The 72,089-nt window shown below is 43.8% G+C and overlaps 2 pseudogenes; both read left to right on the top strand.

The window, feature by feature from the left end:
* The window catches only part of LOC144374750 (E3 ubiquitin-protein ligase TRIM35-like), a 15,829-nt pseudogene extending 7,769 nt beyond the window's left edge, over positions 1–8,060 (top strand).
* Positions 8,061–30,546: 22,486 nt separating this feature from the next.
* Positions 30,547–51,414, top strand: LOC144374751 (stathmin-4-like; annotated as a pseudogene).
* Positions 51,415–72,089: the final 20,675 nt, after the last annotated feature.

Below are 72,089 nucleotides of genomic sequence, written 5' to 3'. Positions count from 1 at the left end.
ACACTGTAGGGACTTCAGCTGTGGCTGAGATGAGTGCAGCTGAGTGGTAATTACTAGAAGCAGTCATCTCTCAGAAGGTGACAGACCAGAGCCAGGGTAAGTGAGACAGTCAGAAACCAGCCTGTCCCAAGCTGGAGGAGTAGAGCAGGAGTCGAGGCTGTGAAATACAGAGTCCAGGGTAGTAAGCTGCAGGCTGACCTTGGAAATCCAACCCTGTATTTACAGGCAGATCCCTTGGCCCCCACCAAACTCATGCACTCACCTGTAGAAAGAAATTCCATCTTCCTAGGATTTTTGTGAAACTTTGCTATAAGGTAATGCATCTGAGTGCCCACAGAGAGAGGCCATTCAATGTTTGTGATGTTTTGGAGACAAAGAAGTTGAGTTGACAGAGTGGCACCATTTGATCATCTTAGGTCAGAGCCATGAGTACAGACCAAGATTCCAGTCCACAAATGAGATTGCAGCCTGCCCTTGCTAGAGGACACCGTTTGTGGTGTTCTTCTGGTGCTTTCATGGAGTCATCAGGCTTCGTTTCTGCCCTGTAACCAATGTCGTCATGGCCAAAGCTGTTTGGCTGGCTTTGTGTGTAAAAAAATAATAAAGGGAAGGTGTCCAAGTGGCCACGTTTATTTATACCAATAGGTTATGTTTGGTTATTAGTACCATAACTACATTATGGTTTAGAGTATCAGTAAGGTTGCTTATTCTGCAAGTAAATTTTACAGTTATAGTATACAATGTAGGAGCTTTGTGCAGTTCTCAAGAAAGTCCATTGTCTAAAGTTACTGTTAGGCAGGCAGCTCCAGGAGCAGCAGAGCTTGGTGAAACATTGTAGTTATCTGGCAAATAATTTCCTTTATTCCTAGGAACTATGTGCCTGCAATCAAGGTCGAGGTTTGATGAGCCTCTGATGAGCCTCTAACACAGGCTTCTCAGGGCGTTACCATACTAGCTAGACATTGCACATATATTAGCTATATTACTAGATCCTAAGAGACATTGCAGGGCATTCTAAAGGTTGGAAACAAGGTGCCTTTTACCCTCTGAGACTTTGCACACCAGGGGAATGCTTCCCTGTACATTTCCATGATCAGAATACCTATATTTGTGGGTGTGGGGCTGGACTAGGGGAAAGGGGGGTGTATCCACCTCTCCCTGCCAGGCAGCAGAGAGTTCTTAGGCTTCTTTTGGAGGCCAGGGTTCTTAAGGTGGTCAGGTTGAGGCCTCCAGAGTTCTAGCTGGATGGATGCTTTTCCCATTAAATTGTCTGAATCCAAGTCGCTGAGTATACATTCTGTTGTTTACCCCTTTACCATGAGGCTGTCCCTGCTGGTGTGACAGTGGCTGGAGCTGCCTCGGCTCTTGCCGAATTTTCCTCTTTGCTCCATCCTTTCTTGTCCTGTGTGAGAAGAATTAGTAGATTCCACTCTTCCTACGTGGTCCCTTCTCATTTGCCTATCTTTTCACAGTATAGATTTCTTTTGTGAATGATGTGAATACCAATTCATATCCTTTTTTTGTTCTTGGAATATTTGTCTCTTCTCCCATTGGATTTTTGGAGCGCTTTTGTATATTAAGACTAATACTAGTTTGTTGAATATATTGCAAACATTTTTCCCAGTTTGTCATTTCTTTTTCAATGAATTATTTTTAGGGTTTTTTTTTTGGGGGGGGGTCATTTATACAGTAGTCATTTTGGAATTACATGCATGTATTTAATTAACCCTGCTTATAAGGTCTTGACATTTAAAGCTTATCTTTAATATATATTCATTTATCTCATTGATTGAGTCTTTTTTGTTTCATATTATGCTAAACAATTTCTTTATTTTTCTCAGGCAAGAAGTATTTCTTTGCTTTTTCTCTGAGTATTTTTATGGTTTGGGTCTCATTGTTTTAATATTTTTGTGGTTGTGATTTGTAATGTGCACATTTTTATGATTGAGTGTTAAATACTTCCCACTGTTTTAGAAAACCTTTTGATCAGACATATTTAAAGGCAAAAGATTTGAAGGCAAGCAAGTTTTAAAAATTGTTGCTATTTGAAATAATTCACTTCTGTCACACAGGGTTTTCCATGCTATTGAGAACCCAAATGAGATACAGACTGTTGTGTGTGAGGAGGTTACAGGACTAGGGTTATCATCAATAAGCAATGATTTCTTTTTCTTTTTTTTAAAGAGGGTCTCACTAAGCTGAATAGGGCCTTACTGAGTTGCTGAGGCTAATCTTGAACTTGAAACCCTCCTGCCTCAGTGTTCCCAATCACTGGGATTGCAGGCGTGCACCACTGTGCTTGACCAGTGATTTCTAAAAAATTATCAAAACAGCTGCTATGCTCTCCCATTTGAAATTTAAACTTATAAATTTGTGCTAGTCAAGTCTTGCATCGATGCTTCATCTCTAGGGTTCTACATAGGATTCTTTCTGAAAGTATGAAGGTCACCAGCTCGGGGATAGCAGAGGCTCCCCAGGTCTGAGTCACTGACTCCAGCTCTCTGCTGCAGGTGGAGGTGGCGGGGCTGGAAGTCTGTATAGGGCAGGAGTTCCACAAGCTCCTTGGGTGAAGGAGCAGGCTGTTCTGGATGCTGTGGCCCAGGAGACCAGGCAGAAGCAGCTCCTGGCTGATGAGAAGATGAAGCAACTCATAGAAGAGACAGAGGTGCTGGCCCACAAGATCAAGCGGCTGCAGATGGAACTGAAGGAAGATGATGTCTCTTTTCTTATGGTGAGGAGCATGGCTGCTATGTTTTGTGATGGGGCCAGATGTTCAGGGACTAGAGAACCATGGTCACCAGCCCCGCCATGCCAGTCTTCCTGTGACCTCTTGGCTTTGGTCCTGAGGTATGGCATTGGTGTGCTGCTTGTCAGAGGCCAGGGGCGTGACAGGGGTGGCGTCTCCAGCCTCTTCTCTCCCCTGCTCTCCCCATGTCTCTCTCTCTCACTCCCCCTGTTCTCTTTGCTTTTGTGACATCTTTGGTTTCTTATCTCTCTACACCTAGTAAACGTAGTCTTTCAAAACCATATTTTTTTCATATTAAAATATGGCTTGTTCTCTCTTAAGAATGATTCCATTCTCACTTAAAAAAAACAGATGCCATTGAGTTTATTTTTTCTCGCTTTGGTTGATTGCATTATTGGGCCCTGCAGAGAAGTTTCTGTAACTTGAAGGCTGGTTTGTAAATCAAGGTGATCAGGATGACACACTATCCTCTTCACCACCCACAGCTCACCTTCTGGAACGGGGGGGGGGGGGGCAAATACTGTGTTCCAGCAGTGTGTCCCATTCTGGGGAGGACCTTTGTGGGTTGACCACCTCATGTCAAGCCATGATATGCCTTGTCTCCAGAGGGCACTGATTACAGAATCACTCAAATGATTTAAATTGTTTCTTTCTTTGACGATTCTGCTAAGGAAATTGTGATCCTGCCAATGATTTTGGTTTGTGATTTTGTTTTTCTAAATAACAGCTTTATTGAGATATAATTTATATATTGCACAGTGTAAATCACCCATTTTTTTGTTGTTGTTATTTAGTTTTTTAAAAGATAGGATCTCAGTTTTGCTTTTGCTGGCTTCAAATTGCTGGGCTCCAGTGACCTTCTTGGTTCCCGAGTAATTGGAACTACAGCCCCACACCACTACACCCAGCTTGTCGCTTATTTAAAACATACAGTTCAGTGATTTCAGCACTGTACAGTTATGAAACCATCATGACAATCTGTATTTCAGATCATTTCATCCATCCAAAAAGAAGCTCCAAATCCTTCAGCTGTCACTCCCCTATTCCTCCTGTCCTGGTGCCTTTCAGCCACCAATCTCTCTTGTCTACCTAATTTGTCTATTTTACACATTTCACATAAATGGAGTCATATAATATGTACCCTTTGTGACTGGTTTCTTTCACTCAGCATATTTTGCAACTTCATCCATGTCTTAGCAACTAATAGTTCTTTCCTTGTTATGGTGGAATGATATTATTATATTGTATATTACATTTTATCTGTTCATCAATTTGTGATTATTTGGGTTGTTTTTACTTTTTGCTCTTGTAGTAATAGGGCTATAAACATTCATATACCAGTGTTTTGGTTTGTTTTGTACTGGGAGTGGAACCCAGGGTGCTTTTACCACTGAGCTACATCCCTAGTGCTAGTTTTTTTTTTCCAATCTTGAGACAGTCTGGCTGACTTGCTTGAGGTCTAAGTTGCTGAGGCTGGCCTTGAACTTGTGATCCTGTCTCAGCCTCCCAAGTCCCTGGGATGACAGGCACACACCACCACACCCAACTAATGTACCAGTTATATGTACATGTTTTCATTTCTCTTGGATGTTGCTAGCTTCTTTGGTAACTCTGACCCTTTGAAGAGCTGCCAGATTCTTTTGCAAGGCAAATGCACTGTTTTATATTGCCATCAGCGGTGAATAATGATTCTACTTTCTCTACATCCTCTACATCCTTCTCTCTCTCTTTCTCTCTCTCTCTCTCTCTCTCTCTCTCTATATATATATATATATATATATATATATATATATATATATATTTAAGTAGCCATCCCATTGAGTTTGAAGTGGTATCTCATTATTTTGATTTGCATTTCATGATGGCTAATAATATTTAGCATCATTTCATATGCTTATTGGTCATTTGTAGATCTTCTTTGGAAAAGTATCAATTCTACTGTTTTATCCATTTTTAATTAGGTTGTTTCTTTGTCAGTTGTAAAAATTCTTTGTGTTCTAGGCACAAGTTCTTTCTCAGTTTTAGCTCTATATTTAGGCCTTTGATGTATTTTATGTCATTTTTTAAAATATGGCATCAAGTTAGGGTCCACCTTTAACAATTTAGTGTGTACTTTAATAATTTTTACAATTTGTTGGAAAGACCATTCCTCTCTTAAATGATTTTGCTGTCCTCATAGATAATTGGATGACAGTGAATGTGAGGGTTTACTTCTGGACTTTCATTTCTGTTCCTTCCATTGATCTCCCCATCTGCCCACATGCTAGTCCTGCACTCTCTTGACTATTGTTGCTCTATAATAAGCTGTGAAATTGGGGAGTGTGAGTCCTTAAACTTTACTCTTCTTTTTAAAGATTATTTGGCTCTTTGGGGTTCCTTGAATTTCCATATGAAATTTAGAATCAGTTTCTACAAAGAAAGTACCTGGGATTTTGAAAGGAATTCTGCTGAATACCTAGATCAGCTTGGGGAGAATGGACATCTTAACAATATTAAGTCTTCTGATCCATGAACATGGGGTGCATGGCTCCTCTTAAGGTCAGAAACTTACCATGCTTTCTCTGTGTCTGTGTCTGTGTCTTTTCTTTCAGAAACACAAGCACTGAAAGCGCCAGTAAGTTGACAAGTCTGGTGGAGGGGAGGGGAAGAGCAGGCAGAAACACCAAAGGTACAAAATCCAGTGGCTCCAGGGCCAGGCAGGTAATGCAGCCAGCTGGTGGGATCCACAGGGAGTGGTGGGGACTGCCAGATGGAGAGACCTTTCTTTGAGGCTCTCCAATTCTGACTGGCATGGAGCGTCTCCAGCCACTGTGAGGGGAGAGAGAGCAGCATGCATCTGCTCATGCTTCTCAGTGGCCATCTAACATTTAGACATCTTTCTTGACCAGCCTCCTCCCTCTGAGAGCTTCAGGACAGGCCCTTGTCCTGCACAGTCCTGTGCCTTGATGGCTTTAGGTTCTCTGAGATGAATAATTAAGAATTATGTCCCTGTCTGAGCCATCCAAAGATAAAAGAATGGGCTTTGGGAATTAGGGGAAGTAGTGAGTTCCTTGTCACCAGAGGTGCTCAAGCAAAGGACTGTGACCTCTTGGTTTTGTTGGAGTAGAGCACTGTTAAGGTCCCTTCCAATTTGTTACACATGCCACAAGCAGATGTGTAAGTGTGATTTCTGTCCATAAGGATGGCATCCGTGTTGGAGAACCTCCTATTTCTATTTTTCCCAGCTGGGGTGGGATGAGCCGTCTACTGAATCCTGAAGGGTGTGGCAGCTCAGCCGGTTCCTGTACCAATCAGGTTTGTCTTGGGGAAGGCAGTGAGGAAACCTAGGCCTGAGGCAAGGGAGCAAGGCCTGTTGCCCATTTCCAGTGAACCCAGATCAGCCCAGGTGCTTTGCCCCAACTGCACCCACCATGCCCAGTCCTCCTTCCACAGGCTTTTCTTCATGGTGGAGCTAGAGCCCATCTAGCCCAGCATGCTCATCAACCCCTGCCGGTACCTGGATTCCCTGCAGTACCATGTGTGGAAGAAGATGATCAGTTCCATCAAATCTGGTAAGGGGTTCTGGGAAGTGTTCGCGCCCAGGGAAGGTACTTCATGCTAGCATAGAGCTGCCAAGCTCCACTCTGTCAGGCGCTACCCATTCTCTCCACTGACCTCCCAGCAGGCCCTTGACCCTGGTCATCTCCCTCCTGCCTGATGGCTGCAGCCCCTCCTGGCAGACCACCTTCCTATAGAGGCCCTGACCCTCTGTCCTCTTCAGAAAGAGAAATACTTCCTCTATTCAGAACTGTAACGTGTTTAATGAAAGGCTTTCTCCATCCAAGGTCACCAAAGGACCACACATGAGGTGCTTTAAATGACAGAAACCCATTCTCTCTTGGTTGTGAAGGCTAGAAGCTCATGCTCAGGTGACAGCAGGGCTGTGGTCCTCTGAAACCTGTGGCAGGGGCCCTCCGTGTCTCTTCTAGCTTCTGGTGTTGGCTGGCAGGCCTGGCTGCCCTTGGCCTGCAGCTGTAGCACCTCACCCTCTACCCTCTGCCACATGGCTTTTCCCCTCATGTGTTGTGTCCATTCCCCTTTTTATAAGGGCACAGTCAAGGTGAGTTCAAGTTCCACCCTGCTCCAGTCTGACTTTGTCTTAACTGTATTTATAGTAATAAATACAGTTAAGTATTTATTACTATAACTGTATTTATAGTAATTCCCATTTCCAAATAAAGGCACATTCTGGGCCACTGGGTGGGGGTTAGGATTTTCACATATATTTTGGCCTTTACATTTGAACCCATGATTTCCATCAACCCAGGGAAACTAGAACTGAGATGGTCATTTTGGGGCCCTGGGGACACCACCTGGTGTGGCTGGTGGGAGAGTATCAGGTTTGCTAACTGTCCCCCTTCTGCCCTCAGTGCCCTTCAGCTTCTATCCCAACACTGCAGCAGGCTGGCTCTCGGTGTCTGATGACCTCACCAGCGTCACCAACCATGGCTACTGCCTACAGGTGGAAAACCAGAGTTTCTCCTCAGCACCCTGCCTGCTGGGATCCTGCACCTTCTCTCAAGGATCCCATGCTTGGGAGGTGGCCCTGGGTGACCTGCAGAGCTGGCGGATGGGTGTGGTGCGGGTGCAGCCAGATACAGGTGCAGAAGGCCACTCACACAGCTGCTACCATGACACACGCTCTGGCTTCTGGTACGTGTGCCGCACGCAGGGTGTGGAGGGGGACCACTGTGTGACCTCGGACCCAGCCACCTCGCCCCTGGTCCTGACCATCCTGCGCCGCCTATGTGTGGAGCTGGAGTGCGAAGAGGGTGAGCTGTCCTTCTATGATGCTGAACATAACTGCCACCTATACACCTTCCATGTATGCTTCTGGGAGGTGCGGCCCTACTTTTACCTTGGGGGTGTGTGGGGTGATGGGCCTCCTGAGCCCTTGAGCATCTGCACCTTGCACATCACTATAAAGGAAGAGCTGGACGTCTGAACTGGCCCAGGCCTGCTGGATGCTGTGCCCATGGGCCTGCTTTATTCCTACCTCTTCCTGAAGCCCATCCTCAGCCTTGGCACCTCTGCCCACTACCTTGTGAGGTGCCAGCATCCTCTGCCATTCTGTCTTGCCTTTTTTTGTGACTCTAGGGCTATGCCTTTTCTTTATTTTTGGTCTCTTCTCTGTTCAGTTAAAAGCCATCCAGGAAGTATCTCATTGGGTCCAGGCTCTACCCAGGGTGTGAATTTTTAAGTCCTCATTTGAGAATTTCTGGAGAAAATGTTTACTTCTAGAACAGGCCTGTTTTAAAATGTAGGTTTTATTATTTTCCAGGTATGATTAAAACCAATTAATCAGGAGATGACTGCTATTGGAAAGAGTCTGTCACTCATTTCCCAGCCATGCCACATGGAGCCACACAGGAAAGCACTAGGGTCAGTCAAGATACAAAGGGAAAGAGGGGAAGGTGCTGGCAAAGCCTTTGTTGTGGTTTTCCTGGGAAGGAATGGGTGGGGCAGCATAGACCAGGTGGATGCTCGCCAGTCTTGAGTAGTTGTAGTAGGTTCTGGCATGGGAGGACTGCTCCTCGTTTCTTGCACCTGCCTTAGGATGATTAGGACAGGAGATGTTGACTTGGCAGAGAGCCTGCTACAGGAATTGGTGTGATTCCATGGTCTAGGTTGGCTGGACTCATGAGACAGGCAGCCTTCAGGCCTATTGGCTGCCTAGGGTTTGGCTAGCTTAAGAGCTGCAGTCACTCCAGTGCCAGAACATCAGGAATTCAGCAAAGAAGCAAACAGTTAGTGCAGGGCTCAGCTTAGCTACTGCTTTATGTTATTAATTTAAAACATTCACAGATCTTCCTGGGAGTCCTGTAAGGTAGGATGAAAAGCTGCCCGTCCGTATCCATCAACTCCAGTTTATCTGGTTGTACATCAAGAGCTAATCTCCTGAACCAAGAGCTCCAGAGCACTTAACAAACTTAAAATCATGCTGTGCACCTGTTCCCTCGCTGGGACTCACTTTCCTCATCTGTACAATAGACAGTGGGACTAGAAGACCATGTCCTTCTATAATTCTGTGGGGTGAGTTCCTCTGGTGAAAGTATGAGAAGGGAAGGGAAGAGGTGCCCCATCCAGTTAGAAGGAAAGGAAGGGTGTGATCTGAGGGAGGCCATTTGGAAGACAGGTGCTATGCAGTGGGAAGGAAGGCAGTGTCCCTCATCCTCACTGCTATGTGTCACTGACCTCAGCCAGCTTGCTACCTGTTGGGTTCCATCCTGTTTCTCCTCTCCACTGTAAACCTCCACCTTTCCTTTCTCATGCCTGCAAATGCTTTCTAATTTCCAGCTCACTGTGTGTGTCCTGGGAACTGGCAACATGAAAGGAGATACTGTCCCGTGGGTACTGTGTTATAGTTAGGGGCACGTTCCAGCCGGGATTCCCCACTTTATAACAGCTGATGTTCTAAACAGCAATTAGGAGTCCTGGTTATAAGTGTGTTGTGCACATTGGTTATGTAACTAGTGGGGAGGGACCAAATGTGACATGCCACTGGGGCCAGCTTGGCAGTTGGCAAATGAGCTCACATGTGTCAGATTCTCAGCCCCCACCGCCCCCCCCCCTAAAAAAGAGCTCTAGGCACTTTGGGAACCAAGCAGTTGTGAGTGTGTGTGCTCTGCTGGGGTTTAACCTGTCAAGTACACATTTTGTATGATCAGCCTGACTTGTTGGTTAGAATAAATGTTTAAAACTGTTTTCACTCAAGCTGTTAAAAGTTTTTTTTTTGTTTTGTTTTGTTTGTTTTAAGATGTAGGATAATTTGGATAGCCTAGACCTCATTTTCAAAGAAATAAAAATGATGTGCTTTTTCTTTTGACATTATTTCTTTCGGTGTTCTTGTAAGCCAGAGTTTTTCCATTTTGTAGTGTGTATTCTTATTGTAATATTCCGTTGTATGAAATGATGTACTGTGTTTTATTGTTCTCCAGTTGATGGGTATTTGGCCTGTTTCCACATTTTGTTGGTTTTGAGTAGTGCTGCTGGGAACATCTGTGTACAGATTTTTGTGTGGACCTGTCTCTCTTTCTCTTTGGGTCCACCCAGGCACAGACATGCTCTGTCTTATGGTGACTCTTCTTAACCTTTTGAGGAACCACCAAGTTGCTTTTCAATGCAGCCGTACCCCTTTGACTCCCACCAGCAGTGTGTGTGGATTCCGGGTACACAGCAACCTTGTCAGCACTGTGATCTGTGTTCTGACTTAGCCCTCCTGTGATGGTGAAGTGGTATGGCTTTGGCTTTGATGTGCATTTCCTTGATGCTGATACCAAGTAGCTTTTTCATGTGTTTATTGGCCATTTATATATCTGTTTGGGGGGACTGTCTTGAGCCTTTCCCCATTTTAGCTGGGTTTTCTTTATTGTTAAGTTTAAGGGTTCTGTATGTATTCTAGAGACTAGTCCCTTTGTCAGATATAGAACTTATAAACTTTCCTCCTTATTCTAGGTGTGTCCATTCACTTTCTTGGTGACATCCTTTGAAACCCCCAGTTTTTTAATTTGGATAATATCTGGTCTGTTTTTTTTTTTTTCTTTTTCAGTTGCTTACAGATCTTAGGAATCCTCCTTTTGACATTGCCCTTAAGACCATCTAGCCTGGATTCTGGATATGCTCAGGGTAAGGTGGTTATCCTGTTGGCAGCGAGCCCCTCTCCAAGGGTCTTCCTTGAATACTCTCCCACCTGTGCCTCTTTCTTCCCATTCCAGCGTCCACCCTGGAGGCAGCAGCCCACTGTACACTGCCTGTCTTATTCTCCTTTTGAATCCATCTATGTGCTGCCACCAGATGCACCATCTTTGGTCTCCAGTGGCCACCCAGAGTGGCCCCCACTCCTGACCTGCTCATGTGCATTTCTGCAATGCAGCTTTCAGAGCTCACTGTGGCTGGACTCTGTTCTACTGGGTGTCCTGGCTCCATCTCACATGGCTCCAGGCACACCTGGCTGTCACACACTGCCTGGTACTCACAGGGCCATTTGTATCACAGTGACCTGCTGTTGGTTACTCGGACTGTTCTGGTTATATTTGCTGCACCACCTGTGTGCACACTCCTTACCTGCCTGGGCTTATGTCCTCATCTGCAGATCTTCCCTAACCCCTAACTGTGTGCCCTTTAGATGGGAGCCTGGAGAAAAGACTTGTGAGTGCCAAGGCAAATAGCAGGAGAGTCCCCCCTGGCTCCTTGAACTTGCACGTTGGCACCAGTGATCACTTGGTCATAACTCAAGTAATAGCCATTTTCTTCCGTTCTTCTTGCTTCTGAAGGGTGAAGTTTTGGCAGAATGAGATTATTGTTGGTTAACTATCAAAATGGCAGTCTGGTGAGCTCCGTGGATATTGATGGTGCCAGGCAGGAGTGTTCCCAACACCTCAGAGAGATATTAACAGAACTCTGCCCAGTAGGCTTCTGCCTGCTTTGCCTCCATTGTTGTAGATCCTGCTCAGGGTTCCTGGGGCTGCTATTGTGTGTTGTCCCTCCTGCTGGAAGGCACCTGACTGTCTTCTCTGCTTGAATGTAGGGACTACATCATTCTCACCTTTGCTGTCCTAGGTCCAGGGATGTCCTGGGCCACTGTAGGTGGTTCTTGTGTGGATGCATCATGTCAATAACGGGTCATAATTACAAAGTAGGGGCAAGATAATAATGGGGCTGAAAAATTCTGATTAGCATCTTTCTGTGCTGTCTCTGTGTTTAGATATATACTGTGTCACGGTGGCCGACAGTGCCACTGCAGTAGCGTGCACACTGTTTTGCAGCCTTGGAGCAGGGGGCTGTACCACACAGCCCAGGTGTGCAGTAGGCTATGCCGTCGAGGTTTGGTAAGCATACTCAGTGTTCACAGTGACAAAGTTGCTGAAGAGTGCACGTCACAGAACATTTCTCTGACACTAATCAACATGCAACCTTTTGGAGGTATGACCTGCAGGTCAGGCAAGCTGTCCTCAACTACTCCACAAAACTACCAGCAGCATTTGGTAAGGCATAAGGGTCAGGATCCTGGACCCAGATTTCAACCCTGTGATGGAGGAGCTATCTGAGGCTTTTGGATATCTGTTGCAAATAGAAAGAGGGTGTTAGTACCTGCCTCAGGCTTCTCAGGGATCCAGTGAGGCAGACTTTGGAAAAATGCTGAGTATTCCAACCTAAACCTAGTATAGGCTTATTACTGTTGGCTAATTGTTCAGCAAATGGGATTTTCTGCATGTTGAAATCCTGATTCACAGTCACGATGAATCCCAAAGAAAAGTGAGAAGCTGAGATGTGGAAGTTATGTTGGGAACTCTTACTTTCCTTCAGATTTTTGACAAGAGTATGTCTATACAACTTAACATTTGTGAAAAAGTTTCAATAACATGGAAAAGTGGTTGTAAGTAACCAAGAAAAATAGGTTTCAGAGTTAAACATACAGACCTGGAATGCTCTTAGAAAAAAAGGCAAGCAGTAATTTGCCTTTAATTTGTGTGTGTGTGTGTGTGTGTGTGTGTGTGTGTGTGTGTGTGTGTGTGGTGCGTGCTCACGTACATGTGTGCTTGTGTATGTTTGATAATCTGTTTACATGGCAATAAACCCAAAGGTACAAAATGTACTAGAACAATCTCACACCTCTGCACATTCAGCTCTCCTAGTAGGCAGTCCCTCCTATCAGTGTTTTTTTCTCTTTACAGAGCGATTTTGTTTATGGCACATAACCTATAAGAGTATTCTGCCCCTCCCTGCCCAGCACAATATAATTAAAATGCAGATTGTCCCATACTGTATCTGTAAGCAACCTAGCCACGAGGAGAAAACTCCAAGCATGTTATTAAAATAGTTTTCCCTTCTCAAGGGGGACGTTTGTCTGGGATGTTTTCATGCACTCAGTTCAATTGGTGGATTTTACTTTAGGTTTTTGTTTAAATATTGCATTATAATTGGTGTTTAAAACCAAGAGGAGAAAAGCTAAATGGAAACCTTAAACCTAATACTTCAACATTGATTTTTTAAAATCTCTATCCTCCCAAAGGTGTCCATTGGTTAAGAGGCTGGATATGAGATTGGACGCCCAGAGTTTAAACTGACCACCACTGTGACCCTGGGGAGAGACAACCCCTTGGTGTCATGATGTAGAAAAGACCTAATAGTTCCTGTCTCTTAAGATGGTTATAGACTTTAAGGGAGCAAGTGTGTAAAACTCTGGAAGTTGGGCAAACACTAGTAGCCAAGTTCTCTATCGTTACTCCTGGCCCTGCTCCTTACATAGCTGCGAAGCTTTGGTAGAGCATCAAACTTTTGTAAACAGGGCAACTTGGACACTTGCATGGTTTTCCCCAGGTCAACCCATGTCATTGGCAAGAGCTGTGTGTCCCACAGAAGAGAAGACAGCTGCCTACCAGTATTCAAAAATCTGGGTGTGGTACCGGAGGCTTTGCCTCATGTTTTCAGCCTGGAGAAAAAGAGTCATAATGTTTTAGGCATAGCAGAAAATTCTAGAGAGGAACAGATCTTTATTACTCATCATATCATACACAATGAAATTGTGTTGTCAAGTTCCAAAATGGTTCATGTAGCTGTATGCATGAGATTAAAGATGATGTCAAATACTGACTCATGCCCAGGGAAGGTGATCTTAATGATAGTGATTTGGATTGGACAAGACAATCGTTAGTGATGGGAGAAGCTGAGCTTATTAATATCTCCCTTCAGGTTTTAAGAAAGAAGATAACTTTGTGCCCTGGCCTGTCCCACCTGCTCCTTTCAACAGTAATCAGAGTGTGGGAAGACAGGTGAGTAAGGACTGAGTCTGATGGCAAGGGAAGCCTTCCTGCTCTGGGGTGTTTGTACTTGTTTGTGGTTGTTGCTCCGGTGGGTTTCCTTTGCTAGGGAGCAGGCTGGGGAAGATAGGAGATTTGGTTTCTATGCATACTGGCTGGCTGGGATTTGCATAATGTAGTGTAGAGAACAGACAGTCTGGGAACACTGTAGACCAGGAAGGAACACAGAGGCACATGGAAATGAGTTAGAGGGCCAGGGTAGCCAGGCTCCATTCAGTCCTCTTCTAGGGAAGGGAATCTGTCCCTCGCTTCTCCCTGAACAGCAGCAGCGTGGAGCCTGAGGATGGAGGGAGGCATGACACACACTGGGCTCAACCAATCCAGGGATTTCCTGCTTCCTCCCCTGAACTCCACTACTGGCAAAGGCTGCTCTTCCATGACCACCTGCTGTGTGGACCTACAATTTACTCAGAAGGCATTTCAAGTATGTTCTATTTTAATCTTTGCTTCCAGCCAACCACCATGTGAGACAGGTGCAGGAAGCTTATCAAAGCCCCATGAGTGATCTCTCATAAAGCCAGACGTTAAATACATCTCCTGGAGTTAATATCCCCAGATCCCAGCACACCTTCTAGGCTGTACGCCAGTAAATGTGACCTAACTGGGACAATTCAGTTTGAGGGTCTGACCCTAGGTAGGGAGTGTGGGATAAAGAGGAGAGATGCTATTGGAAATACTGAAGGAGCGTGGGATTGCCAGGCTGTGTCACGGACAGAGTGCTCTAGGTGATGAAAGTTGGGAGTCTGGTGGCTGTCAGGCTTCTGGCTTGAGTGACTAGTGGTGGCTACTGAGATAGGGACTAGAGGAAAGCATGTAAGTTTGTGCTGTGCTTGTGGAACTTTCTGGTGGAAGCCTGGAGAAGGCCATTGGTCACAAGAGCACTGTAACTCGGGGTCTGAATGTGAGGGAACAGGATCAGGAGCCATTGGTACGAGGTCTTTTTGAGGTCACAGGAGTCTGGGCTCTCACATGGGAAGTTAAATAAGGAGATGGACAAAAACCTGGGGAGCGATGACCCTTTAAGAAGTATGCCAAGGGTTTGGTTAGAGAAATAAATTGAAGGTAGTACTGGAACCCAAAGAAAGTGATGTGATAAGGAAAACAAAATGACAGTAATGACAAAAACCATGTTGAAGGTAGAAGGGAGTGAGCTGCTGGAGAGCCACATGAGACAGAGCTGGGAGATACTTCACTGACTCCACTGTAAGGTGGTGTGTGTGGTGGACGGCCCTGGAGCAGCTGTTCCCAATTACAATGAAGACAGCTGAAAACCCTTGTCCCCCACAAATGTGGCAGATGTCCAACATATTGGCAGAAATTGGGAGGAATCCCCTAACTATAAAGCCATGGGAGATGGAGTTTTAGCGCCCACCTGGAAACAGACCCATGCCCACTTCTGCATCCTGAGGAGTGGGTGCTTACTGAGGTTCTGACATTAGATTTTGGGATTCCAGCAAGGTGGTGGTTTTTGTGCTGCAGAATTGAATCTATAGGTTAGTCCTTGGAATCTTCCCTATGGTTATCAGAGGGCTTGGTCTCAGCAGTGGGAATGAACAGGAAAGGACATTGACACTAGGTGACAGAGAAGCTTGCTGAGATTTATGTCTGTTTAGTGTAAACAAATGAAGCAACTCCTCAGGTTGAAAGTGAATTTGGGAAACAAAAATTTAGGTTGTGGAAGCCGGCCATTCTGCTCACTAGAAAGTGACCTCCTGGTGGTTGAGGTTAGGGTCATGGCATCATTTTAATTGGGGGAGTTTCTGTATGTGTCCTAACTCTACTGATCCCATGCTATCTTTTTTAAAATCATTTTTTCACTTTATCTGATACACAAAAGTTGTAGCTATTTCTGGGATGCCAGGTGATGTTCAATAGATGCATACATTGTATTATTTCAAATCAAGATAAGAATCTCTGTCTCTTCAAACATTTATCATTTCTTTTTGGGGAAAACATTCAAACTCCTTTCTTCTAGCTTTTTGAAATGGACATTATACATCATTGTTATCTATGGCCACCCTACTATGCATGGCACAGCAGAGCTTCTTGCTCCTGTCTATCTGTGACTTAGTCCCCCTTGGCCAACCTCTCCCCATCCCCTGTCCCCACTCTCCAAAGCCTCTGGTAACCACCTTTATACTCTCCACTTATATGAGATCAACTTTTTGTCTGAACTGCTTTCTTAAGTGGTCAGGGATACTGTTTCCTTCTGTTTGTCTTGCTGTACCCATTCAGTTACTGCAAGCCCAAAAAAACGGTGATCAGAGGAGAGAGAACCAAGGATCACATCTTTCATCCTGGGAGGTATAATCCCTTCAAAGCAGTAGAACAAAGATAGGAAGAACCCTTACCAGTGTGCATGCAGGTCTGTAGCTTACAGCTGGCTATTTAAGTTCTATTTATTTATTTATTTTTTAGTTTTAGGTGGGTACAACATCTTTATTTTATTTTCATATAATGCTGAGAATCGAACCCAGTGCCTCACATGTGATAGGCGAGCACTCCACCACTGAGCCACAACCCAGATCCTTATGTTTTATTCTAATCAGTCCTCTTTTTCATAGTTGTGAGAGCTGTAGACACAGAAGATCCCACCTCCAGACAGATCACCCTACTTGATGCTGAGTGAAGCTGGGAAGGTACTGGGGCATCCACCTGCCCTCAGCCCTATGCATATCCTCATCCAATGGGTCCTACTGATGGCCAGTGAGTTTATCTTTTGGTAAACCAAACTCATTTTTATTCTTTTGCAAATAACTAAATTTTTGTTGTGTTGTTTGTACCATCCTGGTTAGCAGAGTTTACTCTGTAAATTTTTTTTGAAGATAGAAGGGAGTGAGCTGCTGAACATTCCATACCCAAACCATAGAAGGCAAGTAAGAAATTCACTTGCTTTACTTTTACAAAGTAAAAAAGAACTTTGTGCTATCCCTGAAGGCCGGTGGAGGGAGCATCTAAAGAACTGTAACAAGCCAGAAACTGGGAAAGAAACATGGAGGCAAATTCAGATAGCATTGCTAGAAGTTGGGAGAGGGGCTTTTCTTTTCTTTTTAAGAAAGAAAAAAGATGGAAGGCAGAAAATAAAAATCAGTTTCAAAAATCAGAACAGTGTGGAACTAAAATAATGGGTACAATTAGATTCAAATTCATGGGAGACATTCCGAATTACAGGAAACAAAGTAAATTCTAACATCCAGGATGGCACAGACAAAAAACAAAAATTTAGTTATTTGCAAAAGAATAAAAATGAGTTTGGTTTACCAAAAGATAAATAAATGGGGAAGAAGGCATAGAATCTTGAGCAAAGATTGTTCTGTTACTTTTGCTCCTGTTTCCTCTTTGCTGTGGCACAGTTTATGTGGCATGTTCTTGGGGCATTTAAAGAACCTGAGCTGTCACTAGTGGTAATTCTTTGATCACTTTTAAAACATGCATAATTTCTAGTCAATCCAATTCAATTAGTCAATTCTTTATTAAAATGTTTAATTTTAATTATTTCAGTTAAAATAATTAAAGTTTTAATTAAAAGTTTATTAAAAATTTCTTCATTAAATTTTTAAAAAGTTAGTAATAGTCACTTGGGTACAAATGCAAAATTCAAAAGGACGATAGTGAAAAGCATTTCTCCTCTGTTTCCAACCACTTATTTCCTCTTCCCATGAGCAACCCCCAATGCTGGTTTATTGTAGACCTTTCCAGAGATACCCTAAAAATAAGCACATTCCTTTTAAAAAAATCCACAAAATAATCACAGGTTACAAATACTTTTATTTTGCTTTTTAAAAAACATGATACATACTGGAGAGCATGTCTTAATTAGCACATGTAGAGTTAATTCATTCTTTTGAAGAGCTGTGTGATGTCCCATTGTATGGAACTTATTACTTGGTCACTTAATTTTTCAAAGGAAATTAGGATTACTTCTAATATTTACTATTACAAATAATGCTATGATAACTAAATTTACATGTATCAATCAAATATGTTAGTGGTTTCTTTTTTTTAAGCAAGTTTAGCCTATTTATAAGAAATAGCATGACAGATAAGCTTGGTGACTTAATTTTGTGCCAACTTCATATTATGAGTTCTGTTTTTATTACTTCTAAATTTCTTAGACTTTATTGTATGTCTGTTTGCTTTGTTCCTGAGCATGTAGTTGTCTCTTCTGAGGATTCAGAATATTTTACTTTTTGGTCTAGTGGTATCTTTAGTTAACTCTAGTCAAATAATTTTTTTTTATTGAAGTCAAAGAATACAGTCTATAATGTCTCATATTTGTAATTGTTGATGCTTTGTGGTTTTGTATATAACCAATTTTCAAAAAGTGTCCTATACCCCATGTACTGGGTTTTTGAGTTTTTGTTTGTTTGTTTTGGTGGGGGGATTCATAAATTCTTTGATGCTCCTCCTTGTAAGGAAGGGATCCATTGAATGTGATTAAGGAGGTTCAAGGTTTGATCAGGAACAGGTTTCTTTTTTCTGTTCTCCTGGCTCCCAGCCCAGTGAAGTCATTCTTTGTACGAGATAGGCTGTGGTAATCACCTTACTTCTGCAGCCATGAACTCATTACCTAAAGACCTGTAGCTGCCTTGAGTCCCTGGAGTATGTGTCCAACAGCATCCCTCCGAATCTGAGAGAATCATTAGAGACCTTACAGGCTCAGTAAGCCAGGGTGATGTCATGCCCAATGTGACCTGCATCCTTCTGCCTCAAGGACAGCACTCTTTGTGCCTGTTTCTGGTGAACTCTCTCTAGGCAGGGAGGGTGTGCCCTCAGGCTGGGAAGGCCAGGTGGTTGGTGGCTTTGGTGCATTTCATTTTCCAGACCAGCTCTGGTCTGAGGTGGTGAGTTATCACTATGATATCAGGCCCTTCTGGATCAAGAGGGTGAACTGGGCCCAGTTCAGTGAAGACACTATAAAAAATGACAACCAAGTAATAAACTAACTAACTCTCACACTCTCTCTCTCTCTCTCTCTCTCTCTCTCTCTCTCTCTCTCTCTCTCTCTCACACACACACACACACACACACACACACACACACACACACACACATACACACACACACACACACACACACACAGCTGGCCTTCTGTATCCGTGGATTCCACATCTCTGGACTTAACCAACTGTGAATCAAAAATATTTGAAAAAGTAATTCTAGAAAGTTCCAAAAAACAAAGCTTGAATTTTTCCATGGGCTGGATACTACAATGAATCCATACAAATGAAATTATATGTAGGCATTGATTAGATATTACAAGTAATATGAAAATGATTTAAAATAAATGGAAAATGAGCATAGGTTATAGCAAATTATACACCATCTGTATCAGGAGCTTGAGCATTGTGGATTTTGGTATCTGTACAGGTCCTGGAGCCAATCCTCTATGGATGCTGAGGGATAGCTGGAAATAGCACCACGATGGGAAAGATGATTGACAATCTCTTTTCCTAGTTCTGGTGCACTCTGAAGTCAGTTTTCAAAATATAAACCATAAGCAGAGGCTCATCTTCCACAGATTTCCTTATACCCTCCCTCAGAGTCTATGGACCTTAAATTATAATGGATTGGGACCAACAGCTCATTTGGGGAGTGGTTGTGCAAAATTAGAAACCCATCACCATGAAGCAGTAAATGTGCTTCTGTTGCCTTGGAGTGAATTCTTCCTTGGCTCTGTCCTCCAGAGTCCTCATCTTCTTTGTTTCCCTTTTCTTGGGATGCTTCCTTTATGCTGGGCTCAGAGCCTGCTGGGCCGATTCCCAATGGCTGCCCTTGGGTTTCTACTGAAATGTACCAGAGTCCAAGGAGAGAAGGATCAGAGATGAGTACCCTCTAAGGAGAGAAGGGTCAGAGGTGAGTACCCTCTTCCTTCTGCCTTCTACTTCCTGGGCTCCTTGAGAGCTGCTATAACAACTTGGAAAGGGGCCTTAGAGATGACCCAGCTCAATGCCCTGTCAACCCACTTTCTCCATTCCAGAGAACACCCAAGACATCCTGCATATCTGTTGGGGTTTTTAGCCCCCTGTTCCCTCCTGATCTGCAGGAGAGATTGGGAGAGCATGCCCCAACCAGGAGAAACAAGAAAGGTAAAGGTCGACTGGCTGCTCACACCCAGCCCTCCCTTGCAGGAGGACAATCAGACATGCCAGGGAGAACAGTCAAAGCAGGATCTCATTTAATGAGAAAACACACACAGCTAATATAATGTACAGGAGCCAATCAGGGTAAAGGTCAGCAGGGTGGGGAGAATTTACATCTATACCTATCCTATAGGCAGTAATGGAAGACATGAACTGTCCATGAGGGCAGAAGGGTTCTGAGCCTATCCTAGAGGTAGTCCGATTCTTCATCACAACCCATGGCAATGCCTTCTGGCTAATCGCTAGGTGCTCTCTTAGCCACATGTGGCCCCAGGACTGGGAAGTGGGTAGCAGCCAGCAAGTTAAGTTTCCTCTCTTCTGATGCAACATGCCCCATGTTACATCATGCCCTACACATATCAAGTTCTATAACCATCTTCTTTATTTAAAATCTTTTTCATTTGTTATTTTTAGTTAGTTATGCATGGCAGTGGAATGTATTTTGACATATCATATATATATGGGGTATAACTTCCCATTCTTGTGGTTGTACATGATGAGGAGTCACACTGATTGTGTATTCATGTATGCACATAGGAAAGTGATGTCAAATTCATTCTACTATCTTTCCTATTTCCATCCCCCCTCCCTTTCCTTCATTCCTGTTTTTCTAATCCAAAGTACTTCTATTGTTCCCTCTCCACACCTCACCCACTGTGTGTTAGCATCCTCATATCAGAGAGAACATTTGGCCTTTGGTGTTTTGGGATTGGTTTATTTCACCTAGTATGATAGTCTCCAGTTCCATCCATTTACCGACAAATGCCATAATTTCATTCTTCTTTATGGTGGTGTAATATTCCATTGTGTATATATGCCAAATTTCTTTATCTATTCATCTGTTGAAGGGCACTTCGGTTTGTTCTATAGCTTAACTGTTGTGAATTGAGCTGCTATAAATATTGATGTAACCATGTCACTATATGCTGATTTTAAGTCTTTAGGGTATATATCGAGGAGTAGGATAACTGGGTCAAATGGTAGTTCCATTCCAAGTTTTCTGAGGAATTTCCATACTGGTTTCCCAAGTCGTTGTATCAATTTATATGTGTACATTTCCCCCCATATTCTCACCAACATTTATTGTTGCTTGTATTCTTGATAATTGCCATTTTGACTGGAGTCAGATGAAATCTCAGTGGAGTTTTAATTTGCATTTCTCTAATTGCTAGAGATGTTGAACATTTTTTCATATATTTGTTGACCTATCATATTTCTTCTGTGAAGTGTCTGTTCAGTTCCTTTGCCCATTTGTTGATTGGGTTATGTTTTTTGTGTATGTGTGAAGTTATTTGAAAGTCTTTATATATCCAGGAGATTAATGCTCTGAGTTGAAGGTGGCAAAGATTTCTCCCATTCTCTAAGTTCTCTCTTCACATTCTTGATTGTTTCCTTTGCTGTGAATAAGCTTTTTAGTTTGATACCATCCCATTTATTGATTTTTTATTCTACTTCTTGTGCTTTAGGAATCTTGTTGAGGAATTGAGTTCCTAAGCCAACATGATGGAGAGTGGGACCTACATTTTCTTCTAGTAGGTGCAGGGTCTCTAATCTAATGCCTAGGTCCTTGATCCACTTTGAGTTGAGTTTTATGTAGGTTGAGGGGTAGGGGTTTAATTCCATTTTGCTACATATGGATTTCCAGTTTTCCTAGCACAATTTGTGAAGAGGCTATCTTTTCTCCAATATATGTCTATGGTGCCTTTGTCTAGTATAATATAACTGTATTTATGTAGGTTTGTCTTTGTATCTTCTACTATAACTATATTGAGACCAGGTCGAGGTATCAATGGCCAGTTTACTCCCTTTTTTTTATTCTGTCCCTAATTCCAGTTTTTGAGCCCCTACCAGACACTGAGATTCATGCAGAGAGGATGTTGGGTTACAAAGCCAGAGTTCTTACCCTCAAAGACCTCATACACAAATGAGAGAGTCAAATAAATAAAATACATGGTGATAGTGCAGTGTCAACATTGTGTTTAAGCCCTGAGAGGAGAAGTGGGGTGCGGTGGGGTGCTATAAGGAGATGGCACAGAAATGTAGAAGAGAAGGAGAAGGCAATAACATATGTCCTCTCTGAGTTGCACACTCCTTGAAGGCTGGTGCACAACCCAGTTTCCTTTCACAGCATCCACCTACATAGAATAACACTCCTGGGTATACTGACCACTTCTGCCACATAGCAGTATGACCTTGGCCAAGTTGGTTAATGTTCCTGAGACTCAGTGTCCTCATCTTTAGGATGGTGATAGTCATTCCCACCAGGTTGATTTTTCATTAAAATTAAATATGGTGATCTATGTCAAGAACTTAGCAGAGGACCTGATTTGTGTAGGAGTCAGTATGTCTGAGCTCTTAGTGGTGTCATTTCAGGCTGAGATTCTAAGAAAATAAGACCAACCACTTTCCTATTTTAAAGAAAGGAGCAGGACCCTGAAGGATAGTGTGGAAGGGGTGTGGATGACCTCTCTCCTTCAGCCCATAACAAGTGGAAAAACCAAAGGGAAGAGCTGAGTTCAGAGGGAGTATTTCTTGAAGGAGCCTTGTTGGTGTGCTGTGGATCCATGTTCCTTCCAAGCCACCAACTCCAACTTCTTCCCACCCTGAGCATGAACAGCCTTGGAGAATGAAAGATGTGTTTCTCTCCAGCTCCATGACTAATGAACTACGTGGAACACCTGCTGTGCGACTTCAGGAGCTGGGAGGTTACAGTGGACTGGTGTGACCAAGGCTTGAGGAATCACACCGGAGGGCTGGTGTTGGACTGGCAGAGGCCATGTCAGAGTCTAGGAAGGCTGCCCCAAATGGGTTGTACCTTGCTGGGTTGCACCTGTAAGCTCTGTTAGAGCAACATGGATGCTAGGATCCCCATGGGAATCAGAAGTGGCCTGTAAGTCATGATACTTAGATTCTGTCCCGGGGGGGCTGCCCCAAGAGGAGAGAAATCTCATATAAAGAAGCTGAGGTGTACCCCCACCCCAACTCACAGGGACTGCTACAGATGACTTGGCAAGAACAACATAGATGAGGAGGAAAAGTTTACTTGGGCTCAAAGTTTCAGAAGTTCCTTCCATGGTTGCTGACTCCATTGCTCTGGGACCAAGTGAGGCAGAACATCATGGCAAAAGGGTGCTGTGGAGGGAAGCACCTCAGATGGGAGAGAGAAAGAGGTGGGAGGGTGGAGATCTGCTCTCCAGGATAAACTATAAACCCCAAAGGCATGTCGTCATTGGCCTGCTTCCTCTGTCCCTCCCCACCTGCCTACAGTAACCACCCGCTCATCCCTGTCAGGGGACTCATGCACTGGTTAGGTCAATGCCTTAGGACCCCATTGTTTCATCTCTGAACTTTCTAGTGTTGTCTCACACAGGAGCTTTGGGGGGACACCACAGATCTAAACTGTAATACCTCCCTTCACCTGGCAAGGGACCTGCAAGGGAAGAAAGGTCAGGACATGAGGGAGGACTCTTTGCTCCAAGAAAAATAGTACCTTTAGACACCTGTAAGGCCCACAGCGTGACAAAGAGTGACAAATTCATTCCCACGAGTGAATCCTTAGATGACTAATACTTTCCCCCTCACCCCCTACACTGCACCCATCCTGGTACAGAGGGTAGGAGCAGCAAATGCCAAGGCAGAGGGCAGAGAGGGAAGTGCCCCCAACCCCAAATGCTCCCGGGTCAGAGTGGGTGGGACCGGTAACTTCAAAGCTGCAAACCTGGTGGGGTGTGTGGGTTGTTGAGCCCCAGTTGTTTGGTGCCCTATTATTTGAGCACAACTCCCAGGCACAAAGGTGAGCCCCCATTATAGTCTACCCTGTCGACCTCCAGGCCAGGCCCAGGCTGGTCTCGGGGCTTGAATCACCTCCTTTCCCCACCACTGAGGAACGACCCTGCCCCTTAGTCTACCTGCAAGCCTTGTCCACATGATCTGCTTTGGAGAGTCTTTCATTTTTTTTTCTTCATTGAGATATTATTCGCAAATAAAATCATACATAATTAAAGCATAAGATGTGAATTGCTGTACATGTCCATTGCCCAGTGAGTTCCAAAATCAAGTTAATTATCATGTCCATCACCTGATGTGCGTACCTGCACCCCCCAACACTTAACATTTACTTTCTCATGCTAAGTGTTAACTATAATGACTGTGCTGTATCACAGACCCTGAGAGCTCATGCATCTTATAACTGACCAAACCTCCCATCTCCACATGTAGCCCCAGGCCACCATGTGGAGTTTTGTGCCCTGGCCCTGCTGCTTTCCTCAATGGATAGAGGGAAGGCACAGCTCTTCTGTTTCAGGATGATGGTGCCCGCAGTGCTCCTGGGGCAGCATTCCTTTTCTCATCATAGATCTAGGTCTAGATATAGACACAGACATTGCATTACTGCACAACATTTTCTTGTTTACAAATTAGTTTTATTGAGATATATTCCACCACCACCAACAACAAAAATATTTATTTTAAATTGGAGAGTTTTGACAAATACAGAAACCTATTTAGTCACTACCACAGTCAAGATGTGGCATATTTCCATTTCCCCAAAATTCCTTCCTGTTCCACACTCACCAAAGCTCAACCCTGACCCAGCCCCAAGCAGCCCCTGATGGCTTTTCCATCCCTTCCGATGGGATTCATCACTTTCAGATGAACCTCACGGAAGTGGATCATACGTGCAAATTCCACGTTAATCAAGAACAATCTGTCCAGATAATAAAATGCTGATATTTTTCTAGAAAATCAGCTGAAAACATGTTTTTTTTTCCTCCTAATGAGAAAACTGATAACCATTCTCTCTAGAAAGCACAATATGAAGCACAGACTTTTTGACCATATTCCAGTGACCTCTAAATCTACCAAGCCTCCTCCCTCATCACACTTCCTTTAATTTACCTGTATCTATTTTTCCTCTAATGCCCTACTTATTTGGCTGGAGTACAAGAATGCCACTTGTGTTCTGCTTATGATCATAATTTTCTTGAATTTTTGATTATGTACTGATTTTTCATGGGCAAATGTATTTTCAAGATTACTGTGCTTATATTCACCTATCATTTACCTAAACTGATTTTGGATCCATTGAACAGGAAGGGTAAGATCCTAAACTACACCAGAAAGTGAGTGAAAGTCACAGTGACTTTTTGTTAACTTTGTGTGTGTGTGTGTGTGTGTGTGTGTGTGTGTTTCTATCCTTCCCTTTTTGAAGCCTGCTTTCATGATCTTCCAATTCTCTGAGGTCCTTAAACCTTTATAAGGGGGGATTCCAAGTCTGCCCTGTCCCCATGTTTTCTATGTGCTTCTGAGTAGGGTAGGAAGGGAATGAGTCAGGATGACCCTAGTGCTGATTCCAGCACCCTGATTTTAGCACCCTGTGCATAGAGAAACGTGTAAACAGGCAGAACTGGCTGGCTTGGGAGGTGGCCACCTCATGTCCCAGGGCCTGACCCTCTGCTGAAGAGTCACTTGTGGGCTGTCTGCTCTGCATCCTTGGACTGTTCATCCCTTGGAATTTTTGTGTGGGGACAGAGACAACTCTAGAACTACAGATGAGGGCACCGGTACTGCAAACATTCTTCCCATCACCAGTTTTCTCAGTCCCACCTAATTCAAGTGTTCTGCAGTGACCTTGTGTTCAAAGACATTTAGATGATATGCACAACATTCCTATCTCATTGTGGTTGCTAATCCTGAGGCAGCGCACCTACTGGCCCTCCACTACCCACTTGGCCTCACCCGGAGCAGGACTCCCATTCCATGAAGATTTGCACTAGGATACCAACCCACTGGCCCAAATCCCAGGTGCCACACACACATCTGTCCTGAGCTGAGCCAGAGAGAGTCTGGAGCTCAGATAAAGAGAAGACTGGTCTGTCTTTCCAAGATAGGAAACACAGAATGGTCAGGGCTGGGGAGTCAGTCTGTCATGAGGTAGGAGGAAAAATAGTCTTTTATTTATTATTTATTTATTTATTTTTATTGGTTGTTCAAAACATTACAAAGCTCTTGACATATCTATTTCATACATTTGATTCAAGTGGGTTATGAACTCCCATTTTTAGATACAGAAAGAAAGTGTGCAGGGAGCACAAGTACGGGAGACAGAGCCCGAGACTTCCAGGTTCTGTTAGTTTTCAATTCCTGGCTCTAACCCAGCTGTCCTTTGTTTGTTGGTTTCTATGTGATATTCCTTTAAACTTGAATAAATTTTCTAACTTTGCTCATGGTAATTTGGAGTAGTTTCCTGTTCATTTATAGCCAAATGAACTTGGAATAAGGTGCAACCAGGAAATGAAGCTGCACATGACCACATAGCTGATCCATTTCATGGGTGAGGACACTTGGATTCCATGATGCTGGAACAGAAAGCTGGCCATCAGTGATCTGAAGACTGAAATCACTAGTGAAATGATTGTTGGGTGGGTTTTGGAACTTGGAACATTTTTCTAATGAGACTGAGGCATTAGGGGCTCAGAAGGTCAGGTTGAAGGATGTCAGGTTGTGCTGCAAACACCCTTGGGCTTCAGCAAGGTGCCAGGGCAAGTGTCAAATCTGAGACTGTTGCTGCAAGTGTATATCAACAATCAGGTCAGTTATGCAACCCTGCTCCTGAAGGCCTCTCTGCTCATGGTATAGGATCGGAGACTACAGAGAGTCCATCCTAGAAGGTAAACTGAGATGCTTCTGTTACACTCTGCAGCAACCTACATCCAGAACTAAATTTGGCACATCAATTATGAAACAGGGAAGTTCTGGCAATTGGGAAGCTCACAGAGCCAACCAGGCAGAGGCAGAATTTCTTTGCTGGTGTCCTCCACACCCAAAGGCATAATTCATTAGGCAGAGAACTCGGGCACAGCTCTCCAGCTTCCTTCTAAGAACTGAAGCCCACAGGCACAGCCCGGCTCTGGCTATCCTGCTTAGCAAGCTGTCTGGAGATGGCTTTGAGTAAACGCAGACTCCCTAAATTAAATCAACAGGCTGCCAGTTAAGATTTTACAGGATTTTTGTTGCCAAGAAAACCGTAGCCTGGACAACAGGGTCTTTAGATGGACACAACTGCACTGCCAGGCATCTTGGGCCTTCAGGAGAGCACAGGCCCAATCCTGGAGGCTGCCAGCTCCCCGCAGAAGGCTTCAGGAAACCACAGCCAGTTAATTCTGCCCCAAAGTTGCCCCAGGGCGGCTGTGAAGGACCCTGGAGAAGGGCAATATCTTCATGGACAGAAGATGGACTGGCACCACTGACTCGCCAAGGGATTAGCTCCAGGTGCCAGCAGGGGTCAACATGCAGATGACCATGAGCTTTGTCAGGTGTCCAGCCGGAGCTAATTTGCACCTCAAGCTGGTGACCAATGTGTGGCTGTGGGCCTGAAGTTGCCTCTTTTGTTTTTAAGTGGGAAAATGATATGGCTGTGTCTAGCCTTCCTCCCAGGGTTCCCTTCAGGTGGGACTCGAGGGTGGATGCTTATCATTTTCTCTACAGGCTGAATGAGTTTCTCCTGGAGGAGAAAGAGGCCTTGCCTGTGACCCAAGCCTCACCTCTGTGTGCAACAGGAGCCGAGAAGGAGCAGGTGTTGGCAGGTAGAAATGCACATGGGCTCCCTCTGCCGTGGATCTTGGTATGGAAACCTGGCCCACACAGGGCTGGAAGATTTTATTTTTCTGGGAATTTTGAATCGGATCTAGGAGACAGCAAATGGATTTCTCTGTGTGGCCTAACTACAAAGATGCCAGTGCCTCTACTTAGCAGTGGCAGCCATGGGCACAAACAGCAGAAAGGTGGTCTGCAGAGAAGAAGCAAATGTCTCTGCAAAGCAGGCCGGGGTGGGCTGGGGGACAAGAGAGATGCAGAGCTGCTTCGTGATTGCTTGCCTGACTCATTTCTGGGATGGAACCATCTTTGGGTTCCATGAAATAGTCTTGACTCCTTTTTTTACTTTTATGGTAACTGTCTATATTTAAATAATCATAGATTCAGAAGGACTTGCAAAGATAGTACAGAGAGGCCCCATGGTCCCTACTCTCAGTTTCCCCCACGGTTGCAATTTAGGTAACTATAGTACCATGTCAGGACCAGGAGCCCACAGTGGTGGAGTGTGTCTTGGGCCATTTTACGCCCCTCATAGATTTGTGTAGACACCGCCACCCTCAAGATGCAAAACTGCTCCATCCCAGGAGGATTCCTTTCTCTGATACCTCTTTAGTCACCCTCCACCCCCATTCCTAAGCCCTGATAATTACCAATCTGTTTCTAAACTCTGTCATCTGGTCTTTTTGTGACTGTTCTATCCATGGAATCATGTAGTTGTAACCCTTTGAGACTGGCCATCCTTCCCCCACTCTGAGCATAATTTCCTAGAGATCATTCAAGTCACTGCATCAGGAGTCTATTCCTTTTTCACATCCAACAGTAAGTATCCGTGGTGTAGATATACCGGTTTGTGTAGCTGTTCACCTCTTGAGGGCCTTCTTCGGACTATTATGAATAAAACTGCTCTAACATTTGTACACAGATTTATGTGTGAATATGAGTTTTCATTTCCCCGGGAACAATGCTGAGGAGAGCAATTGCCTGGCCCCTGGTGTTGTAGTTTGGATCTGGGATGTCCTCTAAAGCTTCCTGTGTGGAAGGCTTGGTCCCCAGCTGGTGGCATTATTGGAAGGTAGTGGAAATGTTGGGAGGTGGGGCCTAACTGGAAGAGGCAGGTCACCGGGGGCTGCTCTTGAAGTGTGTATTTTGTCCCTGGACCTTACTGCTCACCCCCACTCTGTCTGCTTCCCAGCTGCTGTGGGGAGGTAAGCAGCTCTGCTCCACCCTGGCCCTGCACCATGATGATCCACTTCACCATATGCCCAGAGACAATGAGGCCAGCCAACCATGGATGGAACCTTTTGAAACTATGAGCCAAAGTAAACCTTTCATTCTTTTAAGTTATCTCAGGTATTTTGTCACTGCAATGAAAAGCTGACAAACACATCTGGTAAGTGTGTGTTAAATCTTTTAAGAAACTGCCAAACTGTTTTCTGGAGTACCATTTTCCATTCCTTCCAGCAACATCTCACTAATCTAGTTTCTCTGCATGCTCAGTAGCATTTGGAGTTGCAACTACTTGTATTTTACTTTTTTAATAAGTGTGTCGTGATTGCTCACAGAGACTTACACTTGTATTTCCCTTATGGCTAGTATTGTTGAATACCTTCTCATGTGTGTATATGCTATCTGTATATTCTCATTGATAAAACATCTCTTCATATCCACTGTCCATTTTCTAATAGGATTGCGTATTTTTAAATGTTTTACTGTTAAATTTTAATATAAACTTTTCTTAAGAAAACAAGTTTGAAATGGGCCTCTGCTACTTGCACAACTGAGACTTATGGATTGTCTGTGTTGCACTTAATGACAATCACGATAATGGCTGACATTTATTAAGCCTGTACATGTGCCAGACACTGTTCTCTAGTGACATCCAGGTCTTAGCTTACTTGATAAATGTTTTGTTTTTCTAAGCAGAGTATATTTTGTTATAAACATTAATTGCCAATACAATTTAGTTTACAAATCTAATCGTTGGCATAAACAAACAGCACAGACAATACACATTGCTTAAATTCTAATTGACTGCATTTATTTGTGTCTCAATTTACTGAGAGAAATGCAAGCCACTGCTCTGAGTCAGTGAAATAAGCGTTCACATTTTAAAAAGTGATGTCATGCATGCATGTTTTTCATTAGTGTTAGGTAAATTCCTGACAATTGTCAGTTCAACTAATTCCACATAAATCTCCCAAACCTGTGTCTCCTCCTAAAGTAAAGGCAGAAAATAAACACCCATTTATATTATATGTTTTTACAAAATCACATTGGTGCAAGTAATATGGACACACATGTGTTGATCACGGCTTCTGAAGTGAGGCAAACACCCCATTTTCTGAGGTTTAGAAAGAGGTCAGAGGCTCTGTGAACGTCCCCAGGGAGACTATCCAATTGGTCTTCAGTAGAACTACCTGGGTCAAAGGCAGGGGTCCCTTTGGGGACAGAGGTGCTCCTTGTGCCCCAGTGGCTGCAAGTGTGTGATTACAGGGTGATCAGGTCATTGGGCAGCAGCTGCCCTTGGATTCTTAGAGATAAATGAATCGGGTCCCCACGGTGCAGCCTGGCAGTGTGTGGAGATTCAGGGTCTGAATGCTGTTTCCACAGTGCAGCCTGAGCTGTGAGGAGCTGTGAGAGTCTGCACAGAGGCAGGGGTATGTATCTGCATGGCATGGGGGGCCACACACCTTGACTGAGGTCCAGAGGCAGCACCTAGGGAACCAAACCCCACCCACCCACCCTACCCAACACTGACCATTAAACACATACCCGCCCCACCCAACACTTACTCGGCAGGTGCAGAGACAGTCTCTGGTCTTGTCTTCTTTAGCAAAGTTTCCTGGGAACTTTGAGCACCAAGCTGTGACGAGCTCAGCCCCTGCCCAGCCTCTCTTCCGTCTTCTCCCTGGTCTCAGTGCCACCCTTCCAAGCTTCCTAGCTTTGACCTCGCTGATTCCTTTGGTCTCTCCCAACCCCTTCTCCTTTGGACTCGATGCCTGTCCCGTTTCCTACTAACTGTACGCTTTTCTTTTCATCACTGCTGCAGGTGACTTTGCCTCACCCCAGGAAGCCCCAGGACTCTCCCACTGGGAAGATGTCCAGGCAGTAGCTCTGCCCAACCCTCACTCCCTCTCTTTCCAATATTATTTTCCCTTCTCTGCCCCAACATTCAAATTGAGGCCTCACCACTGAACAGGTGAGGTTGTTTGCAGAGTGTCTATTTGTTATAAATGGGGTAGATGCTCCCTGTACAGATTTTGTGTGTGTGTGTGTGTGTGTGTGTGTTGCCCACAACAACCTAGCACTCAAACAGAAGCTAGATAGAAATGGAGCAGCCCTCCCCACTTCTCCTCTTTCTTCTTTGGTCTCTGCTCTCAGGTAGTGATGTCCTGCTCCCCCTCACCCCCACTGTCCCCACCCCACCCTCCTTCCCAGTGAACATGGAGGACTCCACCAGGTGCTTCCCTCCCCTGGCAGCAGAGGATCCCTTATTGGGTGCCATCACCATGGCAACCCCCTGTCTCCACTCCCCCTCCCTCACTTTTCAGAGCCAGCAGATCTGTGGAGTTCAGCTCCTTAGGGCCGGGAGGGAAGGCGGGTGGAGAAGGAGGGAGGGATCCTGACAGCCAGGGCATTCGTACATTTGAGGTTTGCTTGGATTCCAGATCCTAGCTTGGCATGCAGTGCAGCCTCCATTGCCTCCACGCACTGAAGGAAATGCTTTTGCTATCCGCAGGCAGTTCAGTTCCCTCTGACATGGGCCATCTTGGCCTGAGACTCCTGGGTGGTGGCCTGGGACACTCATGGAGAGTGTGTTGTACAAAGGCACTTACTGGATGTGGAGCAGAATGATGTCTCTCCTGCTGTCCCTGCAGCCCTGTGGGGGGAGTTCAGGAGAGGACAGCTGCATAAGCTGCAAACCCCAAAGTCAGGTAGGGCTGTTGGTCATTCTGACACCCCCAGGCACCCTGACAAGCATCCTTGAGTCCTGATGAGGAGTCATCTTGGGAGATATATGTCCATGTGACCCCCCTGCAGAAGCTCGCAGGGCCTGGGCCCCAGCTGCGGGAAGCAGGCCGGGGTCTCCGCAGAGCAAACATTCCACTCATCCTCTACATTCAGCAGGCCACCTTCAGATCCTTGACAATGCTGTTGTAGTTAATAAAAGGATTTCAAAGCATGGGCTGAGTTCAAGGTAACCTTTAATCATTATGTGCAGTCTCAGTGACCAGAGGTGTGGTGGTCGAGGGTGAGGATGATGACATTGATGGGAGGTGATGTCATTCTGAAACATACTGCACAGGGATGATCCTCAAAGTCATCAAGTCATGTGCAAGAATCCCAAAACAAAAGGACAAATACTACATGATGTCGCTTATATGATATACTTAGAATCAGACAAATTAATAGAGTTGGAAAGTTGATCAGAGGTTAGGGAGAAAAGAATGGCTTTAATTGTTACAGATGAATGTTGGCGAGATGAAAAACTTCAGGAGATGGTTGGTGACAGTCACACAACACTGATTGTATAGAGTGCCACTGAATGAGATACTTAACAATGTCAGTGGGCTGGGATGTGGCTCAGTGGTACAGGGCTTGCCTAGCATGTGCAAGGCCCTGGGTTTGATTCCCCACACTGGAAAAAGGGGAAAACTTACATTTTGAATGTTTTACCACCATTAAAAGTGAGTCCTTCCCAAGAAAACTGAGTGAGGAAGGTTGGGTAGTAGATAGTGAGGATGGTCACATGGAGGTGCCCCCAGGAGGAGTCCTGCTCTGCAGGGCACTTCAATCCTCCTGCTGCACCTGCCCTCTCCTGTCTACAGGCTGATAGTGAGCAGCTAAGCCTCCTGCATCAGGGGCTCCCTCCTGTGTTCCCTGAGGGCACAGAAGGCACTATAGATGACCTATCCTCTCCCTCTAGGATCCCACCACACTTAGGAACCTCCAGGGTAAAAATTAGTCTGGGTTTCTACCTGTGGCTCCCTCTGGTAGACCCAGGCTGGTCATGTGGGCTGTGAGGACTCACTGGTCCTGAGGAAATGCCACAACACAGATGTGGCTGACACCTCCTGAGGGCTGCCAGGGGGATGCCCTGCTCTCCTGGGACCCCTGCATGAAGCCCTTGCCAGCTCCAGGCCTGGGCTTCCTGCAGCCCCTTCCCACCTTGTGAGTCACTGTCCTAACCCACCAGCCTTCTGACAGAGCTGGAAACAGGCATCAAGCATTTTGGGAAGCTATTTTTAGGGTTCATCTGTTCTATCTTCTTGCTTCTCTAGATTCCATATTCTCTCACCCCCAGATTTGAAGGAGCTAAAGATTCTCAAAAATCATTCATGGTTCCCCCAATGTGCAGGCTGTGCCTCACCCCCACCTTCCCCCTACCACTCTCTCCCTTCCCTCTCGCCACCATCACTCTCTGCCTCCCCGGCTCCATGGGCAGTGGGGAAAGCAGCCCTTTGTCTGACATCATCTCCCACTCCCTGGCCTGCTAAGAGTTACTTGCTCAGTCAATCCCCATTCCACCAGAGGAGACTGTCCAATTGCCATGAAACCTACTGCTGGCCAATCAGCGAGCTCGGAGGTGATGTCATGGTGAGAGAGGAGCAGTGGTGCTGATGTTGAGAGAAGCCGAGGGTACCACTAATTGAGGGAGTGAGGAGAGAGCAGGTCGCTTGCTTCAAACTGGGCTGCAGGTAAGAAGACATGAGATGCAAAGGGTCCGAAGTTTTCAAACAAAAGAAAGAAACAAAATAGCAGCCACCATGAGGAGAGGTGGAGGGTCTGGGCCCTTTGTGTTGCCTTTGGTTTCACTCAGTCATTTAAACTTTGTCAAGCCTTGGGGAAAGCAGGACCAGGCAGGAGATGGTGCTTGGCGAGGGGCGAGGGGCCAGGGTGGGACCCTCACTTTTGTTCCAGAGCTCAGGAGAGAGGAAGTGTGTAAGGAGGTCCTTGGTGAGTTATTTTTGCATTAAAATATTTTGTTGCTGAGGGAGAAAGGGTTGGCTTGGAACCTGGTTTCCCCTGGAACTGCTTCTGACCTGAAGACCCATTTCAAGCCTGAAGCTGCCCTGTGTTTGACAGTTTCAGCTTTCCTGGTCTTTCTTTCCCATTTTCTTTTTTTTTTCCTCTGGAGGCAACTTTTTTTATTAAAGTATAATTGGCAAAAAAAAAGTATATATTTTTTTAATATCTGTATACGTTATGGTATGATTAATTCAAGCTCATTAACGTATCCTTTACCTTGTATACTTAGAATTTTTTGTTGTGAGAACATGAAGTACTCTGTTAGCAGTATTCAAGTATACTATATGTTATTAACTACAGGCTTAACAATAGATCTCTTTAACTTATTTATCCTGTCCAACTGAATTTTCACCCTTTGACAAACATATCTCTGGCAACCACCATTCTACTCCTGTGCTTCTACAAGTTAGATTTTTCAGATTCCACATGTCAGTGAAATCCTGAAGCATTTTTCTTTCTGTGCCTGGCTTATTTCACCTGACATAAGGATGTGTTCTGTAGATATATCTGTATGGTTGCAAATGACAGGATTTCCTTTTTTTTCCTACTCAGAGTAGAATTCCATTCTCTTTGTGTATGTGCATGTGTTGGGGGGGGTCTTCTTCCATTCATTCTTTGATGGGTAGTTACATTGGCTCCATATTTGGGGTATTGTGAAAATGTTGCAGTTAACATGGAATTGTAGATATGTATGTTTGATATAATGATTTCATTTTTTTGGATATTTACCCAGAAGTAGAATTGCTTGTTCATATGGTCCTTCTATTTTTAATTTTTTTGAGAGAATTCCACACTGTTTTCCATAATGGAAATTCCTACCAACAGTGAACAGGTTTCTTCATATTTCCATCAATCCTTATTGCTATTGCTTGGATCTTGAATATTCCATGTGTTGAAGGTATAGGTCTCAGCCTGAGGTGCTACTGGGAGATGGTTTTCTTTCCCATTTTCATCCTTCTCCTTTGTCTCTCCATCACCTTACTTTCTCCTCTTGGTACTAAGGATTCAATGAGATCATCCCCTCTGCCTCGCCCCACCCCACCATGAGGTCAACCTGATCCTACCTGGCGGGGGAATGGATAAAAAAAAGTGGCATTTATACACAATGGAGTATTACTCTACATTAAAAAATGACAAAATCATAGAATTTGGAGGGAAATGGATGGCATTAGAGCAGATTATGCTAAGTGAAGCTAGCCAATCCCTAAAAAACAAATGCCAAATGTCTTCTTTGATATAAGGAGAGTAACTAAGAACAGAGTAGGGACGAAGAGCATGAGAAGAAGATTAAACAGGGATGAGAGGTGGGAAGGAAAGGGAAAGAGAAGGGAAATTGCATGGAAATGGAAGGAGACCCTCAGGGTTATACAAAATCACATACAAGAGGAAGTGAGGGGAAAGGGATAAATAATACAAGGGGGAGAAATGAATTACAGTAGAGGGGGTAGAGAGAGAAGAGGGGAGGGGGGATAGTAGAGGATAGGAAAGGCAGCAAAAAACAAAAAAACTCTGAGGCTGCAGGAGCGCAGGCCTGCCACGCCCTGGTCCTCCCTCTTCACTCAGACCCCCACCATTCCAGGAGTTTAGGCATTTTCCTTTTCTCATGCCTGGGACCCGGGACCCGGAGCTTTGATGTCCAGTGGCCGGCTCTGTCTCATGTGGTGGTGCTGACTTTGTTTTATTTCTCCCAGGAAGATGTGATCAGGTGTGGAGGAGCCTCATTGTCCTGAAGCTGGGCAGGTCTGCAGGATATCATAGGCGGGTAGGTCAGACATGTTCAGGGTGCCCTTGTCTGAATACCCCAGGCAGGGATGCCCCTGTGTCCCAGGGACAAGAGAACACTAATGGGGGTTGCTGGAAGTGGCCTGCTGGAGCCTTGGGGAGTGAGAAGATCGAAGGGAATGTGGGAGAATCTGTCTCCATGGAAGCTGAGGCCCCCTCTAGGGGTTGGAGGCTCTCCCACGGGTGGGTGCCAGGGGGAATGAGATCATACATCAGATGTGGAAATGATCATAGTGCTGGAGTGGAAGGAAGGCAGAAGGGGCAGTTTCCCTCACTGAAGCCATTCAAGAAGAAGGGGGATGACCACCAGCAGAGAGGCATTAGAGGAGACTTCTGTGTTGCATTGGAGATAGGTTTAGTGTTCCTCACTAAGACCTGTTTAGTAGATTATGAAATGAATTTTGTGGATTATAACCAGTATTTCTTTTAATTATATGAGATAAGGTAGAAATGAAAAAATTAGAACACAGCCAATATAATGGGTAAATTAGGTTTTCTCTGCCTTTTTACTTATTAATGTATTTTCAGTTATGTGTGTATTTGTGAGTATGTGTCTATTTCAGGAAGTACACTATATATTGTACACTATATGTGCTCATTGGCAGATACAAAATGAATGCCTGAAAGTTACAGTTCATTCCAAGTGTTATTTTAATTGGGAGACTGTTTCTTTCGTGAGATACTGTGTTCTAAAGGTTTGGTCTAGCATGTTCCTCCAGAGTCCAGTGTTTAGTAGACATACAGTAGTCCCCTCTTATCCATGGTTCTGTTTTTCTCTTTTTCAGTTACTTGCAGGCAACTAAGTCCAAAAATATTAAGTGGGAAATTCCAGAAATAAGCCATTTGCAAGTTTCAAATTACTTTTATCAGTATATAATGATAAATACTCTATTTTATTACTAGCTATTGTTGTTTATCTCTTGCTGTGACTTATTTATAAATGAAGTCTTATCATAGGTATGTATGTGGAGGAGAAAGCAGTATATCCTAGATTTCAGGCACCTGTGGGATATTTTGGAACGTGTCTCCATGGGTGAGTAGGACTCCAGGTTATACTGTTGGTGGGGTGTTCCTCACATTTTTGCTTGGATGAGTGGTTCATATCTAGATTCCATCTTGGCTCCATGAAAGGGATCTGAGGGCCAGGTGAGACTGGCCACTTTCCCTCCTTTGACCAGGCAGTTTAAACCACGTGCCTTCTCTAGAAGGAAAGAGGGTTGATTGACAGTATTTAAAACATAGCAACACAGATTGACAAATGGGGATATAATAAGATAGTGGAACAGGAAAGGACACAGGGCAAAGAAAGCAGGATAGGTGAGGAGGAGAGAGGTCAGAGTCCACCTTCAATTGATACGCAAAAAGAACAGGAATGTTCAGATCTGTTTTTCTTGATTTTACATATAGGATTTCAAATTATCAAGATCATAATCAAAGAAAAGACTAATTTTTCCAGAACACTTAAGATCCTGCATTCTATGTCCCTTTTTACAGTTTTATATTGTTTCCTGCTTACCCAAGGACTTTCATTTGGAGACAGAATTCCTAGAAAGTTTGAAGTCATAGATGGAAAGAAATGAGTTTTTATTTACTTTTTTTGGAAGAGGCATAGAAATTTGGGTGGAATTTGTAATGAGGAAAAATTCAATTTTTTATATTGCTTATTAGAGGACCAAACTCTTTGTTAGCTTGAGAAATGAACATGAATCATGCATTACCTGGTTTGCTTGTTAAATTAGCTTTTGCTATATTTAGAAATGTAAAAGTGTGGGAAAGGTTGATTTTTCTGTTTTTGTTTGAGAATGAGCAAGGACCTCCCCCCCATCCAAAAACTCACCCTTACCATTTATAGTCCCAATAGGAAGGTAGGAGGATCACAGATACATGCACCCCACACATATTCCTCTCCCACCTGCCCCCACTCACATGTACATACCTATGTTTCTCCCCCACCAAAGCCCAAAGCTTTTTGCTCCTTTCTTTTAGAGCTATGTGCCCTGCCTGCTTTGGGTCCTGCTGTCAGAGATGAGAGGCAGAAGAACAAGACAGATCAAAAGGGGCGGGAGCCCGCAGTGGCTGGCCTGGTTTATGACAGGCACTGGCAAATCTAGAGTTTATAGAACAAGCTGGAGAATGTGAATCTGGGGGAAGGAGGACAGGAAGTGTGCTGGGAGTCGCTGGGTCCCTGGACGGGCATCTGTGCCTGAAATCCAGACAGAAAAGGGAGCAAAGTGCAAAGTGCAGAGTGTGTATGTGAGAACAAGTGGATAGACAGCATCCAAAGCTAACTGCTCCCTCCACATGCAAGGGACTGTTGACCCAGGGTCAGGGCTGCCTGCCACTTACATTCAGCATCTCAGACACAGCTGTCTCAAGAAGCATACCATGAGGGCTTTCTGGAGAAAATTATTCCAAGAAGTACTGTAGATAGTAAAAACTGATCAAATTAAAAAAAAACTTGAATACGAAAAGGACATATAATGGTCATGAACAACCAGAACAATAGCGTTTAGAGCCATCTAATTATAGTAAATGTATTAACAAAGCTGAATGCAAATGTCAAGTATCTTAGGCTAGGGATATGTTGAGTAAGGTGATCATGTAGTCTTTCTTACTACTCTGCATAGTGCATACAGTAGGTTTTAAAAAAATATTTGTTGAGTGAATAACATTAAAAAAAGAAATTGGTAATGATAATACAAAACTGAAAAATCCAGATCATTTTGATAGAACCAGGTTTGTAGAGAGAGGAAATAAATTTTGTTAAATCTCTTATCTCATGCAAAGAAAATCAGTGGACACTATTTTATACTTAACTTATACTTAACTTGTGTACTTATAGTTGTAAGTGATATCTATTTAAAGTTAAAATTAAAGTAATGCAAAAAAATAAGCTCTGGAGAAGAATGAAAGAAAAAAGAAATAAAAATGATGTTGCAAAAGATAAGGGGTCTCTTTCAGTATAGTTAAATTTGGGCTGGAATTAGAACTCTGATCTTTGGGCCTCAGACAGGCACTAGATTTCCTAGACCCTTTGTCTCTTCATCTGAGAAGAGATGGGAAATAAAAATCTAGAGATTCCCTTGACTCCTTTCATCTGTGGGACTGCAGAATGGGCAAAGAACTTGACCCTCTGGGGATGTTGACAAGTTCTCTTGCTTTTTCTGTCCAGATATGAAAAGGACTCAATTTATTATGCTTGATAGGTTAGGTGTAGGCTATCAAATGGGGATTGTCTGAGGCCATAGCTAAACCCAAGGACAGCTTAATGGTAAGAATTTAAAGCATGAGGTCACCCAGGATAGGGAGGCAATTTGGAGATAGTCAACTTCAACCATGTGCCATGGGCATCTCTTCTTGCTCCCATGTAGGGGCAGGGCTGGGTTTGAGAACAGCATGGAGCTTTGTCAGGAACAGCATGAAATTTGATGTAAAAAGATTATGGTTCAAATTATGCCTATCCCTTCCTGCTTGTCCCACTTCAGGGAAACAAAATTGCTAAACTGACCATGTGGAAAATGGGTCCAATCATATTCATTTCATAGGTTTCAGGGAGAGTGAATGGTAAAATGTATACACATGGATTACAATAATGCAAACATAATAGACACAGGAAAAAACAAGAAAATGCTGAAAGTGTAAACTCACTAGAGTGCAAATACTTATTTTCTTTTCTCTGTCAATAGATTTTTCTGACATTCAGGGCTAGTATGTTTGCAATTGAAGCAGTTTGTGTAAGGTGCATAAGCACACATGTACCGGGAAGCTCCTGGTTAGCCATGGTGCACTGTCAAACATCCATGTCATTGTCAGGAGTGAAATTACAGAGCTTGCTTCAGGTGCTTGTGCCTGAGACTGCTCCTGACTCTGGGACCCCACCCAGAGCCTGACTCACAAACCCAGTTCTCTGCCTGTCCTGAATAATAATTCACACCCTGAACTTGACTTCTGCCATGCTGAATCTCTTGTATATATTGAATAGGAGATTAAAAATAGCCTGGGAAGTCCCATCACTGTGGATTATCTGGGGTTGTCTAATGGCTTCCTCTTGGCATAGCCATTAGAACCTGGAGGGCCTCCTCAGACCTAGGCCTCCAAAGTTCTGCTGTCAGCAGCAGGTCATTCCTAGAAGCACAATTATGCTGCATTCTGAAGCTCTCGACCATTTGCCGTCTCCTCTTGAAGCCCTGAAAAGCAAACCTAAGAGGAGCTTTGATACTACCAGTCCCCAAAGCCAGTGAATCACACACCATTCTGTCTGCCAGCCCCCTCTATGACTCACTCATCCCTAAATGGTCTTTACTCTAATCCCCCTTTCTTCCTTGATGACATGGTCCACAGTATTGCAGGAGACCCTGCTGAAGACCTGCAGAGCATCTGTAGAACTCCCTAAGATTCCCCTCCTGGGGTTATTCTAGGACTTAACAGAGGACTTGGCATGGAATTCAATATTTATAAATAGTGTGGAAAGACTGAAAACCACATTCATGAAAAAATAATTTAACTCCTTTTGATTTTAAACTCAAATAAGACACATGCTGCCCATCAGAGCCCCTGGTCAGCATGAAATAAGCTAGGTTACTGTTCTAAGATGGTACAATTCCAGTCAAATGTAAAGACATGTGACACTGAGGTCACTTAATGCAGCTAATACCAGGTGAATATAGAACTTGACCTGGACTCCTAAGAGGCCAGTCCAGTGCACAGCTGGAAGAAGCCCTTCCCACTCTGCCTGTGGCTGGAGGACCTGGCTCAGCCTTCATGGTTCCCCCACCGTGAAGCTGTCATACCAATTCTGTGACAGAGTTCCTATATTTGGCCTCCAATATCCTTGCCAAGGAGAGCTCTATTCAAACCATTTGGTCATCCATTAGCTGCTTATCCCTCAAAAATAGTCCGCGTGGGCCTGGGCACATCCTGAGAGTCCTATTTGGGCATTTCTTAGAGTGACAAGAACAGTGCGACTCACTGTGCCACGTGGGCAGTCAGAGCATCTGGGAGGCAGTGTGCATGCTGGGAGGTGGCAGCACCAGGTGGTGCCTGAGCACTCAGCACTCTCCCCTGCCTGTTCCTGTTACTAACCGACTTGTAGAAAGCCGGGGAGCATGGTCCTGCTGATGCTCCCTGTGGCGTCCTGTCTGCATGCTCACCTTTGGATGCTGCTCTGCTGGCCTCAGAGTGGGCTGTTCCTCTCATCCAGCCTGGTGTTTGAAGGGGTGAAGGGGCCAGTGTGAAGGAGAAAGGTGCCAACGCTGGAGTCCAGATGCTTGGGCTCCTGACCTTTCTCTGCCAGCAACTTGCTGTGTGACCTCAGGACCTCTGTCCCCAGGAGGAAGTCACTAGCATTTCTGATGGGATATTTTTCCTGCGTGGAATTGTTGTGTGCAATGCAGGACATTTAGCCTACCTGGGCCTGATGTCTCTCATCATGTGCTCATCAGAAAGTCTCTCCTGTTCCCCAGAATTGAGACAGCTCCTCCGGGAGAGTTCCCTGTTCTGTGATCATGCATCTGTTTAGTGATTTCCTCACCTCTGACATTGTGGTGTTCAAGGGAAATTGCGGGTACTGATATTTTCACTTTAGGCATCTTCTCCTCCCCACCATCCCACCATGAGATCCCTCTCATCAACATCTTCCCTGATTCTAGGGCTTCCCCAGCAGCCAAGCCCTCCCCCATTCAAAACTTACCCCTCTGTGTCTGAGGCCTCGTGGCTGACTCTCTGCTTGGTGGGATGATCCCTCACCAATTTATGTACTGGAGCTTGAGCTGGGGGAAGTGTATGGATGAGTCTGTAGTTGGGAAATCAGTGCTGGGTGGGACACAAATGACAGCCCAGGTTGGTCTCCAGCCTGCCTGTACAAAACATTGCCAGCCTTCCCCTCCTAATCTTTTCCCCAAGCTGACACTGCTGCTGAATCTCCTTGTGCTTGTACTTGAACCTGCGCACAGAGAAGGTTTCCTGATGGAACACACACAGGCTCAAATCCCAACTCTGCTTCTTACTGTCTGTGTGACTTGGTGTCCTTTACCCAACTGTGCAGAGCTGCCATTTCCTCATTATCAAAAATAAATTGAGATATGCCTTTGCTTTTCCTTGTACAAAGTAGATGCTGAAGAAATGGCAGCCGTTGTTATTGCTGTCCCTGTAAGCCTCACCACTGCCCTCTCCTCTCATTCAAAGAACACCAAAGCCTTTCTAACTGAATATAAGGTACAGACTCCTTCGCTGGTGTGGAGGCCTCTGTGATTTCCCTGTCCCATTCTAGTGTTCAGTCCCAATGTACCCTGCATCAACCCAGTGGGTCCCCTCTGTTCTGAATAAACCCAGTCCACCACTCATTCCACTGTCAAGATGCAAAGTCATTTCACCATTCTAGGCATTTCACCTAAATGGCATGATGGCCCTTCATCACCTGGGGTAAGGCCGCACTGGCATCTGGGCCAGCTGAAGCTGAAGTCCTCTCCTACCTGCTGTGCTGATGCATGCCCAGGCCCACAGGGGTCACTTGACTGACCAGTGGTGTTCCTACAAAGTGCATTGGAGCATGCGCTAGGCTGTGTTTTGCTGTGGTATGACATGGCATGAATGTTGAACCACCTGTGCAAGATGACACTTAGGTCACACCAGCAGGCCGAGTGCTGAGGAGGCTGCTGTCCTGGCTCCACTGACCACTGATGCCAGAGGCTAACCAGGGTGCCACCAGGCTCCTCTCAGGCTGGGTGCTCCTTGGCACCCAGAGGTCTCTCCAGAGGTCTTGCCTACCCTCCGCCCCCGTATCTTCTGGTCCTTCCTCAGAGCATCCCATACAGAGCAGATCTTTCAGATCTTGGCTGCAACAGAAATGGTGTAGCACTTAGCATGAGGGTTTTTAAGGGTCCCATGTACCCTGAGATTCTTGTACACAGATGCTCTTGAGGAACAAATCAGACCATGTGCAAATGCTGGTTGCTGAGATAAGGTGGAAGAATCATGACTTTGGCTCATGGTTTTGTTATTTACTGAGGGTACTGGTTTCCTAGGGCTGGAGTACCTCACCATAAAACAGTGGTGAGGATTTCAAACTCAAGGTGCCAGCAGGGTATGCTTGCTCCAGAGTTGCAGAAAAGATCCTTCCCTGCCTCTTCCAGCTTTTGGTCACCCTGGGCATTCCTTGGCTTGAGGTTTCTTCACTCCAATCTCTGCTTCCATTTTTGTATGGCTTATCTGTGTGTCACTCATAGGGACTTGCCATTGAACTTAAGGCCCACTTGGGTAATCAGAGATGATCTCATTTTGGAATCTTTAATGACATCCGAGGAAATCTTTTTTTTTTCCCTAATAAGACCACATTCACAGTCATTAGGATTAAGATGTGGATGAATCTTACTCAACTCACTCTACTGAATGAAAATGTCACTTGGCCTCTCTGACCCTCAGTTTCTTCATTCATAAAATGCAGATAGTATTGCTACTTCACAACACAGTTATGAAAACTAAAGTAAAAGAGTGTTTACATTGCAAATATTCTATGAGTACCAATTTTATCATGCAGATTCTGATCCAATGGTCATCACCAATTCCTTGACCATGCACACTGCTGATCAGCTCTGTGACATCTCCTGTTCCCTCCTTGGTCTTCCTCCTCTGGCTCCTGACATTCTCTATGTTCCCCAAACTCCTAGCACAGTAGCTTCCATGTAGAATGTTCTTAAATACATGGCACATTTTAAAATTAATCCATAGCCCTAGGCCATGGCTTGAGTTCTTAGGACCATGGAGGAAGCAGTAGTGAGAATCTAGTTTCTCCCCTGGCCACTAGGGAGGAACTTAAAAGTCACAAGATGGGGATGCTTGACTTGGCTCTGCCACCTCAGAACTTTGTGACCTTAGTCTAGCATCTTAACTTTTTTGAGCCCCAGGTCCCTCATCTGAAAATGAAGCTGATGATGTCTCTCTTGTGGGCCTAGCTCTGGCTCAGTGAAGCTCAGCTGGGATGCTGTGGGTGCGAAGTGCTCCCTAAGCACAGCCTCATCCTCATTCTGGCTTTGGCCAAGGGCTACATCCTTTGACTCCAAGTACTTGCCCCTGCTCAGCTCCCCTTCTTTTTTCAGGTGGGCTTCTCTGCCTCCTCTTCCATTTCTGATCCATCACCCAGGTTAAGGTCCAAGGCCGCTGCCTCTCCTGGCAAGAGCTTCCTCACTCAGCCCATTGCCTTCAGATAGCCCGGCCCTGAGCAGATTATGCAGGCTGCAGACACATGACTGGGGATTTCACATCCAGGCACTAGGCCTGCCTCCCTGCTCGGGTCCCGCTGGCACCATCAGGAACAGCCTGATACCAGAGAAAGAAGGTCTATTGTGTGACTCAGGAGAGGCCTGGCAGGGGCCTCTGGACCCAGCACATTGAGGAGAAAGGAGACCAAGACTGTGTGGGCAGCTAGAGCTAGGTCAAGTCTGTGCGCTCTCTAGTCACACAGACCCTCTGAGCCTCATTCTCCTCACTTGTGAATGGAGACGACACTCCTAGCAGGGCTGAGGGGAGGACCACACTGACACAGAGGAAAGGACCCTGACATTCATGACGCATTCTGTGTGCTGGTGCAGGGCAGAAGCTTTTCTCATCTAATTGGTACATCTCTGTGCAGAAGGTCAGAAAAGCAAGGTTCGGACATGTGACATGACTAGCCAAGAGTTGACATCTGCAATCACACTTCACTGGTCTAGCTCTTACCCCAGAGCTGGCCCCGCTACTCACAAGAGCTCGGACCCTGGCTCCTAGTGGGAAGGCACCATGGCTCTTGGAGGAAAGGGGCTCCAGTTTGGCCTCAGTGTCACTTAGCCACGTGAGAAGGCAGCCTGCTGGCTCGTACCACCTTCCACTGGCAGAGTGACCAGTGGTCAAAGATGGAGTGGCCTGGGTGACAAGCACTCTCCAGAGCCAGCCCTTCCTGTCTTCAGTGAGCTCCAGGCAGTGCCTTCGCTGCTCTCCTACCTTCTAACTATCTCAAGGGAGCCCTGAGGACACTGAGCTTTTTCACCCTGACCCTGGCCTGAGCAGTTCCCTGGCAGAATGACCTTTTCACCAGATTCTGACCTGTCTCTTATGCTCTGACAGGGGTCCCTCCCTGGCTCCCCTGGCCTCATGCTGAGTAGGGAGCCCATCTCTGGCTCCCACAAAGCCCTGATGTGTCCATTTGTGTCTATGAATCAACCAGGTGTGATGACACTGGGCCTTGATTCTTCTCTTTTTGTGATCCAGGGTTGTTTTTAGTGGGCCTGGGCCAGTGGTTCTTGGAGGGCAGGCAAGAGGGAGGCCATCTTGAAAAAGTTTTAACATCTCTGTCCAACTCTCTCTCACCCCATGTCAGAACTGGCTGGAGACAGGTGGGGTGTAGAGACGGAAGTTAAGAGGGGTGGTTATTTTTAAAAATACCTCTAGGCAATTCCTACTGGAGACTGGCCTCTCACTAGCATCCTTGCCTTGGGAAGGCCACTGAGCTGCCCAGGGAGACAGAGGAACACCCCTTGTTCATAGGGGTTTGGGAAACTCAAGTTCACATTCAGGCCTCGAGACAAGGAAGCCAACAGCAACATTGGCATTAGTGCCTGAACTTGACCCGGTTAAGTGGAAGGGTGTGAGTATTTGGGATAGTGAGAGCTGGTGGAAAGAGGACCTAGGGGTGAGGGCAAGTGCAGTACCCCAAGGTTCCTCTGCAGTTGTATAGAGACCCTCCTTAGGCTGATAATCTATCAGTGGTAAACTATTTCTTTTTTTGTTTCAGAGTTTGACCATGTCCTGAGCTGGTGAGAGACGCCTTCTGTGACTTTCAGTCAGATTAGCCACCAGATCCCAGCAAACATGACCCTCGCAGGTAGGTCCCCACATGGCATGGAAGAATGGGCTATTTTTCTGCACATAATGATTTATGGACGCACAGAGACATGTCTACTTGCAGGGCCAAGTAGAACCTGACCCCAAAGTTAAGCAGAAAAGGAGACACACATAATATGAAAACAGGCCTTCAATTTCTGAAAAGTAATGCAGGCCAACATCATCATCTAAACTTGGCTGTCAGATAACCCAAAACCACACTATTGGGAAACTAATAATGTATTGCCCAGCTGTGCCATCTCCCAAATTAGTGATTTTTAAATTTTTTTTGTGTGTGTGTAGTATTGAAGATTGAACTCAGGGTGCTGTGTCACTGCTACATATCTAGCCCCTTTTTAATATTCTATTTTGAGGCAAGGTCTCACAAATTTGCCAAGGGTGGCCTTGAAATTGTGATTTTCTGGCCCTAGCTTCTGAAGTCGCTGGAATTACTGAACATGCACCAGTACACCTGGCCCCAAAGTAATGATTTTGAAAGTGAATAAAAATAAGTGCAATTAGAATTTTTTGACCACCCTCTCTCCCCCCAGTAACAATTTCTTCTTGTGCAAACATTTTGCCTCTGTGCTTTTAGCAGGTCTAACCTCAGGCCTGGGAAGAGAGCACAGGGGTAGAGCATGGAGATATCTCCCATGAGGAGGAAGGGCTTTTATTCTTGTCCCAGCCTTTGTCCCACCATGGTGGCTCCTGACCATCTCAGTCCCCAGGTGGTGGGTGGGAGTATAACTGAAGTTTTTCTTCCTTTTGCTCATTGGTGTATTTTTTCTTTTAAAGTTTTTTAAATGCCCATTCAGTATTTCTGCAGTCACTTATGTTTTCAATTGTAAAAGAGCACAATTGGCTCTGTGCTGGGCAGGTTGCTGCTGAGAAGGCCTGAGAATGCTAAGCACAAAAGCATGTCCACTATCTCCAGGGAAGTGGGGAGAGATGGACAGGGGTCACCACTGTGGCCTGGGCGGCTCTGAACTGTGACCTCCAAACACAGAGGGAATTGGTGGTGGTGGAGATACACTCTTGCCTCATGGACACCAGTCATGCTGGCTTTGGCCACTGTGCTAGGAAGGTCAGGAAGAGCAGCCCCACTTAGCACCCAGTGTGGAGCAGAGGGACAGTGATGACTCCCTGTCCTGTCTTCTTCTCCACCCTTTGTGTGGCACTACCCAATGTTTCTGGTAGAATGGAGCATGGATTTTCTACATCCCAATGCCAAAGAAGTGACTCATCCAGGGTGAGCATGGGGAGACAGAAAGCTGGGTCCCAGAGTCAAGCTGGGGGCTGGTGGTGGTGCTTGAAATCTATACCTGAGGATGCCTGGCATTTGGTGCTAGGAGGGGAGAAATACTAGATAGGGCCACTGGGTGCTCTGGAAGGGGACAGATGAGGGGCTGAATCACACGCCACAATCCTAAGGAGGTGGTTCCAGATGTGAGAGGTGCAGGTGGCTTGGGTGCATTTCTGGAGCTAAAAACTCCAGACCAACTCATGTAGATGTGGGTCTCTGAGGCCAGCCAGGGTCCCCAACTTTACCTGCCTGATGTTTCCACAGCCTACAAGGAGAAGATGGAGGAGCTCCCACTGGTGTCCCTGTTCTTCTCCTGCTTCCTGGCTGACCTTCTGAATAAGTCATCTTACATATATGAAGGTCAGTGAGGACTCAGTTGAGGAAGAAAGGAGTAGAGGCTCCCTCCTGTGCATGAGGGTGCAGTCCCCAGCCCCCATTTTATGAAACTCTCCTTCCCGTGCACATGCTCCTACCCAGAGTGCCAGGGTCCAAGCTGCAGGGGTCTAGCCTGGGGCACTAGATGGCAGCTGGGATCTGAATCAGGCCCTCTCTAGAGCACTCCCTCTTAGCTTCACCTTTGTTCATTTCTTGAACAAACAACACCAAGGGGAACCAGGCAGAGAGTCCACCCTCAGGAACAAACCAGAAGGGAAGAGGGGACACGGGGTGGTTGAGCGGTCTCCTAGGAAAGGAGGAGATTCTCCAAGAGTCTGGAGGTGGGAAGAGGGCTTCCTGCCTGGGCTGTGGTGGCTGTACTGCTCGGGGCCAGTTTCAGAGATGGTTCCTAGACACTGGATGTCCAGGTTCTCCTGCTGGGTGTGGGGGACAGGTCACCTCCTATTTCCTGTTGAGAGGAAGGGGTGTGGTTGGCCTGGCAGTAGGTGACGGTGGGTTTGGATGACCTGGGATTGTCTTTTCTGTTTAGGCTGGTGTGGGAAACCGTGTAGGAGGAAAGATCAAAGCCAGATGAAAGACAGTGCTGAATGGACAGAAAGAAGAGAACAGGGTAGGAGCAGTCAGTGTCCACAGGCCACACAGTCAGTGGGTAGCAGGACGAGGAGGGGCCTGGGTGGGCAGTGGGTAAAATGCACCACTGTCTGACACCAGCAAGGACAATGGGTGAAAGAGCTAATCCTCGGAGGAGGCTGGTGGTAGAGGCAGAAGCCAAGGCAGCTGCTGTTGCTGTGGCTGGTGTCAGACATCACATGTCCCCAGGGCCCTAATTGAGGAGCCTGGGGCCTTACTGTGGCTATGGACCTTGGGCCCTATCAGCCCTCTGACCTTAGGTAGCAGTGCTCAGGACAGAACCAGGCCCATGGCCACTGGTTTGTCACAGGGACCCAGCTCTCCTGGTCCATGTGCATGTTTTAGGGGTCCCAGCTATTCTTCAGCAGGTAAGCAGTCCTCGCTTTCATCATGCAGCAGACACAAGGGACCTGAACTGGTGCATCATCTTGGACATGGAAGTCATTGAACTGAACAAATGCACCTCGGGCTAGTCCTTCAAAGTCATCCTGAAGCCACCTTCCTTTGATGGGATGCCCGAGTTCAATGCCTATTTTCACTGGCGGCAAGACCCATCACTGGAAGAGATCCAGAAGAAACTAGAAGTGGCCGAGGAACTAAGGAAGGTAAGTGCTTCTCTTTTTTGTTTCGCTCCCTCTTAGCATGGGCAGGAGGGAGCTAGAGAAGATGGTTTCTTCTCCAGGGATCTGTACGTTGTGCAGGCCCTGGCTCTGGTCAGCACGTGCCAGCCCCTCACCCTGATGCTATCCTTTGAGGGGCACCAAGGCCTCTACCAAGTACCCTGTGGGCGGGAAGCAATCTGGGTCTGATTTCAGGCTTCCCCAATTAATAAGGGATGACTCGAGACAAACTCTTGAAAAAAAAAATCTACAGTCACAATAGGAGGGGGCATGGGCTCAGAGGCCATGTCCAAAACAAATAATTGAGGCTGGTCTGGTGATAGAGAGTTTGAAAGACTATTTGCAAACACTTCTGTCTCATTATACTACTGCCTCACAAGTCCATGGTGGTAAGCAGAACAGGCATTATCCTTGATGTAGATGAGCAAACCAGTCAGAGAGTCAGATGACTTGTGCTGGATGACATAGCTAACATGGGCAGAGTTGGGACTAGAAACCAGTGCTTCAGCTCTGTGTCCAGGTGGCTCTTTGCTTGCCTTTGTTAGAGAGAAAAGCCCACCATTGTGTCACTAGGCTTTCATCACTGAGAGGGCCTTTGGAGACAAGGAAATGGAAGCTGGAAACCCAGGGCCCAGGAGCTCACCTGAGAAGCAATTGGAAAGGTTCACACTGGGAAACATGAGCTGTGGAGGTAGGGTAGACTCCAGGCAGCAAGGTGCCAGCATAGACATTTGAGAGGGCATCTTTCTCTGGGACCTTGATCCTACTCACCTTTATTCACTGGAGGAGACAGCAGGTGGGGTGGGAAAACCTTCTGGGCCAGTCTTTGGGTCACCAGTGGTCTACACCAGAATTATTTAGTACAAAGTTTAAAACTACACATACTTGAACCCTGCCACACACCTACTACCATGGCTTTCTAGGGTTGGTCTCTGGGGACCATAGAGGTTCCCAGGTGATGCTGACACATGGTGGAGTTTGAGAACTACTGCTTGATCTACACTGTTCTCTGCCTCCAACCCATGGGAAGTTCTAGGTCCTCTCTAGGGACAGAGCTCTAGATTAAGGTCTAGCTTGGGAGCCTGGGTTGCCTCAATGGGTCTACTTCAAGTCAATTCTGCCATTTGAATGTGATTATACCAGGGACTGGAAGGCGGGTCATTTACCCAGCACCTGCCAAATGCAAGGTGCCATCGTGGGTAATACAAACTAGAAGACAAGAGGATCTGGAAGTTTTCACAGTGAGCAGTAGCATGAGGCAGGCAGGATGCAGCACTGCAGGTGGACACTGCCTTCACAGAGCTCAGGAGGTGCCAGAGCCGCCCTCCAGGCCCGGCCATCATCAGAGAACGTGGCCCACCTTGAGGAGTCAGCTGAGGCCATGCAGCTGGCCATGTAGCTGGCCATGCAGCTGGCAGGCCGCAGAGGGCGGGGCCTGCCTTTGGGCTGAATTACAAATGAAGGATCTCTTACCATAAGAAAGCAGGTGAAGGAGGCGGAGGGGGGTGGGCAATAAGCAATAAGGGGAATGGACCAGGAATTCAGGCAGATGTCGCAGACTGGTGACTTGTAGGCGGGGCTTGCAGTGGTCCTGCTCTCCTAGGGGCTCCTCCCGCACAAGCTACCCCAGTAGCTCCCTATAATAAGTCAAGCCAAGCTGCCAGTCCAGCTGTCACAGTAGCCAGATAAGGGGGAAACAGGCTGGGGGCCCTGTGGGAGGCTGGGACCCACCTGTCCCTGGGCTCACTCACCTGCCGCATTCTGCCATTCCCAGGACGCCTTGGCCGACACTGCTCCGCTGTTCCTGATAGCCATCCTGTGCTGCCCTTCTCTCACCCCTCTACCTTCCTTTAGGCCCGGGGAAGCCTGTGTGACCTGCCCTGTCCCTCCCTTTCTTCCCAGGACAAGCATGCGGAAGAGGTGTGGAAAAACAAGGAGCTGAAGGAAGAGGCCTCCAGGTAAAGCCCAGAGGCCAAAGAAGTTTCCAGGAAAGCTGTACAGTCCCACAGCTCCGGTTCCAGCAGCCTCCCCCCGTCGACTGCTCTCCCAGCGCTGGGTTTGGGGAGGAGGGGGGCCTAGGGGCGTTTCCTCTGCTTTTGGTGTTTGTACATGTAAAGAATTGACCAGTGAAGCCATCCTGCTTGTTTCTGGGGAACAATGATGGGGTGGGAGAGGGGAAAGAAGGAGAGTTTGGAAAGGAGAAGAAGTCACGGACATTGTGACACTACCCACTGCAGAATCAGGCCACCAAGGCCTCCAATTTTCATGGCTCTGCCTGGAAGAGCAGCCTCCAGGCACCCTGTTGAGGGAAGATGTGAACAAGGGGCAGTGGAAGTTCAGGGTGAATGATGGGCAGAGTCCTGAGGAGCCGTGGCTGCAGGGCCCACAGGATAAGAAGCCCAGCCAGAGCAGTGCAAGGCAGACATGTCACTCTGCCTAGCAGCAGGAGGAATGAGGTGTGTGTGTGTGTGTGTGTGTGTGTGTGTGTGTGTGTGTGTGTGTGTTAACCATCATCTTTTGATCATCATGACCAATGAAACGTTTACTACAAATCTCCAGTGCTTTTCTTCCTGAATTTGTTTTTTGAGTGACTGGTAGAAAGTTCTAGAAATGTATCCGCCTCCCATCTGATAGCAGGTGCCTCTTAATTTTGCCATCCATGTATCTGAGGTGCTTCTGGAAGAGGTTGGTTAAATTATGCTGGCCTTTGGAATAATTGAAAGGTTTGCTTTTCCCTTCTTTTAAACCTTCCCTGTGGGTTGTTCCTGCCCTGTCCCTCCCTTTCTTCCCAGGACAATCAAGTGGATTGAGTGTAATGAATTGATAAGAAAAGAAACCAAATCTTCCTTACTATGGACTAACATTCTAATATGGTCCCCAGGATTCATTGTAAGAAAGAAGTTGCCTTAATGTGTTAGGCTGCTATAACAAAATACCTTATTCTGGGTCATTTATAAAGGAAAGAGATTTATTGCTCACACTTCTAGAGTCTGGGAGGTCCAAGATCATCTGGTCAAAGCTGCTCTCCACTCAGTCCTCATATGGCAAAACGGTAAAATGAGGGTAAAGCCCTCATGAGCTCATCACCTCCTGAAGGTCCTACCTCTTAACACTATTGCATGGGGGGTAGGTTTCAACATAGGAATTTGGGGGAACCTCAATAGTCAGACCCTGGCAGAAGCCCTTTTCACCCTGGGAGCTTTGGGATTCTCAGTGCATCAAACTGTGATCAAGAAAATAAAATGTTTGCTAGTGGAAGGCAGAAAGAGCCATTCAGTAACAGAACTCATGTTCTCCAGGACCAGTACCATGGCTGGAAACAGAAGCCCCTCCCACTCCTCCCCTGCAAACAGGAGCAGGAGGGCAGTCTGCCTGTCCAGGAGCCCAGAGAATTGCTACACTCTGCCCTGCACACTGTGGAGTTTTGTACAGCTTTGCAAATAAACTCTTTGATATTGCCTTTTGTTTTTTCCACTAGTGGTATTGCAATTTAGCCTTGTTTTAGGAAAGGATAACTGGAGGATCAACATTGATGGTGGTGATGAAGAAGAAGGAGGCGGCGGCAGCTAATGCTTTGAACATTCTTACTAGATGCCTGGAAATTTTCTGAACTTATATATTACCTCACCTAATTCTCACACCAGCTGGAGGAGAAACTTATTCTTATTATCCTATTATATAGGAAAAGAAATTGAGGTATAGAAAGCATAACTCTTGCCCAAATTCACAAAGATAGTTAAGTGGGAGAACAGGGACTTGAATTTGGCAGCTTGCTCCCAGGGTCTGTATTTTTAGCCACTTCACTGTGCTGCTTCTTTTTAAAAAAAAACTTTTTATTTGTTCATTATAATAATACAGAACATTGGAATCCATTCTCATATTCATAGATGCACACAATATAACACTATAATTTGGCCAACATCCTTACCCTTTCCCTCCCTATCACCCCCCTTCCTCTACTCTACTGGTCTCCTTCTATTTTCTGTGCTGCTTCTTTACACTTCCAAACTAGGCTGTGAGTCCTAGATCAGTGTTTCTGAAGCTGTGAGATATGACTCATTGGATTGTGAGCTCAGCTTTATTGGCCCTACTCAATCTTCCTTCCTTCAGAATAGAACAGAAAACTAAACATTAAAATGAATTCCAGGTAATAAGTACTTTTTCCACAGAAATTGTATCTCAATTTTAGATTTTGTATATGTATTTCTAGCATGCTGCATAAAACATATACATGTATATGCACATATGTATGCATATATAAATATATATTTTTAAATTGGGGGTGGCAATCAGGCCCTTTTGAATGAGCATGGAGACAGGATGTCCACTAAGCCCCAGCACCTGATCCTGAAATTTCAAATTATGTGCTCTGCATGGCGCACCTTCAAAGCATTAGGAAACAAATCCTGCCTTAAAAGTGTTTACAAATGGGGCAGGAAGCTAAGCAGCAAGGCCATGGTTTTTAAATTTCCAATTTACATCAAAATCTCTCTGAGAGCTTGATAAAGTGTGGATTTCTTTGCTAAGTTTGTAAATGAAAATAATTGACTAGGCTTATTGAAATAGGGTCTTTTGAGGATTCCATCTGCCCTGGAACCTACAATTTAGCAATCGATTTCCATTTTTTTCGTTTTAAAAAATGGTTTAGTAAGATTAAATCTTATTTTAAGTTTTTTTTCTGGTAATTGGCAGGATTTATACTAAGTTGGTATTCACCAAGATGGGCAAACTCGTTGTTGACAGCTTTTACCTGTCCTCATCTGCCAGTGTCCCTCTGGCTGCACACGGGGCCCTTCCAGCTGCACAGCCCCTTCCCTGGGATTCTCTGGGCCTCCCCACAGTCCAGGAGCTGAAGGGTTTTGGCACCGCAGGGGGCCTCTGAAGACTGTCACTTAAGCCTGACAGCTGCCATCTATTCTTATTGGTTGCTAAGTACAGTATTTACTTATTTTTAATTAACAGATAAAATTATATGATTCTTCATGAACAAAGTGATGGTCACAGTTTAAACCGTTCTGAACAACAGAAAACTAAGCCATAGGCAATGCATCAAGGGTAAGAGGATGACGGGTCTCTGTCAACTGGAGTGGGAGAAGCCTTCCTGGAGAAGAGGGAGCCTGGGAGCACAAGGACACTTCCAATAGGCAGAGCAATAGGAAGAGGCGGGCTGGGGCACAGTGGGTGCTGTGCTGGGCACTGGGGCAGGAGCTGACCCCCTAGAAGGGAACCCATCCATCATCAGTCAGCAAGAGTGTGTGCAGGAAGGGCGCCTGGGGTCCCCATTATGATGCAGCAGAAGGAGGAACTGGGGCTGAGAAAGGGAGGACTGAAGCAGAGGTGTGTTTTAAATCCTGCTGCCCTAAATCAATGACCTTTGATGGAGCTATAGCACTCCTGACAGGGGAAGGTTGGAAATGTGGCAGCAATTTTGGTTAGGACAGGAGAAGGTGCAGGTGGAGGCCTGGGATTCCATGTGAGCACCAGACAGTGTCTCCAGTCTCCCTTGACCTCAAATTGTAAATGAGAGACCTGTTCAGGATGATCCAAGCCCAGGACTTACAGGACCTAGCTTAGTTCTGCATAAGAACAGTGCCCAACCCTAGCCTTTTTAGCTCTGCTAATCCTGGGTTTTTCCCCTGATGGGGTAATGGCCTTGAGTGTAGATTGAGGAGTGGGATAGCTGGGTTAAATTGTGGTTCCATTCCAAGTTTTCCAAGGAATCTCCATACTGCTTTCCAAATTGGTTGCTCCAATCTGCAGTCCCACCAGCAATGTATGAGTGTGCCTTTTCCCTACTTCCTCACCAACACTTATTTTGTTTGTATTCTTTTTTTTCAACTGCTCCCAGCTGTTGCTTCATAAAGGAGAAGGAATTTTAAACTAGGCAGTTGAAGAAACACTAACATCTCAAACTAACCCATTTTATATCCTTTTTTGAAAATTTTCTGAACATGAAAACTTTGCTTTAAAACATTTTTTTTATTTTATTGATTTTTAAAAAATAAATGACAGTGGAATGCATTACAATTCATATTACACATATAGAGCACAATTTTTATATCTCTGGTTGTATATGAAGTGTATTCACACCAATTTGTGTCTTCATACATGTACTTTGGATAATGATGTCCATCATATTCCACCATCATTGCTAACCCTCTGCCCTCTCCCTTCCTCTCCCACCCCTTTCCCCTATCTAGAGTTCTTCTATTCCTCCCATGCTCTCCCTCCCTATTCCACTATGAGTCAGTCACCTTATATCAGAGAAAACATTCAGCATTGTTTCTTTGGGATTAGCTATGTTGTTTGTATTCTTGATAACTGCCATTCTGACTGAGATAAAATGGATGGTGTTAAAGAATATCATGCTAAGTGAAGTAAGCCAATCCCCCCAAACCTGAATGTTCTCTCTGATAAGTGGATGCCGGTCCATAATGGAGAGGGGCTTGGGAAAAATTGAGGAGCTTTGATTGGGCAAAGTGTAGGAAAGTGAGGGAAGGGAAGAAAAGATGGTGAAATGAGATGGATATCATTACCCTAGATACATGTGTGAATGCACATAATATGCAATGCTATGTCTTGTACAACCAGAGAAATGAAAAGTTGTGCTGCAATATCACAGCAGAATGCATTACAACTTATATTATACATATATAACACAATGTTTTATATCTTTTGTTGTATACAAAGTATATTCACACCATTCATGTTTTCACACATGTATTTAGGGTAATGATGACCATAACATTCCACCATCTTTTTTACCCCCATACCTTCTCTCTTTGCCTACCACCTCTTTGCCTATCTAGACTTCCTCTAATCCTCCCATGCTCCCCTCCCAAACCCACCATGAATCAGCCTCATTATATCAGAGAAAACATTCAGCATTTTTTAATTTTAGGGGGGGATTGGCTAACTTCACTTAGCATTACATTCTCCAACTCCATCCATTTACCTGCAAATGTCATGATGTTATTCTCTTTTAATGCTGAGTAATATTCCATTGTGTATATATGCCACATTTTCTTTATCCATTCATCTACTGATAGGCATCTAGGTTGGTTCCACAGTTTAACTATTGTGAATTGTGCTGCTATAATCATTAATTATGATTAATGTGGCTGTGTCCCTGTAGTATGCTGTTTTTAAGTCCTTTGGGTATAAACCAAGGAGTAGGATAGCTGGGTCAAATGGGTTCCATTACCAGTTTTCCAAGGCATCTCCATACTGCTTCCATATTAGCTGCACCAATTTGCAATCCCACCAGCAATGTATGAGTGTGTCTTTTTCCCCACATTCTCACCAACACTTACTGTTGTTTGTCTTCATAATAACTGCCATTCTGACAAGAGTGAGATGAAATCTTGAGTAGTTTTGATTTACATTTCTCTGATTGCTAGAGATGATGAGCATTTTTTCATATATTTGTTGATTGATTGTATATCTCCTTCTGAGAGATGTCTGTTCAATTCCTTGGCCCATTTATTGGTGGGGCTTTTTTTTTGGGGGGGCATTTGGCTTTTTGAGTTCTTTATATACCCTAGAGACTACAGCTCCATTTGATGTGCAAGTGGTAAAAATTTTCTCCCATTCTATAGGCTCTCTATTCACCTCATAGATTGTTTCATTTGCTGAAAAGAAGCTCTTTAGTTTGAATCAATCCCATTTATTGATTCTTGATTTTTAAAAAAAATCTCAAAGGAAGAAACAAGGATTGTTTCTGTTGGAGATCAGTATCTTTCCTGCTTCCCTTCTCATCCGATTTTGTGAGGTCGCTTGTTGTTAGCTGGTATCTCTGCCCTCAGGATGGCAAAGGTAACCAGGGAGGAAGGATTGGTCCTGGGTAGAGGGTACCTGGAAGTGGGGTATGGGACCTCTCAGTCCCCAAAGGGAGATTGCACCTCAAGGATCTCATTTTGGGCATGCTCGTGTGATGTGAGTGCCTGGTCTTATCTCTTTATCTCATCTGAAGACCTTCTAGTTCCTGGTCTCTGTGTTCGCCTGTAAACTGTATCACACTCACCATCTCCCTTACTGCTTTATAATAAGAGTCCTTTGTCTATGGGGCTCTTATATGCTGCGTACCTGCCATGCTAAGAGCTGTTTTGCGTTGGACAGTCACTGTGCCAGGTTAGAGACTGCTGGGGAGATGGGGGAGTTAGTAACTGGTACCTGACAAGCCTGAGTTCCAATGTGGGAGTTGTCCCCACTAAAGGTGGTGATGAAGGTGACCCAAGATGGAGGCGATTGCTTTCAGTGATGGGGTGTCAGTTGGGTGGGGAGAGCCAGGCGATGGCATTGAACGATGAGTTCAGAGACTAGCTCCACCATCCTGAGGGCAGAGATACCAGCATGTGGCTATCAGCTGTCTTCAGAGCCTGGATAAAGTTCCCAGATACAGGCAGGCTACCACACATAGGAGACTATCTTCGCTGCTGCAGAGTCCCAAGATGGAGGAGACAGGGGGGCTCCACGTTGGTATATGGGGGTCCACATGGGAGTGGAGGCCAGAGTTCCTGCATATGGGTAGCAGCCAGGTGTCCTGCAGGGGGGGGGGCTGAATCTGGGATTTGTGCTTGGGTGGGTGGCCAAAAGTTCTGGCAGGTGCTGATGCCAATGGTCTCACTCAGGCACCCATTAGTCCTGCATGAGCAAGTAGTTGGGAGACCTACTCAGAAACTGAGGCCTGGGGTCCTGCATGGGCAGGGTGGACATGATTCCTGCACAGGAAATAGGAATATTGCTTGCAGAAAGCAGTATTCTCACTACTTGAATCCCAGGTCACATAGTGACACAGAATGCTGCCTCCCTCTGGCCTGCCATCTTGGATTACCCCAATCTTAATTTTTAATGTCTTAAACGCTTCATATATATGTCTTATACATTATATATATAATTCATGTGATGTGAGTGCCTGGTCTTATCTCTTTATCTCATCTGTTCTCTTTAGTGTCCATTTTTCTTCAGCAATATACCTTATTGGGAATAATTGATTAAATTTCAGTATCCATTCTTTAACTTGTATTTGGCTAGGGTCACTTTGGTCAATTTATCTTTTGATCATGATCATGGAAAATCCCATGAGAAAACTGAATGTGACTGAAAATATGATTAAGGACGTTTCATTGTTTTGCTAATGTCTCAATTCAGGTTCTGTACTTGCAGCTTCCTCAACCTGGATGTGGTTTTTGCAGATTTTGCCTTTGAATAACCTAAAACACTGAGGTTCCAGGCTGTTTCCCACAGAAACAACTTGGTCCGGTAGGGAGCAGTCCCAGCTGGTCAGGATAAAAAGTCTTCAATTTGGACAAAATGGGGAATTGGTGTTTTCTGAGCGACCTACTCCACTACAGTGGTTTACTTATATAAACAAGGTGTGGATTTCTTCTATCTTGGCACCTGTACTCAAAATAGAGTAACTTATAGCAAAGTGCTTCTAACATGGAATAACTCAGGGTTAAACACAGCCTGAAAACTACTGTTTTATGTATCACAGAATCACACAGAGTGAGGCACAACCTGCTCCTCACCAGTACAAAACAAAACAAGTCAAAACAAAATAACCAAACCCAGGCCCCAATGTGAAATTCAAAATATCTGACATCCAATACAAATCTATCAAATTTACAAGGAGGCAGGATAGAATTACATGTACTTGTTAGGATATAATATCCATGGAAGCAAACATAGAAACAACCAATGGAATTGGTAGACACACATTAAACTAGTCACCAGAAACACACGTCCTGTGTTGAAGAAAGTAGAGGAAAGGAAAATGGAAGGAGACAGAAAAATATTTGAAGAAGTAAGGGCTTATATATTTATAATTTCCTAGAGTACAAAAGTATCAGATTTAAAATTTCAACAAGCTCTAAGAAGAAAAAATACAGAATAAAAATTCTGGAAGAAACATCTTGAGCAAATTCTTGAAAAACAGTGGCAAACAAAATATTCAAAGAAACTATGGTGGTGTAGCTTGGTGGTAGAGTACCTGCCCAGCATGCACAAAGCTCTGGGTTCAATTACCAATACAGGAAAACAAAACAAAACAAACAAACAAAACATTACACACATAGGCTCAAAGCTAATCATAGTACATTTCTTGTTGCAAAACGATTCTCATGTCTGAATATATACCTCCCAAATTCATGTGTTGAAGTTCTAAACACAAAATACTTAAGAAAGCATAGAGACCTTAGAGGGAATTAAGTTAAAATAAAGCCATTAGGTTGGGTCCTACTCCATATGACTAGTCTCCTCATAGGAAGAGAATAGAACCCAGTAACACAGAGGGAATACTACACGGGGACTGAGAGATGATGGCCTTTCACAAGCCAAGGAGAGATCTCAGAAGAAACTCACTCTAGTAACACCTTGATCTGGAACTTGTCGTCTCCAAAACTTTGAGAAGATAAATTTCTGTGGAGCTTTGTATGGCAACCTGAAAAATTCTGTGTAATAATAGAGCAAAATCTTTAAAGGGCTGAAAAAAAATCCTGACAATATTGAACTCCATCTCCAACAAAAATATCTTTCAAGAATGCAGGTGAAGACACTTCAAGGCTGGAGTTGTGGTACTAAGTTCAAGGCCAACCTGGGCAACTTAGTTTGACTCTTTCTCAAAAAAAAAAAAGTGGAGTGGGGAAGGAGTTCAGTTGTAGAGTAGCCAGAATTCAATCCACAGTACTCTAAAAAATATTTTTTAGGCATCAATATCTAAGAGAATTTACTGCCAGCAGACCTAAACTAAAATAAATGATGACAAAAGTTTTTTAAGCAGAAGAAAAAATGCTATTAGATTTGTACAAAAAGCTAAAGAGAATCATAAATCATAAATATACAAATACAAATGCATAAGAATTATTTTTCCATTTTTAAGTGTTAAAAGCAACATTAATAAAAGTTCACTGTGGGATTTACAATGTAAAACTAAAATGAACTACAGTAAGGCACAAAGGATGGGATGGGCAACCTGTGATGTAGAACTTCCGTCTACTGTACACACATGCATATAACTTCCTTAGATATACTGTTGTAAAGTTTCACCCTATAGGTGAAGTGGTATTTTATTTTTTGTAGGTAGACTGAAATAAATTGAATATGTATGTTACAAAACTTAGAGCAACAGCTAAAACAACAATGAGAAAGATTTCAACAGAAACAAAGAGGTACAGACAACAAGCCATTTTAACTTGAGATAAAATGGAATACTAGAAATATGGCAAACCCCAAACAAGGCAAGTGAAGAAGAGAAAAGGAATAAAGAACAGTGTAAAAAGCAGGAAACAGGAAGCAAGCTGACATTTAATGATGATTTCATTAAATTTAAGTAGTCTAAATACTCCAGTTAAAAGACATAGACCATCTCAATGGGTCAGGAAGCAAGACTGAGCTATTTGCAAGATTTCAAGTTACACACTTTACATATAAATAGGATGATTGTTTAAAGTAACAGGATGAACAAAGATGTATCATGTAACCACTAATGAAAAGAAAGCTTAGTGGCCACGTTAATATTAGACAAAAGATTTCAGAGCAAGAATTATTATCAAGGATAATGAAGGATTATATCTAATCATGAAGATGAATTCATCAAGACAACATAATTCTAATATATGAACAATTAATTATAGAGATTTAAAATACATGAGGCAAACCTGATAGAATTAAAAGGAGAAGTAGTTAACAAAGTAGAATCTCTGTATAATTTTTCAAATTAATATAGAATAGCCATTAGAAAAGACCATAATGTAGACCATAAAACCACTGTCAAAAGTTTAAGAGGATGAAAATCATATAAATTAAGTTCTTTGATCATGATGGAATTAAGAAATTAGTAGCAGAAAGATAACTGAAAAATCCCAAATATTTGAGAATTAAATAATACACTCTAAATAATACGTAGATGAAGCATAGATCACATGAATGGTTATAAATCTTTTGAAATGAATTGGAATAAAAATGCAGTGTATCTAAATTTATGGGATGTAGCCAAAAATGCTTAGAGAGAAATGAATATCTTTAAATGCCTTCTTGCGGAAGGCAAGTTTCTGTTTCTTGGGAACAGAGATGGGCAAGTCTTTATCTCTCAATGAGAGAACAAGACCAAAGACTGGCAAATTTCTACCTCAAGAATGGGCAAGTTTCTATTTCTTGAGGATAAGAACAGTATTCATAAAGTGGGGGTGGGGAAAGGAGGATGGCTTTAGTCATGCCTAAAGCTTCCTTTTGGTTTTAATATTGGGGTTTAGGGTGGCTTATGGATGGAGGTTTCTTCTTCTTTGGCTACTTCCTGCTGGCATGGGGGTGGGTGACAGGGGCAGAGGCAGGTCCTAGAGGGGTTTCTTCTGTCAAGAGAGTATATTCCCTCAGAAGTGTCTCATTGACCACTTGGTTGGTCAAGGTCTTAGTTCTTTTCATGATGGCTTCCTGCAAACACTTAAAAACACATGATAACAAAAACATCAGGCAGAGAAATGGCAGAGAGAGATCCCAGAAGGTGTAAGCCCCAAGTAAGGATGGGTTCCCTAGACTGGGAAGAGAGGAAGCAGGGAGTGGCCAGAGAACGTGAGTTTGAGCATAGCTGTTAGATTCTGTAAGGTTTCTATGTTTTGTTCCACTTTTCCTGATTGGTTGACATAGTAACAACATTGTTCTCCAAGGAAAAGGCCAGTGCCTCCATTTTTGGCTATTTTTAGGTCTATTGCCCTCCTGTTTTGTAGGGTGACTTCTGCCAGGGAGAGGAGCTGAGCCTGTAGGAGGCAGATCGCCTCAGTTGAAGTGTCCGTGGATTAGACTACTTCCTCGCCAAGTTGGTCAAGTTGGGAGGCCAAGTTAAGGCTATGTCCAAGAGCTCTCTCTTCTGTCCCCAGGGTTACCAGTGAGGATGTTAGACTGATGACTATGAGGACTGGAAGGACGACTGCCCACTTAGATTGTGTTGTCACGATGGAGGGGAAAATGAATACAGCCATCTCTGCTGAAGTATAGAGAGTGAGCTGGGAGAAATGACAATCAAGATGCAAAGGCCTGGGGTGGAAGTATTGATGCATATTGTGAGGGAACTATTTTGGCATAAGAAGTGAGTTCCTGGGGGGCTCATGGAAGAGTCTGACCCCATGATGATATGGTGTAGAGAGCAAGGGAGCTGGTGTGGGTGTTAGTTGGGGTGTTCCAGCAAGACCTGTTTAGCCCTGCTGTATGAAAGGACAGCTGTCAGTGAATTTTTGTAAAATGGGGATACAAGAGTTGATGGGTAGGGCCACATTGGATAGGAGAATGGCTGATATAGGTTGATCATCCATTGGGCCACATATGAAGCAGTCTTGTTTATAAAGGGACTGATTTACTATATGGTGTAAGACGGAGAGAGAATAATACATGATTTAGAGCTAGGAAGTTTGAGGGCGTCTCTTTTGTAAGTTTTGTCATGGGAGCTGTCCTTTACAATATCAATGACCTATATCTAATGGGGTGTGTGGTATTTGGTCATAGGTTCAGATTATCTGGATGGATCCATGAGGGTCTGAGTTTCTTACATAAAGGTCTATGGAGCCAGTTACTCCTTTTTCCCATTTTGTGTCTCAAGGATCATCAATCCTGAAAGTAAGTAAAGGCAGGACCCTATCGTAGGGGTTTGGAGAAGTAGGGGGTTTGTCTGTTGAAAAGCAAAGGTCTGTTGGAAAGAGCCATATCTACTATCCATATAATGGTCATTGCAGGACCATTTGGAACATCCCTTCCAATCCATGTAGTTGCATGTATTGGAGTTATCAGAAGTTAACCAGAGATAGAAATGGTGATAGGAAAAGCTTGTTTGGGTGTATTTGGCCCAGTAAAACATTTGGTGATGCAGATCTGTGCAAGTTGAATGTGACAGCCCTTAATGGGACAGAAGGTGGTGATGATTGAAAGTGGAGGTTTTCTGCCCATTGCATATATCTTAAACTGCCAAGCATAACGAGTGCCAGGAGGATTCTGGGAGCTGTGAGAAGGAAGCAGAGAAGGAGGTGTAATAGGATGATCATGGCATATGGAAGAAGGAAAGGACATAGAGGAGAGAGTGAGGAAAGAGGTTAGTTTCAGTTGGGATAAAGTCAATGAAGGATCCCTGAAAATATAAGTCCTGAAGGATCTGGAAGTGAGAGGACTTGAAGTCCTGGGTCAGAGGCCAGATCTGTCCATAGGATGAAAAGAAATTGATAGTAACAAGAAGGGGAGAGGTCCTGGAGGAATTTGGTATGGTTAGTGGGTGAGGGTTAGAGATTGTATGGGAAAGTCCCTTAGAAAAGACAGGTTAGGGGGAAGTAAGTGGTGTAGATAGTGAGGATGTAATGGGTACCTTGGGTAGTTTTGGGGATTTAGATGTCATTTGGACAGTGTCTGGGGGTGTAGAAAGAAAAATGGTGTTGGATTCTTTGTTGGGGAGGTAGAATAGAGCTGCCTGCTGGACCATTTGGTCTGGCAGGCTGTTGCCGGCTGTCATAATAGAATTATCTGTCTGATATGCTTTGCAGTGTACTCTGCCAATAGGAGAGGAAGGAGGGAGCCTTTAGGATGACACTGATGTATGAAACATTGGAGATAGAGGAGTCTTTGGTAGTCATGGGTCCCCGTTCTTTCCATATTGCTGTGTGAGCTAATAATATATGAAAGGCATATTTAGCATCTGTATAAATGTTAGAGACATACTATTTGCTAGGATAAAGGCTTAGGTTGGAGCTATTAGTTCTGCTTGTTGATTGGTGGTGTTAGGGGGTAGGGGGTTAGCCTCTATAACTTCTATTTTTTTTTACATAAAGGCCTGTTATTCTAAGGCCTTTATATAAAAAGGGACTCCCATCCATGAACCAGGTATATGAGGGAGTTGGCAAGAGTCCTTCCTGAGTATGGGAGGGATGGGGAGCAATTGTTCTAAGGTCTCTGTACAGGAATGGAGAGGTTGATGTGGATTGGAGTCACTAGGAGGAGGAATCAGAGTTGAGGGATGGGCAAGTTTTGAAGGTTGGAGCAGGGTCTTCAATCATTGAGATCTGAAGGGAAAGAATGTGGGAAGGGGGCAGGGTCTCAAGACCCTTACAGGAGAGTAATCCAGTTAAGGGGTGGGGAAGAGGACAGTTAGAGGTGACCCAAATGTTAGTTTATTTGACTCCTGGATCAGGATGTCTGAGGAGGCCAGTACCCGGAGGTAAGGTGCCCGTCCCCATATTGCTGGGTCAAGATGCTCCGAGAGAAATGCCACTGCTGCACAGGATGGTCCCACCTGGTGGCCTCGAGCTCCTGGGTGAATCCTTGTTTTCTGTTACATACAGAAAAAGGGGTGAGACGGATCAGGCAAGTGAAGGCCTGAGGCCTGCAGGAAGGCTTGCTGGAGGCTAAGGGGAGTGTTGATGGGTGTGATGAGAGGCTCCACGAGGGGGCCCTTTGTGCTGACATAAAGGGGTTGAGCCATCAAAGAGTCATTGGGTATCCATGCCTGAAAGTCTTCTGTTAATTCCAGGAATGAGAGCTCTTCAGCCTTGGTAGTGGGAACAGGAAGGTGAGAAATGAGTTTTTTTTCAATCCATAGTAATGGCCTTGTGGGACAGGATTAGTTGGAAGCCCAAATAAATGACTGCAGTAAGAGAGAGCTGAACCTTAGAGAGGGAGACACAATATCCTTGCAAGGCCAAGAAGTTCAGTAATTTGGCTGTGTGGGTTTTACTTTGATATAGGGAGAGACTGCAGAGAAGAAGGTCATCCACATATTGGAGGAGGAATGATGGTAACAAGTATAGGCAGGTGGGATTATCTCTAAATCCCTGAGGAAGGACTGTCCATGCAAGTTTAGTGGACACCTGGATGTCTGGGTCAGGCCAGGTAAGAACAAAGGGGTCTTGAGAATCTTTGTGCAAGAGAATGGAGAAGGAGGCATCCTTAAGGTCTAGAATTAAATAGTGTGCTGTGCAGGTGGTGATGGAGAACAAGAGAGTACATGGACTTGGAGCAATGGGGTTTACCTGACCACTGCTGAGTTGGTGAGGCAGAGGTCTTGGTCCGAACAGAAGGTGCCTGAGGGTTACTTGACATGGAGAATGGATGTGTTATAAGGGGCATCTGTACAAAGCGAAAGCAATAGGCCTTTGGCTAGGAGGTCATAAATGATGGGTCTGAGTCTCCTGAGGCTCTTTAGAGGTAGGGGGTATTGGGATTGGGATGAGAAAAGAGAAGGGTTTTGGGGTGTGATGAGGAAGGGATCTTGGTGTGTGGCTACAGAGGGGTTGTGTATGTCTCATAACTGGGATTGATCAAGGATGGGGGCCAGGATATCTATGAGGGGGTGGTGGTAGGTGCTAGAAGGAGGAGGAGTGGGAGTGGAGGAGAGTCTGGGAGAGAGCCCCTCCTGGGAAAAGTGGAAGATCCCAATTTACTTAGGAGATGTCAACCTAGAAAGGGAATGGGGCTTGGGGAATAATGAGGAAAGAGTGGGAGAAAGGGATCTCGTGAATGGAGCATGTGAGAGGTGGGGTTAATAATAGTTGATATGGTTTGCCTTCTACCCCAACAGTGGAGGTTATGGAGGTAGAAGTGGGTCCCCCAAATTGGACAAGTACTGAGAATATAGCCCAGGTGTCCAAGAGGAAAGAGATGAGCCTACCTGCTACCACAATGGTTACCCTGGGTGCCTGTGATGGTAGTCTTTGGGTGCTGGGATCCTGGACCCTGTTAGTTGTCTGTAGCCAGTATCAGAAGGTCTGCCTGTGGTGAGGTGGGGCTGTGTGACCTCCTATCTCTCTGGGCAAGAGGGCAATCAACAATGGTCCACCTGGGATATTTAGGACAGGGAGTGGGAAGTTAGCGAGAATTAGAGCAAAATTTTGCCCAGTTGCCCAGCTGACCATACCTATAGAATGTTCTGGAGTGTTTTCTGTGGGTTGAAGGGGCAGTATCAGCAGCAGGAGATTGCAGAAATGCTTTGGTTAGCATTTGATATTCAACTTTGTGGGACTTTCCATCTCTGCCATTGAAGGCTTCCTCAAGTACTTGAGCCTGTGGGGTGAGGGGATCTTGCTCCAGCTTTTAAGTTTGGTTTTAATGTCAGGGAAGCTATAGGAGAAGTACTTCATGAGTAAGTTTGGACCATCAGGTGACTTGGGATCTAAGTTGGTATATTGGAGTAAGGCTTCAGTCAGGTGGTTTAAATAGGAGGAAGTGTTTTCATTTTTATCTTGAATTACCTCTTAGAGATGATCATAACTGATTGCTTTATGAGTTCCCTGTCAGTAGGCAGGTGATTAATTGGTCCCTTCTTGTCTGACCCTCTGGAGAATTATAATCCCAATTGGTATTTTGGTTAGGGATCTACTCAGTGCTCATGGGCAGGTGTAGTTTGGTGGAATTAATCAGCATAGTTGAGGGCTTGTTTCCAGATTCATCTTTGTTCCTCTGTGAGGAGGGTTTTGGATAGGAGCATGTGCATATCATGAAAGGTGAGGTTGTAGGCTGGTGTTATGGATTGTAACTCCTTGGTATATATGTGGCAGGGTTGAAGGTCAAAAACCCTACTGCTGAGAATGAGGGTTGCATCTCACTCATCCTTGTCACAGAGCCCGGGGTATGCTAGGATTTTAATATGTTTATTGAATGAAAGAATGAGTAGGTTTTCCAAACTAAATATTATTAATGTCCCTTTGGCTACAAAAACATTGATTTATTTTTTTCATGTGGTTAATATTTGCCCTGTTTTATTTGCTGCATTTTCTTCAATCCTTTGATCAAATCTTTACAACCCTCCCAAGAAACTGGCTAAACATTCTTAATATAGCTTTCCAGGTGGCAGCTCTGTGGGGAGTCTGGGGGTGCCTCCCCTCTCTTGGCATTGCTCTTGAAATTGTCTGGAGGGGTTTCTCTTCAGGATTACCACACCCTGCTGTTCTCACCTTGAAATTCTTTGCTTTTTTCTGGAAAAAATGTATTGAATACCCTGCTTCCTGGGTATTATGATTTCTTTCTCTCTTGATGGTGTACTTTGCTAGGGAATCATGAGAAATATTTTTGAGTATTCACCAGCCTGAAAATGCTTTGATATAAAGCTAACAGCTCAGTAGTAGTCTTATTGAATATAGTTTTAGTTATTTTCACTCTTTTGAAGGCGTTTCTTTATTGTTATTTATTTACATACTGTTGTTTTTAAAGAATTCCCTTTTGAGATATATTTTTGTTTGTTTTCTCTCTGAAAGTTTCTAGGGTCATCTCTTTATTACTGATGTTCTGAAGTTTCATTTGTCTTGGGTGGAACTTGAAAAAATTCATTTTGCAGGGCACTGTGTAATGTAAACCTTTTAATCTGGAGACAAATCCTGATTTTTCTTTTTCTTATATTATTTCTGTGGTATGTTCCTACTTTCAATTTTTTCTTCTGTAATTTGAAATCATATGAATCAGATGTTGAGCTTCTTAAATTGATCTATTTTTTATCATTTATTCTCTTTCAACTTTTTTTGTCTTTTTCTCCTACTTTCTGGATAATATCCTTAATTTATTGTTTGCATTTTGAAGTAACATTTTTGTTTCAGTAATTATATCTTTAAAAGTTAAGGAAAACACTTTTTTCATACTTTCTTATTTCTAAATGTTACATTTTATTTTTATAATATTTTGATGTTGACCCTGCCAACTCTTTCAGGAGATTATTTGTGGTTTTCTGAAGTTATCTTTTTCCCCATTCATTGTGTCTTTTTTTTTCTTTTGATTTGCTGTGCTCCCTTACTTCTCTGTTAGAGATTCTCATCAGATGTGTTGACTTTTGGCCACAGATTCGTATTTCAAAATGAGTTCATAAAACAGTGACTGAAAGCTCTGTTTGTTGGCTAGTAACTTTCATGGTAGAGCAGTATAAAACAAACTTCACACATGCACCGAAACGTGTGGTTTTCCTTGCAATATTTGAAATGTCACCACTGTGCTTGGACGTATGAGAAAACCCCCACCCCTGTCTCCCTCATAGCCTAGGCTTCCCTTCTGCATGTCCTGTGTTAGTATTTATTGCTTTATGCTGACGGGCACCCAGAGCCGCCACAGACTTGGGCCATGCCCTGCTTGCTGGCCCCTCCTGGTGCCCACGGCTATGGCTGTGTGTGCTGTGAATGGATGCTGCCATCCAAGAGGTGGTGCTCAGGTCTGTGTCTTGTTAGGGTGAATGTGTGAGTCCTCCCCTCACCTGTGTTGTGTGCCTCAAGGGAAGAAAACTTTGAAATTACAATAATAATAATAATAATAAAGTAGCAATATTAAAACATGTTACTATAAATACATTTTATAAATAAAACATATTATAAATATAAGACATTTACAAATAAAACATGTTTTATAAATAAAACAGAATAGGATTGGTGATTAAAAAGAATAATAAGAATCACAAAGGATGTGAAAGTTCTTTTATAAGTCAGTTTATTCAAAAAAATGGAACAAATGTTTGATCACCTGGGGACAAAAGAGTAACTTATATTTCTATTTCATGGCTTATTCCAAAATAAATTCCAGAGAAATTAAAATTCATTATAAATAAATGAAACAGCAAACCTACCATAATATAATATTAAATATTTGTGTGATCTGTGGCAAGACAATACTTTTTAAGAGTTGCATATCTGGTACCAAAGGCAGAAACCATGAAGGAGATTACTAATGTGTTTAGCATAAAAATGCATACGATGTAAATATCTCTAAAACTAACATTTAAAAGTTAAAGGCATGATCTTCAAAGGTGTCAGAAGTCACCTCTGTGAGAGGGAGTGACTGAGAACCACACAGATTTTAATAGACCAAGGAGCCATGAGGTCTAAGTGCCATGTGTTATCCTGAACTGGATTTGGTATTAAAACAAAAAAAAAGACATTTATGGAAAATGAATAAAATTCAAGCACTGCTATTTATTTAATAGAATTCCAACAAATTTAATATTTTAGTTTTCATCATTATTTTGTGGGTTATATAAGATGTTAACACAATGAGAAGATGGATATACAGTAGACAGGAGTTTTCTAGATTGTTTTTCCATCTTCTATAAATCCAAAGTAATTTTCAAATAAAACTGGAAAAAAGAAAGATAACAAGGTGGAAAGTTATTTTTAAGTTATGACTCATGAAAGATCAATATCCTTAATTTTTGAAGATCTCCTTCAAGTCCTTATAAAAATAATGCTCTAATTAAGAAAGGATTGAGTGATACCAATAGAAATCACACACACACAAAAAAACAACCATAAATGGATAAAGATATATTAAAATGTTGTCTTAATCAAAAAACGCAAATTACATAATTTAAAGCTTTTTTCATCTAAGAAGTTGGCAAAGATTTCTTCAAAACATTTAGTATAATCTTAGGATATGAGAAAGTGTAAACATAAAATCTAATCATCTCAATATTTTTAGTAATGTATCCAAGTTTCGATCATTTCAGTGATTTATTCTAAGGCTTTTAACTCTCAACAGACACAAAGTTTTAGCCACAATGGAGCAGGACTAATAGTAAGAACAAACATTGTAAACAGTTTCTAAATAGATTCTAATGTGAGACAGATAAAATAAATTATAATTGTTCCATTAGTGGAATAGTATGCAATCATTTGTAAATGACATTACATGAATAGCCCAGCACAGAAGGATTTTTATATGAAAAGACCAGCACAGAGGGATTTTTAGGGCAGGGATTCTTCTCTACATGATACTGCAGTGGTGGTGTAGGTCATGCACATTTGCCTGGACCCAAGGCACATACAGAGCAATAGAAAACACTAAGGTAAACCTTGAACTTTAGGTGATCACTGTGTGTTAATATGGATTCAGTGATTATAACAACTACACCATTCTAATGGGGCATATTTCTAATAGGGGAGGCTAAGCATGAGAAATACAGGGGGAAGGTGTGCCGTCTTTGTAATCTCTGCTTATTTTTTTCTGTGAATTTAAATCCGTTTCAAAAACTAAAATCTAGTTTTTAAAAATATCATTACGAAGAAAAAAATAGTGATAGGAAACACAATAATATTTTTGAAATGCACAAATTCTAACAGAAACCTTTTCCCTTGACTGTGTCATGCTTTTCTGTAAAAAGAAATAAGTTTTTAATTTTAGGTTTAAAATAAATAGAATGCTGTGGCAAGGAGGGCAAGAGGACACAGAAATCATAGGCAAACCAAGTTGGAAAGTTGAAATAAAACAGAAGAATGTATTCCAGGTGAGTTAAAAAAAGACAGAATGAAGGTAGAAAGTAATTGGTTAGAGATTCAGGACTGAGTCATAACTGGGGAGTATCCACCCGAGATCCGTTGGCTCGATAAGGGATGTATATGATGGGAAACTCAGCTGAAGGACGAGTTATGCAGAGAAGAAATTAAAGGGAACTTCAGTCCAATTGTAGATTTCCCTAAGATCTCTTCATTCAGTTGACTGCAATTATTACAGAATATGAGGTCAACATTAAAATATTACTAGTATATCCATTTTACAGACGTTTAGCAAATTTCATGCAATGTAATTTATGAAGTGCTTAGCACAGTGCTTCACATAAAGTGACCAAAAATAATGAATATATTTTTTATTTATCACCTTATCATTCTTAGGATGATTATTATCAAATTGAGGCTCAAATAAGTTAACTGACTTGGGCAAGGGCACCCAACTAGAAAAGAATCTCTGCTCAGAATTGTATTCTAATCTATATAACTCTGAGAGCCTTTTCTCTCTTGCCTGTTTTGAAAATTGTATGGGTGTAGTATGCCAGCATTGGGATATAAAAAAAAATGAAGTATTGCAACTCTACCCAGCATGGGAATGTAAAATTGCTATTCCAATGCATTTTTGTATCAATTCCATAGATGTTTAATTCTGAGAATGAAGACTCAAGGAAAGGGTGGCCAATAGAAGTGTCTTCCATTGAGTAATCATAGGTTTTAGTTAGTATTTTTTTTATTTAAAATGCTGTTAGCTTATAATATCACTAATCTGCCCAAGAAGATATATCCCACACTTATCATTTGTTCATTCAACTAATAAATGTTTTGCATCAGCATATACCGCGGTCTAGACTCTCACATTACCAAAATAAATTAGACCCATGATCCCTCCCATTACATCAATTAACCAACTAATATTCACCTTTTTCTTCTTGTCCCTCTTTCCTATGTCTACTTGCTTAGTCAAGCAATTATTCATTGCTGCAGTCCGGCTGCAGCAAAATAACTGGGTGGTAACGAATAACTTGTGTAGATTGATACAGCAGGAGTGGGAGCCCTTTATTGTAGGACAACAGAGGTATTTATACATTCCACACAGCTTATCTTAATTAACATAAACTAGATACAGCAGTCAACCAATAATAAATCTCCACACTTAATGGCTCGCTGGCGCCACCTCATAAACCACTCTCCCTGGCAAAATGCCAGGCACCATCCTGACTTTTTTACAGACTCCAACAATTCATTACCTGTGTGTTTAGGATTGTCACAATGCTCTTACATTATTTATAGTTAAGTTTTATTCCTGAATTTGATAATATAAACATATTTCAATTATTTTTAAATGATGGAGGCATTCTCTTGACCATGATGTACTATTTATACAATAATTTCTCTTTCTTCTAATCAGATACACCAGTAGAGTTGGTTATCTCTGTGATGTAGGGGTGCTTAGAACTTCTGGCTTTATCAAAAGTCTTTAGAGTGTAAACCAACACTAGAACAAAGAGTGTCATTATACCATTCTGTTGAATATATAAGGCTTATTCTCTGGTAATAAGAAAATGATGTTAATGTTCAGGAACAAAACTGACAGGAGGCTTACATTGCATTGCATGTGATTGACAGTGCATAAACAAATAAATATATGGTGATAAGTGTTCCAAAATTAAAAGAAAATAAAAGAACCCTAACTATTGATTAAAGAACAATATAGGGAGAGAGCTTGCTCTTTAAATTGAGTGGTTCGTCAAAGCCACTTTGAAAATATATTTGAACAGAAATCTTTAGTAAAGTGAGGGGGGAAATCTGATGATAACTTGATGCCTTCCTAGAAGAACAAAATGCATGAGCTAATAGCAGATCTGGTGTGTCCAAGAAGCATCAGGGAAACCAGATGTCTCACTGAGTAGCCTAGAAAAGAAGTTGTAATAAAAGATGATTTAGAGCAAAGGTGGGAGAACAGGTGAAGCAGAGCCTGTAAATCTGGCTCTGAGGAAGACAAGGCCTTAGAATGCTATGAGCAGGAACAGTGGCATGATCTCAGGTTTTTAAATTGTCACAATATTTGTACATACATATATTGTATGCATAGTTGACCCATGCATATGATATGTAATAATAAAATCAGGGCAATTAGCACTTCCAGATACTTAAACATTTATAATTTCTGTGAATTGGGAAAATTCAGATTCCTCTGGTTGTTTTGAAATATATAATAAATTGTTATAGACTGCAGAAATTCTTCTGTGCTATAGAATACAAAACTAGCTCCTCTTATGTGGTTGTACTGTAGTACTCATTATCAAATCTCTCTTGATCCCCTCTCTCCTCTTCTTCTTAGCCTCTAGTGATCACTCCACTCTTCTTCTATGAGATTCGACTTTTCATCTTTTGTGAAAGAATGAGAACTTGCAATATTTTTCTTTGCCTTGCTAATTGTATCTAATAAAAGACCCTCCAGTTCCATCCATGTTTCCATGATGACAAGATTTCATCTATTTTATGGTGGAATAATATTCCTTTTAAATGACTGCCCTAATTGCTGTCTTAAAAAATAGCCTCAAAAGGAAAAGTTCTTTAGCAGGAAGATCAAGCTAGAAGTGCTGCTATAATCTAGGAAAGAGATGACAGATTTAGAAGCCACTGAAGAAGCCATGGGAAAGTGCTGGATATAATTTAGGATGTGTTTATAGATACTGTAGGAGGCTGAATAACATTTATCCAAAATATCAGCTCTTAATCCTTGAAACCTGCTATATTATTTGAAAAAAAGGATCTTTTGCAGATCTGGTTGAAAATTTTGAGGAAAAAAAGATAATCTTGCTTTATTGGTGTGGGCCCTAAATGCCATCACAGTGTGATAAGAAAGGTACAGGGAGCCTCAACATGAAAACAGAAAAAGTGAAGGCAATGCCAC

This window comes from Ictidomys tridecemlineatus, unplaced genomic scaffold (genome assembly GCF_052094955.1).
Source record: "Ictidomys tridecemlineatus isolate mIctTri1 unplaced genomic scaffold, mIctTri1.hap1 Scaffold_85, whole genome shotgun sequence".
Taxonomy (NCBI): domain Eukaryota; kingdom Metazoa; phylum Chordata; class Mammalia; order Rodentia; family Sciuridae; genus Ictidomys; species Ictidomys tridecemlineatus.
Note: the sequence above shows the minus strand (reverse complement) of the source record. Positions and strands in the feature narration are given on the sequence as shown.